Genomic DNA, 70684 nt, shown 5'->3' on the forward strand with positions numbered 1-70684 from the left:
GGCCATTGGCTCCAAGTCCCTAAGATTTAACCATGTGGGCTGTTTATGGGAAGCTGGCCAGGATCTGAGGCTGGGAGCAAAGATAGTCATTGCTACCATTTGGCTGAGAAGCCACTTCTCGCAGCCCCATGAGCTGGGTGCTGCAAAAATCACCTTTACAGATGAACAAAGCAAGATGCTAAAAGATGAGGTGGTTTCCTTAAGGGCAATCAGCCAGCCCACTGTCGGTCATAAAAATAGCCTCCCTAAAGCAGTGGTGGTGGTGGTGGTGGTGGTGGTGGTGGAGGATAATGACATTATTTGTATTGATAACGATGTGATGATTGTGGTGATTAGAAACTCAATGATTGGCCTCTTCCATTCCCTTTCCTCTCTTTGAAATTGTTCCCCACTTGAAACTCTTATATACTCTTCCCCCACCCAAATATGGAGAAACTGCGGGCTGGGACAGTGAGGCAGGGGTGTCTGATCATCTGTCACTCCTAGCTGAGAAAGAAGGCTTGTCATTTGAAATCGGCCTCCTGCCCCTCCCCCCCAACCGCAGCATGTCTTCTGCCAGCGGAGCCCAGAGTAGCGTCAAAGTCTGTCAAAACACCCGTCCAAGCTGGGTTCCAAATGCAAAGCCCAGGGAAAATAAATAAAGAGGGCAGTGTCGGCCCGAAATAGAAACAGGCAGCAACTCACAAATATGCATGTTTTCCAAAAGTCACATTTCACGGGCAAGAAAGACAGTGTGGCTCATGCTCCAGCTGCACCATAAAGGCTGGAGGCAGGGGTGCTGCCAGGACTGGTCCAGGGAAGGGAGCGGAGCCTCCCCAGTGAGCTCACTCTCTGCTGGGTCATAGGGAGACCAGCTGGCCGTTCCCGCTTCTCACCAGCTGGAAGGCACACAGGTGGGAAGACTGCGACGAATGAATGTCTGTGTCATCAGAGCTCTTTGGAAACGGGCACCAGACAAGGCTGATGGCCTTGGCTCCTCTGCCTTCCAGCAGGAACTGCAGGCTTATAATAACAGTCCTGATAATAATAGCTGCCATTTGTTGAGTACCTACTATGTGCCAGGTATCAAGCATTTACATGCACCATCTCACTTAACCTCGAAACCATCTCATGGCATGTGGAGCGTTATCCTCATATAATATCTGGGGAAACCAAGGTTCAGAGAAGAGACCTGCTCAAGGCCACACAGCTAGAAGGGACCAAATTGGAGTCCGATTTTAAAATGGAATTTTTTTCATTGAAATATCATGGATTTACAGTGTCGTATTAATTTGGGGGTCAGAGTTTGATCTGAATGGCGCAAGAGCCCCCATTTTGCCAAGTACTCTGCATTGTTTCTGCTATTCATTCATTTATTCGATATGTATTTTTTGTTAAGACACCCACTTATGTGATGGTTTTCAAAGGGATGTTCATTCTTCTGCTGTCTGGGTCAGGGGTAAAGGCCAGCACTGCCACCTGAGCTTAGCTCTGGCCAGCCCTCGGTGGCTCAGGATGGGTACCCAAGGTTTCTGGGCTGGGGCTGGGAGTGGGGTGCCTCATCTTTGCATCTTGGGCTCTGTCCTCACCCTTGAGAGCCCACACCTGTCTGTCTAGGGGGACGGGCTCAGGCGGGAGCCCCACTGTGAGGCTTGGACTAGGAAAGCCTGTTTAACTCCAGAAGAGGTCAGGGCTGCCTCTGCAGCTGGGGAACTTATTTCAGAGAGGGCAAGTGAGTTGCCCAGCACCACACAGCATATTGGTGGTAGAGCCTGAATCTCAGAATCCCAGGCCAGCATGCCATGTGACCAGGCTGGTCTTGAATGTGTGGGAAGTGTCCAAATGGTTCCAGGGAAGGGAGTGGAATGGATGCAGGCAGTAAACCTAACACTTCCCTTCCAAGCACAGAGGTGAATGCACCCGGGTTTCACCACCAAGTCCTTGCCTCCCCTCTCCCCCATTCAAGAGGGACCCTGCTGACCTCAGGTCCCCATATTTATCACTGTGAAATACAGCACTGGCAGATACAGAGCACTTACCTTGGGCCAGGTGCTGTACCAAAAGCTTTATGGGCACTAATTGATGTAAATCCCCACAACAACCCTGGAGGCAGATGTACTTATTCCACTTTACAATTGAGGCACCCAGGCTGGAGAGGTTGACTCACTTGCCCAAGGCCACACAGCTAGTAAAGAGGCAGGTGGAGCCCTGCAGAGGCCCGGCTAGCAGGTTTACTCTGGGGATGAGGGGGGAGAAGGTTTGGCACAAAGCCAGGGGAAGGAGGCGCGGATGGGCAGCAGCAGGCTATTTCTATTACACCTCCAGGCCTCGTCACGCTTGCTGGCATTGGCGCCAGCAGAAGCTGAGCCTCTGCCAAAACCTGGAAGGAAGAAGCCCAGTGCAGGGTCCTGGGAACAGCCCCTGGGGTATGTTAGTGGAGCATAGGTTCTGGGTCTGTTTCTTCCTGAGCTCAGGGGGAAGAACCCATAGACATAGGGGACCCCCAGAGATGCCCTTAGTTCCAGCATCTTGCTTTCTCTCCTTGTTCCTCCCTCTGAGGGATCCAGACAAGGAACCTGGACAATTTGGAAAGGGTGTTGGGTGGCAGACTAGGGTCTTGCTGTATCAGTGAGCTTGACCATTGGGAGTGAGGAGGTGGTGGGGACTATGGGAGGGACTGGCTTTGATTTAGATGCCCATAGGTGCCATCCAGGTCTCTTATGTGGGGGTGCTCCTAGGAACTAGGGACTGATGCCCTGAGAGACAGTATCCAGAGGTTTAAACCTCTTGTATCAGAAAAAAAAAAAAAAGCCTTCTCCTGAATCCCCCATCCCACGAGGTTCTGCCTGAGCAGTCCCACTGTGTGCCAGGCATGCAGAAGTGGAAAAGGCTCAGTCTCTGTCCTCATAGAGCTCACTAGAGTCTCCCATCCCTGCCCCAGCTCCTCCTGCCTGGACCAGAGTGATAAGGGATAAGTGATAACCCACCCCCGGGTCCCTCCGCAGAAGTAGAGGAGGGACCCAGGTGTCCTCTGGGGCTCAGAGAACATGATCCGGGCAAGTGGTCATTCCAGGGTCCAGAGGACAGTTCCTGGGGGCGGTGCCTACAGTGCATTTGGGTGCCCTCCCCAGCCTGATGTCTTGCTGGGAGACGGTGGCGGGGGCATGGCTATAGGGAAAGCTCATGCCTGCCCAGCCATCTGCCCGAGGCATCCGACCCTCGTACTGGCACCTGGAGGACGCATCCTTTGCCAAACCTTGTTAAGAGAGGAGACATGACTGCCAGTTGGAAGCCACTCTTGTCAAGCAGGAGAAGGTGGTGATCCTCTGATCTCGGGGGGAAGGCAGCTTGAATGGAGTTGGAATGGTTGTGGCAGACTGGTTTCTTGGGATGTTTCGGGGAGGAGGGGAGGAGTGGGCGTTTCGCCTTCCCTCCCCCCACCGTCTTGGCCTTTGCTCTGTCCTGGGGGACTTCTCGTGTTCTTAGTCGGAAGAGTTCTGCAGAGTGATCACCCAGATCCCGGACGGTCACGATGGTCATTAATGGCCAACATATTTTGACTGTTTACTACCTGCCAAGTACTGGGCTTAGGGCTTTATAGGTACCATCTCATTGCTCCATGAGAGAGCTACCATCATTATTCCACGTTAAGGATGAGACATGTGAAGCACAGAGGGACTAAATGGCTGGCTAGTAAGCCACAGAGACAGGACTCAGACCCAGCCTCGATGCTGCGATCGCACCCTCATAGGATGGTTGAGGCCCACGCTTTGGCCTTTATATTCACTTGATTTGGGTCTTTACAGGTGGGTGTGATTGAAGTCAAACCACCTTTTGGCTCCTTTAGTAATCGGGGTAATTTGTACAGTGGTCTCGGGCTGCCTTCTGGTGGGCAGGGTGATGTGGGTTGGCCTTTTGCTTCTTGACTGCCAAGCCACCAAACAGATCACTTTTTTGGATACACAGATGTGGGCAACATCTGGCAGACTGGCAGGGCTTTTCGGGCTTTCATGCGGAAGTTTCCCCTTTTCCTCCCACACAGATGCAGCTGGGAAGTGCGTCCTCCTGGACATAATCATATCATGACTCTCTGTTTGAAAAATATGTGTTTGTCTTAAAGCATCATCGTGCGACTTCTCAAAGGCAGGATGTTGGTTTGGGTTCCTCTCTGCGTTCCGCTGAGCTGGAGAGAAACTAGGCTTTGGAAGCGTGTCAGCAGCCAGAGGAGAAAAATCCCCCCTTCCCTTCTCCAAGCAGAGAAGCTGGGAAGAAGCTGGCTGGGGAGGAATACTGCAGGCCAGTGGCTGCTGCATGTGTCCCCTGCAGAGGTTCCTGACCTTGTGACCTGGTCTGCCAGAGGCTTTTTGGAGTGGATGGTCCCTGAGTAACGGAGCCCGGAATTTGTGATGAACAGGGACGTGTCAGCCAAGAGGCACTCTCGGGCATTGATTAATTAATTTATTTATTAATTAACATGATAATAGATCTAGAGTGGGAAGGCTCATGAAGCCTCCGGGAGATATGGAGTTCAAGACATGCCAAAGTTAAGATAATGATGACTTAACATTTTATTTTATATAGCAAGTGCCAACCAGTGAATGAATGAAGACAATGAATGAATAAATAAGTGAATGCGTGTGTTATGTAGAATTAGTGAGAGGGGAGCTGATGGACACTGATGGCCATGGCCTGGATTTCGCAGAACCAGACCCAAGGAATTGCCAAAGTGAAGAATCCTGTTCTTGCCCCCTGGATCAGCTCAGGGTCGGGGAGAGATAGTCTGAATCCTTGAACCCTGCCCTCTCACTCCATACCCCACCCCAGCCCTCTTCTGTAGGACCCTCTGGTCACTGGGTTCCTCTGGCTCCTGGCTGAGGCAGGGACTAGAACTCAGGAGACTGCAAAGCTGTTGGAGGCTGCAGCCCAGCACCCTGAAACATCCACAGCCCTCTTCCCCTTCCCAGCTGCTCTCCTAGCCCTAAGCCATCCCATCTTCTCTGTGATCACACCCTGTGTCCTGGTCCTTCGAGGACATCCCAAGACAGTAAATACCTGAAAGCACACTGAGCCCAGCCCTCCCATTTGATGGAAGGGTAGACGGAGGCCCAGGGAGGGAAAAAGACTCGTCTGAGGTCATGAGCACATGGGAGACCAAGCCGCTTTATGGTGGGAGGAGTTGGGGGGGAGTTCCTACAAGACTTCAGATAGCGCTGTACCTCTGAGCAGAGTGGAGGTGGGATGGAAGGGGTCTGAGATTCTTGAACCCAGGTGGCTTCATTGGGTCTTTCCTGGCCTCTCAGACCAGAAGCGGCAGTTCTAAGTTAGCTGGGACCCTGAATCTCCCAAGAATTTTATGGAAAAGGCAGCAGAGTTGGGGAGGCTGCTACTGGGGTCTGCTTGGCATCTTGGACCCTCTGTTCCAGCAGCTCAGCCTTGACCCTTGATTCTCATGGAGGGCGGGCTGAGGCTAATGGCATTGTCGGTGCCCCACCCTGTCAGGGGCCTCTGTGCTGGCCCCAGGGGTGGGTTGGGGGTACTGAGTGCACCTCCCAGACTGTCTCCCCCTTCCCGAGTATAAGCACCTGAGCTGTCAGTCAGCAGGGTAGCCAGGAAGCCCTTCCCCTGCGCAGGCATGGAAGCTGTGTTTCCATCCAGACACCCCAGATGATGAAGCTGGATGTCAGTCCCTTGTGCTTTTCCTCTCCTCCCGTTCTGGGAGCCAGTCTGTGCCTCGACTGTGGCCAGAGTGACTTCCGGGGGCAGACTCTGGGGGCGGGGAACATGAGCACAAATGGGGGTGGGGCACGGATTGGGAGGACTGACTCTAGAAGGCAGAGTTTTCCAAACTGTGAGACTCAAATAAAATCTAATCCAGCGGGAGGAATGCTGAGCTTATCGGAAATCAGCTTCGAATAAATCCCTTCCCTTCTTTTAGCCTCCGTTCTCTTGTTTGCAAATTGGAAATAATTCCTGAGACTAGAAAAACCTATATGAAAATGATCTACAAGTTGTAAGTTGCTGCAGAGACAATATTATTCGGTCCCCTAGGATAGGATGAGAGGATCAAGGACAGGATCACGGCTCTGGCTTGGGGACACAAGGGGCTGAGCAGCCGCCAGGATCTCCTTGCTGTGCCCTTTTTCATCTGGTGCTGTGGCCTCCTTGGTCTTCCACCGGTCCGGGGAAGCCAGGGCTGGGGCAACCCCGAGTTCTCAGAGATGGAGATTTGTCCTCAGGCTCTCGCTTTCTTTCCAGGCAGCGAGGCTAGGGCTCCAGCCCCTTCCTAGGGCTCCATCCCAAAACAGTTGCGGGGGTGGGATGGAAGGGGCCTGGGATTCCTAAGCCCAGGTGGTGGCCCCTCGGAGCATTTGAGTACTTTGCATCGTCTGCTTTTTATCTTTCCGCTTCCAATCTATCCTTAAGCTTCTCTTTTGTGGTATGGGACTGAGAAGAATCTTGCGACGTCCTCAAACCCACAGATGTGGTCTGGGTTTGCAGAGGAAAGGAGGAATAGAGGTCCCCGGAAGCTTTCCCCAAAGCTAAGAACTGGCAGGTTGCCACCTGCTATGACCCAGTGGAGCAGATGGTGCCCAGCCAGCACACGTCATTTGCCTGTTCTTGCTTCTTGGCTCGATGTTACATCAGGAGACACTCTGTGTGCCCCCGCCCCCACTCAGTTATGCAGTAGCTCCTGAATAGCAATGAAGGGGAGCCCCCTCTCTGCCCTCCGCCTCCCTCCCTGGGGAAGCAGCTAAGACTCAGAGGTGGAGGGTATAGAAAACATCTCTCCCCACTTGCCATCTGACAGATGGGGGCCCACCCATCCAGAGATGTTAAGTGACTTGTTCCAGGTAACAGAGCAGGCTGGTAGCAAGGCAGTTCCCTATTCCCAGCCCTCAGGGCCAGGGCTGCTGCCCCAGGCACCCATCACCTGCTGACACCGCCTCCCCTGCCCCTGAGCTGGAGCCCGCAGGAAGAGCTGGCTGGAGCCTGAGAAGAGATGCAAGGGGAATTGTTTTACATATTTGTTAATCGGGTCTCTGAGAGAGAGAAGGGCCCTGAGCTCATCAGCCAGGAAGGAATCCAATTTGGCTTTTATGGCCATGGTTATTGGTCGTATTTTGTGGGAATCTTTTTATTTTTTATTCATCCAGTGGGCTTGGGGCTGGGGAGCTGACGGCCTGCTGGGCCCCCTGGGCCCTCCTGTTCCCACGGAATTCCAGGCAGCAGCCAGGACTTGGGACTGAGCGTGGGCCAGAGGTGGTGGGAGAGGGCGCCTTGGACAGGTTGGCCGAGGCGCGCCATGAGGGTTTTCAGGCACCTTCAAACCCTTCGGGCAAGGGGCGTCTGGGGGCCTGGCTGTATTTCACGGGTTCTCTTAAGTATTGCTGGTTTTATTAAGCTTTCATTGCCTTTTTCTCAGAGGTGCACGCAGCCCTGATGGGTCTGGGCTGTGAGGTCTGAGTCGTTCCAGGCGGACCTGCATGGGGAGGGAGGGATGAGAGTGGGTCATTCCGGCAGTAGAGCACAGCGCTGAGAAGGACTGGCTCTGACTCTGGCCTGCCCAAGCTCGGGCCGCTCCTGCCGGCTCTGCCTGCGGAGCTGAGGCTGGATCAGACAGGACATAAACAAGGAAAGCACCCCGTGTGGGGCATGCAGCTGTGCTTGGTGGGTAGGAAGCTCCCTGCCTAAGCCCCGTGCATGGAGGCCTCATTTTCTTTCCACTGCCTGGCCCCCCACAGGAAGAGCTGGTTGGCGGATCTGGATGGCTCCTGTGTGTCTCTTCTCTGGCCTTAAAGTCCTGTTCCTGGCCCAAATGCCATTATTTCTCTCCCCCAACCCCTCCACCCCTGGCTGGAGGCAGAGATGCTTCTAGGAATGGTCCTGGCCAGAGATCCCCAGGGCCAGAAGGAAGGACAGGCTTGAGGAGAGGCTAGTGCGAGCCCCAGAGGGGTGAAGGCCAAAGGAAGCTGCTGAAGGAATCCATGGGGAACCAGGGAGGGTGACCAGGGCAGCAGGGTCTTTCAAAGAATAGTCCTGGACCACCTGAGCACCTAATTGACAGGATGTAGTGTCTGGTTCAGGAGTTTGCATTTTAACAAATGCACCCAGTGGCTGATCCATATTAAAGTCCAAGGGCCAAAGTAGCAGAGAATAAAGAAATAAATAAAATAAAATAAAAACTAAAAAAAAAAAAAAAGCTCCAGCCAACTGGTCTACCCTCCCATGAGCGTGGGGCCTCTTCCCACCTTAGAAGCTCATCATGACTATACACCTGCTGTGCCTCAGAAAGCAGAGGGTCACCACCCCATTTTATAGGTGAGGAAACTGAGACTCATCCAGGACACTCAGTGGGTGGCAGAGCCAGGGTTTGAAGTGTCACTCCTCCTTACCCCCTAAGCCCAGGCCCTGGTGCTCTTAGTACCTGACATCCCCATTGGGGGACCAGTTCTGTTCCCCTGGCACACACACACAGAACGCACAGAATGGGGGAAATTTAGGCCAGGCCATGGTGACCATTATGTTGCGCTCCTCTGGTGCTGGCTGGCACGTTCCCCGGGAGCTATATTGACAAGACCAAAGCTTGTTTGCCTGATATATATTGAGCTGTTGGGCTTACGAGTCAGTGCCCACAGTTTCCTTGCCAGCTGTCAGCCTGCGGAGGCCATCCGTCCTTCATGTGCTCCATCACTGCAGCCTGGCCTTCTCTGAGAAATGAGGGGCTTGGATGGGCTCACTAGAGAGCCTCCCCTCTCTCCCTCCCGCTTCCCTCTCCCACCTCACCCAGGCTCCCAATACTTAAGCCCCGATTTTCTTTGACGGGAGGAGGAAGTGGTCATACGTATCCCTCTGAAGTTCCTGCCCTCTGCTGGCAAATTTGGCCAAGGGGGATGCTCTTTGTTGGGGACCAGGAGGTCTGATGCGAAGTCGGTGCAGGTGTTTGCTTCAGCTGTAGCCGCAAAGCCAGTTTTCCTCTGGGCTGGGGTAGGGAGGCTGCGGCCGGTAGACTTAGGATCTGCTTGCTGGGGAAAGGGCTCAGACAAGTGCTGCAGGTCACCCAGCCACACCCCTTCCTCTGTGGGTGTGAAGGGCGTTCCCTGGCTGTGTTGCCATTTTCATCTGCGCTCCAGATAGGGCTTGGGGCTTCTTGAGAGAAGTCTCTAGGAGGGTCCTGGGATCCAGCTGCCAGGCTGGGGCTCCCTGCTTCACCCCTACTTTCCCTCTATGGAGATTAGAATAGTGAGGGTTCTACAGAGAAACAGAAATAATCGAACATAGATTAGATAGGTAGATAGATGGATGGATAGATAGATTTCTTATAAGAAATTGAGGCATATGATTGTAGAGGCTGAGGCATCCCAAGGTCTTCAGTTGGCAAGCTGGGACCCAGGAGAGCTGATAGTGTAGTTCCAGTCTGTGTCCAAAGGCTTGAGACCCAAGGGAAGGGAAGCTGTAAGTTTCTGTCTGAAAGCCAGCAGGCTCAAGATCCAGGAAGAGCCAGTATTTCAGTCCAAGTCTGGAGGGCTGGCAAAGACCAATGTAACAGCTCAGGCAGTCAACAGAAAGCGTTGCCTCTTACCCAGCCTTTGTATTCCATTCGGGTCTTCAACTAATTAGATGAGGCCCACCCACACTAGGGAGGGCCGTCCGCTTTACACAGTCTTTGCATCCGGAGTCATGTTTGGTCAAATGTCCAGGCATCCCGTGGCCCAGTCACATTGACACATAAAATTAACCATCACACCCATGCTCTCCTTTAAGGCCAGGCTTCCAAGGTTGGTGGAGACTTCCTTTGCATCATGCCCTGAGCTGCCTGTCACCTACTGAAAGCAGAACTGCTGAGACCTGAGTGATTTGCAGGCTTGCTAAAGGATAGTGGGTTTCTTGAGTGAGTCCTGACACCCCAGCTCTCCAGGAACTCCAAGGCTGCTTGGAACAGCAAGAAGAACATGGGCTTCCGAATTGGCAGACCTGAGGTTCAAATGCTAGTTCCACCCGTTATTAGCTGTGTGATCACAGAGAGTCACTTAACCTCTCTGATTGTTTGTTACTCTGTAAAAAGGGGTTGCTTATAATGCCTCCCTTGCAGAGCTGATGGATGAGAGAGGTTTCTTGAACATGACAGGTGCACTGCTCATTGTTATGATTCTCTTCCTGGGTATCAGTTTCTGCATTGAGCTAGTTGGGCTTTGGGGTTCATTCATCTGTGTGATTTTGACCCAGTTTTACCAAGTCTCCAGTGTTTCTGCAGCCTCCTGGCCTGAGATGGAATACCCAGGTCTCTGAAAAGAGTTTGAAATTCTGGAGAGCGGGCCCATAGCTGGGGCATGCGGAGGGTGGCAGACTCTCAGAAGATGGGGTGTTCGGATTTAGGACAGTGACACTAGGGAGGAACCAGGCCCTCCTCTTTCTGCTCTTCTCCACCTTGGATGAGCTAGGGGCAGATCTGTCCCCCACTTCAGCACATCAGGAGGAAATGGAGCTGTTCAGCCCCAAATGCCTCCTTTGGAACTTCTGCCCAAACCTCTCAGCCGAAGGGTGGGATAATCAGAGACCCCAAGACATATCCAAGGACTAGAGCTGAACCAGGGAAGCAAAACTCCCCAAGACAAGAAGAAAATGCTGATTAGCTCCTAATTGCCATTAAATTATATATACATATATGTGCTTTAAGCCACATCTGCATGGCTAATGTGATTTTTTGATTACATTTTAATAGTCTGACTGGGATGGGAGAATGAAAAAGGAAGGGTTCTATCACCCTTCGCCAGAAGGAGGGAAGTTGTAAACAGGGCTCCAGGCAGGCGCAGGTGTGGAGCCACGTCCCTGGGAGCCATCCTGGAGGAGCGCAGGGCCCAGTAAGGAGCTGGGATGTCTTTGAGGCAACACTGCCTTCCACCGAAGCCCCACTCTGTCCTCATGCGGAAGACCATCTGGCCTGTGGGCTTGAAGAATGCCTCTCTCTAGACCTTAAAGATGGCTTCCCGGAGTTCCCTGGTGGCTCAGTGGATTAAGGATTCAGCATTGTCACTGCTATGGCTTGAGTCACTGCTGTGGCACAGGTTCGATCCCTGGCCTGGGAACTTCTGCATATTGTGGGTGTGGCCAAAAAAAATAGCTTCGCTATGTTGGCTCTTTGGATCCACGTGTTATCTTCCCTAGGCCTGGCTGTTCCCTGGGACTGCCAAAAACTGCACACACACCCCTGCCCCAGAGTCTGGTGATGGAGCAGACAGAGCACTCCTTTGCACCAAGAGTCCTGGCTCTGCCATTGAAATATGCCCTTGGGTCACACCCATTGCTTTGCTGGGCTTAGTTTCCCCAGCTGTGAAATGAAGGGGTTGGACCAGGTGTGCTCTGATATCCCTTCTTGGGTCCAATGAGCCAGGATCTATTTCCTGATCATTTTGCAGACCCCTCCTTCCACCTCAGGGACATAGAAGGTTCCACACTCACCCGCTGGGCATTTGCCACCACCCTTCACTCTCCCCAGGTCCTTCTGCTTGCTAACCAGGATCTCTCTTGCTGCAACTTGAGCCAACACTCCTTGTTTCCTGTCCTGAAGGACAGAACCCCCCCCCCCCGGGCTTATTATGGTAACTCCTCAAAGAATTGAAGGCTCTTGGCAAAATCCTTTCTTCACACATACATGCAGGTTCTATTTTTAAATAACATTTATTTCTGATTTGAAAAGTCAGGCTGTACCTGATCATTGTAGAAAAACTGGAAATAGGCAAATATAAAGATGAAAATAAAAATCACCCATAATCCTCCCAGACAGAGATAACCACTACTACTAAGTTTTTTTTTTAATGCATATATAGAGAAAGACTTTTCTGTTATAAAATTGGGATTATGCTGCAAATGTGGCCTTGGGATGCCCCAAGCCTGGCCCTTGAAACTGGGCCAGGTTCTTTCTGCCAAGGCTCCCCGGGGTTCCCTGTTTCCCCCTTTATTTATTTATTTATTTTTGTCTTTTGTCCTTTTAGGGCCGCACCCACGGCATATGGAGGTTCCCAGGCTAGGGGTCGAATCAGAGCTACAGCTACCGGCCTATACCACAGCCACAGCCAAGCCAGATCCGAGCCGCATCTGCGACCTGCACACAACGCCAGATCCTTAACCCACTGAGCAAGGCCAGGGGTCGAACCCACGACCTTGTGGTTCCTAGTCGGATTCATTTCCACTGCACTACGACGGGAACTCCTGCTGTTTCCTTTTAGGTGGCTGCCTCGTTGGCTTTTCTCAAGAGGAGGGAGACCCTGTTCCATGAATGTGTGTCCACCTTGGTTCACGGGCTCCTGGAGGCCAGAGTTTGACTTTGACTCTTTCTGATTTGTGTGTGTGTGTGTGTGTGTGTGTGTGTGTGTGAGAGAGAGAGAGAGAGAGAGAGGCAGATGGAGAGAGAGGGAGGGAGAGAGCACTCTCGCTGGTCACTGAGCAGAAGCACCCTAATGGGAGATTGCAGAGGCATGATCACAGTCCCCATGATCACAGAGGCATGATCACAGTCCCCATGGTCACAGTCCCTATGATCGCAGAGGCATGATCACAGTCCCCATGATCACAGAGGCATGATCACAGTCCCCCAAGATCACAGTCCCCATGGTCACAGTCCCTATGATCACAGAGGCATGATCACAGTCCCCCAAGATCACAGTCCCCATGATCACAGAGGCATGATCACAGTCCCCCAAGATCACAGTCCCCATGGTCACAGTCCCTATGATCACAGAGGCATGATCACAGTCCCCCAAGATCACAGTCCCTATGATCACAGAGGCATGATCACAGTCTCCCATGATCACAGTCCCCATGATCACAGTCCCCCAAGATCACAGTCCCCATGATCACAGAGGCATGATTGCAGTCTCCCATGATCACAGTCCCACTTTGTCTGGGCCAATGACAGGTATCAAAGGAACTTTCCTTATGTCCTTTCCACGGAGCAGCTGGAGCGCTTCACTAAGCCAATCAATCCCCATCATTTGAGAAAGGAAAACAAATTTGCAACATGAGGCCCATACTGGGAAGGGATGCTGAGGCTGTGCTTGCCAGCTGAGGCTTTGGTCTCAGACCCCACCTGCCAGCTGGGCCTCCCTTGATTTGGTGGGGTCTCTCGGCTTGCACGCACCCGCCTTGGCCCGCAGACTAGGGCTTCTCAGAGATTTGGGGGGGGGGGTCACAGCTGGAGGGACCTGGGTTTTTACAATCCCACTGCCTGATGGCAGAAATAGGGCACCAAGAGGGCATGAGACATGCCCAGGGCCACATTAAAAGTTGCAGGTGAGCTGGATCTGGGGCCATGTTGGTCGGGCATCGCTCTGGTGATTTGCCACATGACAGCTTTTCTTTCCAGGGGTGGACTGAGAAGGTGGCTGGGGTGGGGGGGTGGTGATAGGGAGAGGGAGTGATAGAGAACTCGTCAGGTCCATTTCCTGCTCATCCATCTCATACCCCCTGTGACCCTTCCCACCCCGGGCAGAAGAAGCCGTACTCTCTGTCCTACACTTGGCTTGTTTGGTGTCTGACTCTGTCCAGGGGAAAGTTCTACATAACATCTAACCCAGCTTCTGCAGGGATCCCCTTCCCTTCCTCATTTAACAAATAGCTGCAAAGCACTGGGCCCCCCTCCCCCCAGCCAGGAGTATTTTAGGCCAAGGGAAGACAGCAGGGAACACAACAGCCAAGTCCTTGCTCCCTTGAAGTTCATGTCTGCAGGGCTGAGGGTGTCTCATTGGGGGGCAGAATGGCTGTGCTCAGTTTTCTGGTCACTTAAATCTAGCAGGTGCAGTCTGCAGGGCATGGAGTCACACACATGGGACAGAGGTCTTTTGCACTTGTTCAGTTACTGTTGCTATGGAACAAACTCTCCCAAACTTTAATGATGAGTGACAATGGCTAGATTATGTTCATGGATTCTGTGGGTCAAGAAAGGGCACAGAAGAGGGTGCATGAGCTCAACTCCACCGTACTTGGGCTTCAGCTGAGAAGACTAGAAAACTGGGGGTTCCCTGATGGCTGGGGCCCCGGAACCACTGGAGGCATCTTCACTCACATCTGTGGTTGATGCTGGCTGTCAGCCAGGTTGTCAGCAGGAGCTCCTGCCTGCAGTCTCTCTGCCTGGGCTGCTTTGGGCTTCCTCACGGTGTGGCAGCTGGATTCCAGGGATGAGTGTCCCAGGAGAGCCAAGGGGAAGCTGCATCTCCCTTATGACCCAGCCCCAGAAGTCACTGCGCACCACTTTACTGTGGTCATGGCCCACCCAGATTCAAGGAAAGAAATGCATTGTTTCTCGAGGAGAGAAGGCTTAAAGTCACCTCGCAGGAAGGACCTGTGAGATGGCGGTATTGCTCTGGCAAATACAGTGGGCCACGTGCGCGTTTTAGGACATGACAGCTTTTGTGGAGAAGCAGAGTATAAATAAATAGTAGCTGTCATTTCCCAAGCACTTAGACCTACCAGGCCCCTGTGATCAGCCAGCATCCTCTGTGGTGAGTGCTATTAGCCCTGTTTTGCAGATGGAAAAACTGAGGCTCAGAAATGTTACCCTGCCTGCCCTGAGTCACACAGCCAAGATGTACCCAAACCCATCCAAAATCAGGGCTCTTGGAGTTCCCGTTGTGGCTCAGCGGGTTAAGAACCTGACCAGGATCCATGAGGATGCAGGTTCAATCCCTGGCCTCACTCAGTGGGTTAAGGATCCGGTGTTGCCACAAGCTCTGCAAGTTGTGGTGTAGGTCACAGGTGCAGCTCGGATCTGGCATTGCTGTGGCTGTGGTGTAGGCCGGCAGTTGCAGCTCCAATTCGACCCCTGGCCTGGGAACTTCCATATGCTCAGGTGTGGCCCTAAAAAGAAAACAAAGCAAAACAAAAAACCTATGGCTGCTAACACTCTGCTACACTCCTTTCCCTCCCCATCCCTCAAGTAATTTTACCCCCCAAAGCATGGTGAGAAGGTTAGACAAGTAGCAGAGGGGGTGTGTGTGTTCAGATCTGGGATGGCTTCTTGGCAGAGGTGACACTTGAGCAAGGTCTTGAAAGGTGTCTTCAAGTTGGACACCTGGGGAAGTGGCATTCCTGGTGGAGTAGCAGCGGGATGGAGGGATCACCCAGGGAGTGCTGACATGACTCAGGACCCTGACCTTTGACCTGCTCACACATCAACACATTGTAAACTGTACCCTGGGCAAGGCAGGCTGAGGCTGGGGGCCTGTGGATGGTCTTAGTCCCCAGAAGAACATGCAGAAGCGGCCCCTGGCCCTCTCGGCTATATCGTCACCATCAGCTTCCTCCTTCAGTGGCTAGGAATGGGATGAAGGCTCCCCCCACCCCACACAGGCAAACTTGGGTTTCTCCTTCGGAGACAGGGCGAGCTGCCTCTTGTTCACTCCCAGGAGTTTTCTGCTAAGGCAGATTGGGCCTCAGGGCAGGTAGGCGCCCTTTGGGCCATCCGAAATGGAAAGTTTCTTTTTGCATCCCCAGGGATCTTGCATATCACAGGAGCGGCTCCTGCCCCTTCCTGGCTGCTCTCCCTTTCCAGTCTTCTGTTCTTCTCCCACCCACTCTCCGCACCCCTCACTCACCCTTCTGATTTTTCTCCTCCATTGTTTCCCTGTTTGCATCTCAGTCTCCAACCCCTGCCCCCTAACCCACTCTCCTCTCCGTCTTTCTCCCATGTTCATCCTTCTCTCATCTCTCCCATGTCCCATTTCTCTGTCTTTGTTCCCCTCCTCCCCCTCGTCCCTCTCTTCCTCACTTTCTTTGGGCTGACGGCAGCCCCCTCTTCCCGGACAGGCCATCTAATTGAAATGGAGCATTCTAGAGAATGTTAATAGGAAAGGCAGCCTTAATTAGCTAGCTCTGGCATAATTAGCTTCCTCCTCTCCCGGCCTGGCGTCTCACTGGGTAGTGAGTCTTTCTCCATCCAAACAGAGGGCAGGGAGGACAAGGGGACAGGCCATGCCCAGGGATGCCAGAAGGCCTCCTGCCTTTGGGCCACACTGTGGGAGTCCTCAGGCTGCCCTCTCCTGCCAGGCCCTCCTGCTGCTTGTGCCCAAGACTTGGGGAGACAAATGCCCGGTGCCTGCCTGTGCCCAAAGCTTTGACGTCCGTGGCGTTGCATATTAAGTGGTCCGAGCCTGACAAGCAGTGGCTGCAGCTGCAGGGTCCCAAAGAGGGGGTGGGGAGCTGTTGAGAGGTCTTAAAGAGAATCATGACAGGCACCCAGCCCTGGCAGAGCCTCATGGACAATGGCTGAGCACATTACGGTCCCCAGAGAGAAGCAAAGAAATTTGTTCATGTGACAGATCATAACTAATATACTACAGAAACTGCAGAGAGCTTCCACCCATGACCCTTCCCACAGTCATGAGCGGCAGGAATGGTCACCTCTGTTTTGTAGATGAAGACTCTGACGGTCAGAGAGGTTCACTGCCTTGCCCATGTTCACGCTACCAGGATCCCACACAGGGTCTGTCTGAATCCAAAAAGCGTGTTCTTTCCCTTCTATCCTTATACTTTGGGAAGGTACTTTATAGGTGCTCATCCAATAAAAGTGACTGCAGAGTTCCCATCTTGGCTCAGTGGTTAATGAACCTGACTAGTATCCATAAGGATGCAGGTTCAGTCCCTGGCCTCGCTCCGTGGATTAAGGATCTGGCGTTGCCGTGAGCTGTGTTGGAGGCCGAATACTCAGCTCAGATCCCGCGTTGCTGTGGCTGTGGTGTAGACTGGCAGCCGCAGTTCCAATTCGACTCCTAGCCTGGGAACTTCCATATACTGCGGGTGCAGCCCTAAAAGGCAAAGACAAAAAAAAAGTGATAGAAGTGAAGTCGCAACTCACACTGGCTTTGAGTTCTAAAATCAGAGAATGAAGCAAAAATTGGGAAATCATGCATAGTCAAAATTCCCCTCAATGTCTCTTACACAGGGAGGAAAGAGCTCTTCTGTTTGCTACTGGGCTCTGAGTCTCCTTTTTCTGCGGCCTTGAAAGCCCTGACCTAGTTGGGAGGTATGATGAGCAAATAACAGGATTTTTTCTTCCTTGTGTACACATGTGGTTGAATTCAGTTGAGTTAAATGTCTGCTTGATGTTAAGTATTTGCGGTATTTGTCTTGGCTAAGAGGGGGCAGGGCTAACGCTCAGGGCTGGGCCACTGCAGTTACAGGGCACCACCGTCTCTCTCTGGGCAGCCTGCTGACCCTCTCCTTCTCCTGTAGGCTATGGACTCGGAGGATGACCCCTTGCTGCAGGATGTATGGCTAGAGGAGGAACAGGAAGAGGAGGAGGAAGCAGCGAGCGAGGCCTTTAGGAGGGCCCAGAAGCCGGGGCCCCAAGCTGGGGCCGGGGGGCAGTGTTGCTGGTGGCGCTGGACCTTGCCTTCCGGGCCCCCAGCCTCGGGCTTCTGGAATACCCTGGGCTGGGCCTTCACCAATCCGTGCTGTGCGGGGCTGGTGCTCTTCCTGGGCTGCAGCATCCCCACGGCGCTGTCGGCCTTCATGTTCCTCTACTACCCGCCTCTGGATATTGACATCTCCTACAACGCCTTTGAGATCCGCAACCATGAGGCCTCCCAGCGTTTCGACGCCCTCACCCTGGCTCTCAAGTCCCAGTTTGGGTCCTGGGGCCGCAACCGGCGCGACCTGGCCGACTTCACTTCCGAGACACTCCAGCGCCTCATCTCCGAGCAGCTGCAGCAGCTACATCTAGGAAACCGCTCCCGGCAAGTAGCCAGGGCCCCGCGTACGTTCCCTACAGCGGCGCAGCTTGGCCCAGACTTGGCCTGGGACAGCGCCACAGCTCGGAAGGCAGCCGCCCATCGGAACGGACGTCTTCGGCGTGAGACTCCGCCCCTGGGAGGCCCGGCTGCCAACCAGAGTGAAGCCCGGCTGAGCCAGGGGCCGGCCAAGAATGGGCAGCGCCAACTCAGCCCCCCACCCCCACCCTCGGCCGCGGCCAATCAGAGCCGTGCCCGCCGGGGCGCCTCGCGTTGGGACTACTCACGCTCCTACGTGAGCGCCAACACCCAGACGCACGCGCACTGGCGCATCGAGCTCATCTTCTTGGCACGTGGCGACGCAGAGCGCAATATTTTCACAAGTGAGCGGCTAGTCACAATCCACGAAATTGAGCGCAAGATCATGGACCACCCTGGCTTCCGGGAGTTCTGCTGGAAGCCTCATGAAGTGCTCAAGGACCTGCCTCTCGGCTCCTACTCCTACTGCTCCCCGCCCAGCTCCCTCATGACCTACTTCTTCCCTACTGAGAGGGGTGGCAAGATTTACTATGATGGCATGGGCCAGGACCTGGCCGACATCCGGGGTGAGCAGCCCTAGGTGTGGCTGGGGCAGGGCCTTAGGGACCCAGTCTGGAGGAGGCTGGAGGTGGGGCTTGCAAGGGGTGGAGCCTGAGGGTAGGTGGGGCTTCTAAGGGATGGCATTGGGGGCCCTTAATAAGGCTGGGGTCCGGGCTTGGAGGTTGAGGGAAGGCTTGATTCTTGTTTAGGTGTTTTACCCGTTTGTAGGAAGATAGGGTTGAAACTGGTGGAGTCTGGCTGGAACTGAGGGCCGGGCAGGCCTGGGAGCCATTCATTGAGGAAGGTCAGGGGGTGGGATTGGGTGTGAGTTGGGATCTGAGGGAGGCAAGAAAGGCTTTGGGTGCACACCTAGATTGAGAGACATTGGGAGTTGTACTGTGGCCAGAGTTAGATAAGATTTAGGATGGGGCTTGGGTGTGAGGCTGATTAGAGGGAAGCTGGGGTGTGGTTATGGAGAACTGGACATTTGGAGAGAAGCTGGGGTTGAAGGAAGATCAAGGTGGAGTTAGGTACATTTAGGACTTGAGAAAGGATGGGGCGGGGCCAGAGGCAGGCTGTAGGGGTGGAGCTTGGGTGGGAACTGGGCGGGGTTCTAAGCAGATGAAGGAAGGACTGGAAGGGGAAGGAGGTACATGATTGTAGAGCCTGAGCCTTGGAATTAGGTGAGGTTCAAACTGAAATGAAGATGTCAGTGTCGGGGGTGCCACCTGCGCAGATCGTGGCGGGGGCAGTGCCTCTTGGACAGCTGTGATTTCTCCTAACCATCCCGCTGTCCTACTAGAGACAGTTGGAGGCAGCCCGAGCTGGGACAGTTTCCCCGCGGCCTAAAAAGGGGGTGAGATGTTGCAGAGGACAGAATGACTGATGGAGTGTTGGTGGGAGCTGACCTACTGAGCTCCTTGGGCCCCCACCCCTGCCCCTGCAGGCTCCCTAGAGCTGGCCATGACTCACCCTGAGTTCTACTGGTACGTGGACGAGGGCCTCTCCGCAGAAAACCTCAAGAGCTCCCTCCTGCGCAGCGAGATCCTCTTTGGAGCGCCCCTGCCCAACTACTACTCGGTGGATGATCGCTGGGAGGAGCAGCGAGCTAAGTTTCAGAGCTTCGTGGTCACCTACGTGGCCATGCTGGCCAAGCAGTCCACTAGGTAGGAGGTCCAGCTGCATCCGGTGTGTGCCTGCCCTTGTTTGTAGGAGGAAAGGGAAGTAACTGGGTAGGAAATGGATTTCCAGGTGCTCCTTTCTCATTACACCCCAGATCCCCTTCCCTGCAACCTTTCCCTAGAAAGTCTGTCTATTCACATCAGGGGCAGAGCCAGATACATCCTCCTCATCACTCTGACAGATGAAAGAGCACTTTTCCTGATAAGTGCTAATGGTTAATGAACCTGACAGCTTTGGAGGAACGTCTGCCCTGGAGGTCTTGTGTATTGAGATGGTGTTAAAAGGCTTTCTGGAAAGAGTATTGACCAGGGAGTAAGGAGTTCCTCTCTGCCTCTCCTATCCAGGGAGATAGTGGGCAAGTGACTTCACTTCTCTGGGCCTCGGTTCCTGGTAAAATGGAGATGAGGAATCCTGCACTCCCTCTGCAGTCCTTAGGAGGAGAGGAACTAAAAGATGGGAACGAGCTTTGGGGCAGTGGGTCCTTTGGTTGGCCTCCAATCCTTGGGATGTGTGTCTGAGAAATCAGCTGGGCCCCTCCCCAGAAAAAGAGCACCTGTCAGTCCTGCAGGGCAGTAATTCCTGTGCCTTTTGGTCTCCCGCCTGGACAAGCCAGCCCCTGGCACAGGCGGGATCCTTCTTTCCGAAACACCCTCCTTCCCTTTTGAGTAACTGCTAGAATAATCAGAGCTAACATTTATTGAGTGCTTCATCTGTGCCACACACTGTTCTAAGCCCTTTATACATACCACCTAACTGAATTCTTACACCAGCCCAATGAAGCTATTAGGATTCTTTCCATACTACCGTTGAGGAAACTGAGACACAGTACAATAAAGTAAGCTGTCCAAAATTTTAAGGCGTATAATTGGTGCAGTGGGATTGAAAATCCAGGCTTTCCAATCCAGAGCCCTCACCCTGTGTGTCTTTACTCCGGTGGCTGCACTAAGAGCCTTCTCCCAGCCCTGCTCCATTGCCAGGCAAACCCCTGTTCATCCATTAAGATGCAGCCCAGGCAACTTTTACTCGAGGCTGCCTTAAATGACCAGCCTTCCCACATCCACAGCCCCTTTCCTTCTCCGTAAGGGAGAATATACACAGGCTTTGGAGTCAGGTATATCTGGTTTAGATGCTGGTTACCCCACGTCATTGTGGGAGTTTCAGCGAGCTGTTTCACCTCTCTAAGCTATAATTTTGTCATAGCACTTGTCACTGTATTTTAGTTTTTAAACTCCTTGTCATTCAAACCGCAACTCTTGAATCAGCATCACCTTCACCTGGGGTCTTATTAGAAATGCAGAATATCAAGCCCTGTCCTGGACCTACAGACTTTGCAGGTGACTTGTTTGCATATTAAAGTCTGAGAATGTTCTGGTTTAATTATGTCTCAGTGGAATGTGAGTTTTTTGAGGACTGGGATTGCTCCTGCTTCTTTTCTGTAGAACTAGCCCCTAGCACAGTACCAGGCAACTCTTAGTAGGGATTTATTTGGGGAATGGATGGATGGGTGGGTGTTCAGGTGGCTGGATGGATAGAGGATGGAAGTACTCCCAGGGAAAGGTACTTGGCTGGGTTGGGAATCTGGGAGGGGATGGCTATAGAAGGATCTTTAAGGTTTCAGATACCAACAATTACCTCTGCTTGATATGTTCAGCTGCTGAGACAGAACCTCTGTCCTGGGTTTAAAAAACAAACAAACAAAACAACTTCTCTTCCCCTTACCATCCCCCCATAACGTCATAGGAGTGGTGACAAGCAGGACCTCTGTAGACTTGCTTCAGTCCCTTCTTTTGAATTAATGAGTCTTTTTTGTCAGTCTTTTATTGGTTGCCTGACAGATGGCAATATACACCTTGACTTATTTCAGAATAATGCAAATTGTATCCCTGATATACTAGAATCTTAGAACTCATTCATTGCATTTATACCCCTTCAGCCTTTTGCATTTTTGTTGCACGCATGTTAATTCTATATATATATATCTTTTTGGCTACGCACACAGCATGAAGAAGTTCCCAGGCTAGGGGTTCGAACCTGAGCCACAACAGTGAGAATGTCAGATTCTTAACTACTAGGCTACCAGGGAGCTCCTAATTCTACCTACATTTTAAACCTCATAAGACATGAAATTATTTTACTGATTCAGGATCCATTTATACTTACAAATTTACATTTCTGCTGCCTTTCATTACTTTATGCAATTTCATATTTCCCTCTGGGATCATTTCCCTTGTATTTGAAGAACTCTCTTTAGTATTTTTTTTTTAATGCAGACTTAACTGGTGATAAATCCTCTGCTTTGTTTGCATAGGAATCATCTTTATTTTACTTTCATTTTTGAAATATATTTCTGTTGGTATAGAATTATAAATTTACAGTTATTTTCTTTTAATACTTTAAAGATGTCAATCCATCGTGTTGTGACTTCTATCATTTTTGGTGAAAAGTCAGCCATAAATCTTTTTTTCCCCCTTTGAAGAATTGCTTTTATTCCTCTGGCTGCTTTTAAGATTTTCTTTGTCTTTGGTTTCAACAATCTCACTATGATATATATTAGTGTGGTTTTCTTAGTATTTGTTCTGCTTAAGAAGCTCAGATCTTCTTTTATCTATGGATTGATAACTCATCAGTTTTAGGAATTTCCTGGCTGTATCTCTTCAAATATTGTTTATACCTCATTTTGTGTCACCTCTCCTTTTGGGATTCTAAGTACACAGATATTTTCAGAATCCCATGTGTTTTCTTTTTAAATATATATATGTTTGATAATAACAGGTGGAAGCTGGAAAGGTAAGCTGAAGAGTCTGGGTAATTGGCATGCTGCTTTCTTCATTTAAAAATGTATTTAAAAAATTTAAAGGTCACACTCCATTTACAGATATTATAAAATATTGGCTGTATTCCCTATGTTGTACAGTGCATTTCTGTAGCCTGTCTTACACAAGTCCCATGTGTTTTCAATGCTCTTTTCCAAGTTTTTCTATTCTAGCTTTTCTTTCCATGTTTTGGTTTAGATATTCCAATTCACTGGTCCTGTCTTCCACTGTATCTAATCTTTTTTATATTTTTTTATTTTAGTTTATTTTTTATTTTTATTTTTTATTGTTATTTCCCCCAATGCAATTTTTTTTTCCCATTGTACAGCATGGGAACCCAGTTACACATACATGTATACATAATTTTTTCTCCCATTGTCATGCTCTATTGCAAGTATCTAGACATAGTTCTCAGTGCTACACAGCAGGATCTCATTGTTAATCCATTCCAAAAGCAATAGTTTGCATCTGTTAACCCCAATCTCCCAATCCATCCCACTCTCCCCCTCCCCCTTGGCAACCACAAGTCTGTTCTCCAAGTTCATGATTTTATTTTCCGTGGAAAGATTCATTTGTGCTGTATATTAGATACCAGATATGAGTGATATCATATATGGTATTTGTCTTTCTCTTTCTGACTTACTTCACTCAGTATGAGAGTCTCTAGTTCCATCCATGTTGCTGCAAATGGGATTATTTCATTCTTTTTTATGGCTGAGTAGTATTCCATTATGTATACATACCATATCTTCCTAATCCATTTGTCTGTCGATGGACCTTTGGGTTTTTTCCCCTGTCTTGGCTATTGTGAATAGAGCTGCAATGAACATGCATGTGTCTTTTTCAAGGAATGTTTTATCCGGATATATGCCCAAGAGTGGGGTTGCTGGATCATATGGTAGTTCTATGTATAGATTTCTAAGGTACCTCCATACTGTTCTCCATAGCGGTTGTACCAGCTTAATTCCCACCAACAGTGCAGGAGGGTTCCCTTTTCTCCACAACCCCTCCAGCACTTGTTATTTGTGGACTTATTAATGATGGCCATTCTGATTGGTGTGAGGTGGTATCTCATGGTAGTTTTGATTTGCATTTCTCTAATAATCAGGGATATTGAGCATTTTTTCACGTGCTTGTTGGCCATCTGTACATCGTCTTTGGAAAAAAAGTCTATTCAGGTCTTTTGCCCATTTTTCCATTGGTTTTTTTGCTGTTGAGTTATATAAGTTGTTTGTATATTTTAGAGATTAAGCCCTTGTCAGTTGCATCATTTGAAACTATTTTCTCCCATTCTATAAGTTATCTTTTTGTTTTCTTTTTGGTTTCCTTTGCTGTGCAAAAGCTTGTCAGTTTGATTAGGTCCCACTGGTTTATTTTTGCTTTTATTTCTCTTGCTTTGGGAGACTGACCTGAGAAAACATTTGTAAGGTTGATGTCAGAGAATATTTTGCCTATATTCTCTTCCAGGAGTTTGATGGTGTCTTGTCTTATATTTAGGTCTTTCAGCCATTTTAAGTTTATTTTTGTGCATGGTGTGAGGGTGTGTTCTAGTTTTGCTGTATCTAATCTTAACGTCTACTCAGACTTTGATGTTACTTTTATGTTTTTCTGTTGAGAATTTCCAATGATTCTTTATTATATATCTAAATTCCTTGTGAAATTTTTCAACACCTAGTTTATTTTGTCCATATTCTCCTCTATGTTCTTAAGCATATTAAGTTAACTGGCCATTATGGATAACTTAGGGATTTATCTCTGTGATCTGTTCTTTCGCTTGTTTTTTTGTCACATGGTCCTGCCAGTGAGCATGCCTGGTAATTTTTACTGAGCGATGAACATAGTGTATAAAAACATAGAGGTCCAGATAATGTTATTTCTTCCAGAGAAATTTTGTCTTTCCTTCCACTAGGCAGATGGAGTTGTGGCTTAGCACTTAAACAGTTAGCAGTTACATGTAGTCAAGGCTGGTTTGTAGTCCTGAAAAGTCTCAACATACCTTTAGTTTGCCCTTCGTTCTCTAGGATTTTCAACTGAAAGCCTTGTGTATTCTGCAGCACCCCTTCCCCTGACACATTCCAAAAACTAATCTTTGTCTCTCAAAACTACTAAAAATATCTCTACTCTGCTTTTTCAGAGGCTTTCTGCTTAGATTTTTAGCCTGATACTACACAGGGCCCCAAGTACTTGGCAGAAATGCTGAGCAAGAAACTGGCTTTATGCTATGCTGGTCTGCAGGTCTCTGCCCAAAGCTCAGCTAGTCTTTCTAACTCCCAGCCTAGATTTTTAGCTTCCTGCTTGTGTTCAGAATCAACAGCTGCCACCAGGGTAAACACAGCTGTAAATGGGAAGCTTATATTTTGTAGATTCTTCCCTTTCTGGAGTCTTAGCCCTCTAGATCTCATTGCTTCAGGAAGTCTCTAATGTCCTCAAACAGATGATTTCTCAATTTTATCTGATTTCATAGTAGTTCTAAGCAGGAGTATTGGTCTTGCATGAGCTATTCTTTTGTACTTGAGAGTAAAAATTTGGATCTGTGGAGTTCCTGTCGTGGCTCAGTGGTTAACGAATCGGACTAGGAACCATGAAGTTGCAGGTTTGATCCCTGGCCTTGCTCAGTGGGTTAAGGATCCAGCGTTGCCATGAACTATGGTGTAGGTTGCAGATGTGGCTCAGATCCCGCATTGCTATGACTGTGGCATAGGCCGGCAGCTACAGCTCTGATTCTACCCCTAGCCTTGGAACCTCCATATGCCGTGGGAGTGGCCCTAGAAAAGGCAAAAAGACAAAAAAGAAAAAAATTCGGATCTGTGTCTTTTTAAAGCCAGTAACTAAGATAGGACCTGGAGTCTAGAAGGCATTCTATAAATGCTATATGAATGAATGAATGAACAATTGATTGAACTTTCAGTTTTCTACTCTAATGAAAGATCAATTAACCCATTTAATTCAACAAAGTAGCTAATCCAAATATCTTTTCTACTTAAATATCTGTTTTTTTTTATCCTGTCTGGTTTTTAAAATAGCTTCATTGAATTATAGTTGACATACAACCAACTGCATGTACTTAAAGTTCACAAAGTGATTAGTTTTGACCCATTTGTACACCATAAAACCTTCACCACAATCAAGAGAGTGAATGAACCCAACACCCCCAGAGGTTTACTCATGTTCCTTTGATAATCACTCCATCCTGCCTTACCTTTCCTTCCCACTGCCACCCCAGGCACCACCTTCTGTATTCTATCGCTCTATATTGGCTTTCATTATCTGCAGTTTTATATACATGGCATCATTACCATGCACAATTTTGATTGACCTCTTTCCTTCTGCCTAATTATTTTGGATTGTATCCATGTTATTGCATGTATTGATAGTTTATTCTTTTTAAATGTTGAATAATATCCACTGTCTGGAAACTCCACATTTTGTTCATCTACTCACCTATTTATAGATATTTGGGCTGTTTCCAGGTTTGGTTATTGCAGATAGAGGTGCTATGAATATTCATGTATAAGCCTTTGTATGGACTTAGGCTTTCATTTGTCTTACATACATAGCTAAGAGTTAAATGACTGGGTCTTATGGTAGGTGTGTGTTTAACTTTTTAAGAAATTGCCAGACTGTTTTCCCAGTTGGCTTTACCATTTTTCATTCCCAGTGTATGAGAATTCCAGTTCTTCCACAACCACTCTAACACTTGGTATGGTCAATTTTAAAAATGTTATCTATTCAACCAGGTGTGTAGTGATAGATCATTGTGATTTTTGGGGGGAAGGATCCAGGCCTGTGGCATGCAGTAGTTCTGGGCCTGGAATTGAACCCGAGCCACAGCAGGGACAACACCTTACCAGCTAGGTCATCAGGAAACTCCTGGTGATTTCATCGTGATTTTAATTTGAGTTTCCCTAATTCCTATTCATGTTCATGTGCTTATCTGATATCCATTTACCTTCATTAGTGAACTTGGTAACTGTTTATTTAGATCTATTGACCATTCTAAAATAGGGTTTTACATTTAGTTCTGTGGTATTGTATTTTGAAGTAATTTTTCTATATGGTTCAAGGCATGGATTGTATATGGTCTAAAGGGCTGATATTTATTTGTTATTTTTATATGGATTTCCAATTGTTCCAGCATCATTTATTGAAAAGATCACTTTTCTCTACTGAATAGCCTTTGCTTCTTAGACAAAAATCTTTTGTACATATATATGTGAGTCTGTTTCTAAACTCTTCTGTTCCATTGATCTAGTTTTTTATTCACACACCAATACTACACTCTCTTGATTATGGTAACTTTATACTATGTCTTGTCCTCCAAATTTATTGTTCTTTTGCAAAGTTGTTTTAGTTATTCTCGGTCCCTTGCCTTTCCCTATGAATTTTAGAATCAATTTTTCCATTCCTCTAAATAAAAGTCTGCTGGGATCTTGATTTTGATTGTGTCAAATACACAGATCAGTTTGAAGAAAACTGACATCTTTTTTTTTTTTTTTTTTGGCCCTATCCATGGCATGTGGAAGTTCCTGGGCTAGGGATTGAACCTATGCCACAGTAGCGACCCAAGCCACTGTAGTAACAACCCTGGATCCTTAATCCATTGAGCCGTAAGAAAACTCTGATTATCTTAACAATATTGAGTCTCATGACCAACGAATATGGCATATCTGATGTCTTTTACCCCATTTCATATTCTTACGTTACTGTAAATTTTTTAAAAATTTTATTTGCAAATTGTTAGTAACTAATACATAGAAATATAACTGATTTTGGATACTGCAACCTTGTTAAGCTTCCTTATAAGTTCTAGACTTTTTTGGCAGATTTAATTTGATTTTCTCTGTAATTAATTATGTCTTTTGCTAATAAAGACAGGTTTCCTTCTTTCTTTCCAATTTGGATGCCTTTTATTTCTTTCTCTTGCCTGAATGTACTGGCTAGAACCTCCAGTACAATGTTGAATAAAAGTGAAAACAGCAGACAACCTTGTATTATCTCCAACCAAAGTATGTAGGTTTTTTGTAGATGTCCTTTATCAAGTTAAGGAAATTCCTTTCTATCCTTAATTTGCTGATAGTTTTTTATTAAAAAAAAATCAGTCATGAACATTGGATTTTCTCAAATGCTTTCTGCATCTGTAGGGAGATCATACATTTCTTTTTTAGTTTAATATGGTGAATTACATTGGTTGTGTTCTGAATATTAAACCATCTTTGCATTCTTGAAGTAGATCCTCCTTAGTCATGATAATTATCCTTTTTATATAATGTTAGATTCTATTATTACTTTTTGTTTATTGGCTTATGTTCTTAATGTATACTGTTTGATTTCGGTATCAAAATCAGGGTAATTCTGGAGTTCCTGTTGTGGGTCAGTGGGTTAAGAACCTGACTAGGAACCATGAGGATGTGGGTTTGATCCCTGGCCTTGATCATCAGTAGGTTAAGGATCTGGTGTTGCCACAAACTACAGTGTAGGTTGCAGTGCAGCTCAGATCCTGAGTTGCTGCAGCTGTGGTGTAGGCAAGAAGCTGCAACTCCAATTCAACCCCTAGCCTGGGAACTTCCATATGCTGCAGGTGCAGCCATACAAAGAAAAAAAAATCAGGGTAATTCCAGTATTACAGAATGAAGTGGGAAGTATTCTCTTCTCTTCAGTTTTCTGTAAAGTTTGTGTAGAATTAGTGTTATTCTTCTTTAAACGTTTGATAGAATTCACCAGTGAAACTGGATCTGGAGTTTTCTTTCTGGGAAGGTTTTCACTACAAATTAAATTTTTAAATATACATGTAAGGTTATTAAAGTTATTTATATATCCTTTCACAAGCTTTGGTAGTATATTTCATGAAATTTGTCCATTTCATTTAAATTGTCAAATTTGTTGGTACAAAGTGATTAATAATATTCCTTATTATCTTTGAATACTTATAAAAACTGTAGTAATGGCTTATCTCTTTTTTTCATGATCAGTCTGGCTTGAGGTTTATCAATCTTATTGATCTCCTCAAAGACCTAGGTTTTGGTTTCATTGATTTTTCTTTATTGTCTTCCTCTTTGTTTACTTATACTCTGATCGTTATTATTTCCTTTCTTCCACTTACTCTATGTATAATTTTTTCTTGTTCTATTTTCTTGCAGTAGGCGCTGACATCATTGATTTAAAACGTTCTTCTTTTCTAATACAGGTGTTTATTGCTATAAAATTCCCCTTAAGCATTGTTTTAGGACATCCCACAAGTTTTGACTGTTGTGCTTTCATTTTCATTCAATTCAAAATACTCTCAATTTCCCTTTTTGATCTCTTCTTTGATCCTTGTATTATTTTAAAATGTGCTAGTCTCCAAATATTTAGAAATTTCTCAGATATTGTCTTGTTGCTAATTTTTAATTAATTAATTTTATTTATTTATTTATTTGTTGCTGTTTTAGGGCCTCACTCACAGCATATGGAGGTTCCCAGGCTAAGGGTCTAATTGGAGCTGCAGCTGCCAGCCTACACCACAGCCACGGCAACACCAGATCCTTAACCCACTGAGCAAGGCCAGAGATCGAGCTTGCAACCTCATGGTTCCTAGTCAGATTCATTTCTGCTTTGCCACGATGGGAACTCCTTAATTTATTTCTTTGGTGGTCAGGGAACATGCTTTGTGTGACATAAGTTTTTCTGAATTTACTGAGTCTAGACTACAGTCTGGCTTGGGAAATGTTGCCTCTGCACTTGAAAAGAATTGTATATTCTGCTGTTGGGTGGGGTGTTCTATAACTGTCAACTAAGTCAAGTTGGTTGAATGTGTTTTTTAAGTTGTCTGTGTCCTTTACTGATTTTTCTGTCTAATTGTTCTAGCAATTATTGTGAAAGGGGTTTTGAAATAGCCAACTATAATTGCAGGTTTGTCTATTTCTTTTTTCATTTCTATCACTTTTTGCTTCGTGTATTTTAAAACGCTGTGATTAGGTGTTTAGGATTGTTGTATCCTTTTGATGAACTGACCCCATTACCCATTATCATTTTTAAATTACTTTCTTCATCTGTAGTAATACTCTTTTCTCTGAAATTTACTTCATTTGTTCTCAATATAACCACTCCAGCTTTTTTTTTTAAAAATTCGTGTTAGTGTAGTGTATCTTTTTTTATACTTTTGTTTTTAACCTATTTATCCCTGTATCTAAAGTGAGTTTCTTGTAGGCATCTAATTCTTGATTCTTTTAAATTTAATCACTTTCTGACTTTTGGTTAGGGCATTTAGACCATTTATAGTTAATGCATTGTTACTATAGTTAGACTTAAGACTGTATTATTTTATTCTCTTTGTCCTATATAGTCTTAGTTCCCTTTTGCCTTCTTTTGGACTGAGAATTTTTTATTAATCCATTTTTACTTCCTTTGTTAGTTTTTAAGCTATGACTATTTCATTTAGTGATTATTTCAGGGTTTATAGTATACATCTTTAAACTACAAGTATACCTTCAAATGATGTTAAACCACTTCATGTATGAATAGTATACCACCATTTTTTTCCTTCTTGCCTTTATGCTATTGTGGTCATACATTTTATTTTCATATATGTTATAAATCCCTCATTACATCATCACCATTATTATCATTTTTGTTTAAGTGGTCAGTTATCTTTTTAAAAGATATATATAAGTAACAAGGAAATTTTATGTATTTATTTATGTTGTTACTATTTCCAGTCCTTTTTGTGCCTGTGTGTAGATACACATATATAGTTCCATTTGTTATCATTTTCCTTCTGCCAGGACTTCCTTTAACATGTTTGCAGGTATACTGGAGATGAATTCTTCCAGCTTCTGTATACTGAAAGAGTCTTTATTTTGCCTTTGTGTTTTAAGTTTATTTTTGCTGGGTATAGAATTCTGGGTTGACTTTTTCCCAGTAGGTAAAGGATCTTGCTCCATCATCCTCTCGCTTGCATTATTTCTGAAGAGAAATCTGCTGTCATCCTTATTTTTATTCCTCTGTAGTGCATCTTTTTCCTCAGGCTGCTTTGGAAATTTTCTCTTGGGCACTGATTTTTGAGCAATTTGATTATAATGTTTTCATCAAGTTTGGAAACATTTTCAGCCTCTTTTGAGAAGTCCAGTAACTCATAGGCCTGGAAACTCTCAAGCCAGTAAGTCGAGGTAACTATAGAGCACCTTTTGTTTCTCATCTCTCAGAGATCATCATTCTTTGTTGTCTCATGTCCAGAGTCTTATTTTCATATATTTTCCCCTTTTTTGTTAGTTTTACTGGGAGGTAAATCTAGATTTTGTCTTGTGTTACTCCATCTTGGTCAGATGCAAATCTCACTCCTGTTTGTATTTTAAAACTCAACTTGACCAGCTTGGTTATGTTTTTCTTTTAAGAATAACTTCTGTTAAATGCACACTGAATAGCTGTGTACAACTGAATATCTGCAAGCTGGTTTGAATTTAGAATTTTGCTGTGAGTAATTGAGAATTGGAAGGTGACACAGAGTTTGGCTGTAATTGGTTGTTGTCTCTGTAGAGCAGTGGTCTCAACCTCACTGATGATTTGGCCCCACCCCAGACATTCTGACTTCGTTTGTCTAGAGTATGGCCTGGACATCAGGGTTCTTGGAGGCTACCAGGTGATCCCAGTGTACTGCCAAGCTAAGAGTCTCTGGTGAGGTGGATGTCTCCCAGTCCTCCTCCATCTCTGATCCTCTCCGTCTTTCCTCTCTCTGTATCCTCCCTCCCCCAGCAAAGTCCAGGTTCTATATGGGGGGACGGACCTCTTTGATTATGAGGTGCGCAGAACCTTCAACAACGACATGCTCCTGGCCTTCATCAGCAGCAGTTGCATCGCCGCCCTTGTCTACATTCTCACCTCCTGCTCAGGTAGGGCTTCTCTGAAGGCCCCGCATGGAGCCAGCCCCTTCTCTCTTCCCAGTGTGCTTCTCTCTGGACAAAGCCTTCCTGCTCAGGAATGCCAGAAATGGTCTTGAAACTGCTGTCAGGGGGAGGGGTGCTCAGCCATCATCTCCTAACCCCAGGCAGGTAGGCTGAAGGTGCAGAGGTGGGTGGGACCACACCTAAGGGCCCCCATCCAAGGACCTCCTACAGTGGAACCTTTTGCCCTTTGACCATCTTTTTCTTGCTGATAACCTTGCTGAAAAGTTTTGGAGAGTATAGGGTATCGGACACCTTAGGGGTTATTCCATAGCCTGTTTTATAGTCCCAGGCCAGCTGCCCTTAGTGGGTCAGTTCACTTTTCCACCTCCACCTCCCCATGTGCCCTAGCTGCTTCTTTCTGTGTATACAGTAGGTACTGTTTATTGCCCATGTGAATGAGAGATTGGTCATACCTTCAAATATGAAAAAGACATTCATTCATTCATGTCACAAATTTTAACTGGATACCAACAATGTGCCAGATGCTCTAAGGTGCCAGAGGTCTAAAGCTGAGCATCACAGACATACTTCTTTCCCCCATGGAACCTCTAGGCTACTTGGGTGACAGGCGTTAAATATATAATAATTCCATACTAGCACTTGAGGTAAGTTCTGCAAAGATGAGGGCCCATGAACAACCTGCCTTACTCGGAAACAGCTTCATCTCCCACTCAGGCCTCCTGCCTGGCCCCTTCCCTGGGCCTAGACAGCTGTGCTGGGCACAGTTGGGGTGGTGAAGGTGGTCCCTGGAGGTGGGAGTGTGTGAGGCAAGACCCAGTGGGGGTCAGGGCCACTGAAGGGGTGTGTTCTGCTGGGTCCCCCTGCTCTATCCCCTGTGCCTCTCGCCCTCCCCAGTGTTCCTGTCCTTCTTCGGGATTGCCAGCATTGGCCTCAGCTGCCTGGTGGCCCTCTTCCTGTACCACGTGGTCTTTGGTATCCAGTACCTGGGCATCCTCAATGGGGTGGCTGCCTTCGTGATAGTAGGCATTGGTGAGTCACTTCCATTGCCATGGTAATGGGCCTCCCACTTGGGAACTCTGTCCCCAAGAGCTTCCAGGATGCAAAGCCTGGCCTCCACGGGGATTCTAAAGCATCCCCTCTCAGACCTCAGAGCCTTGGAGTTGCCGGGGGGTGGGGTGGGGTGGGGAGTATGAATGGTGGGAGATCCTTGGCATATGGTGGATGGAGCCCCCAAAGGATAGAAGGAAAGGGGTAGATATGCCTGGTGGAGGTTAAGAATGGTGGGGAAAGTGTTTGAAGGGGGCTAAGGTTTGGAGGAAGGGCCTAGTTCTGGGGAGGCAGTGGGACCCAAGAGCATGGAGGGTGGGGCTTGGATTCTTGGCTCAGGTCAGGTCTGACCCTGGAGATAGCAGAGTGATCCTGAGTCGCCCCCCCTGGCCTGGGACTCCCTCCCGTAGGCGTGGACGACGTCTTTGTGTTCATCAACACTTACCGCCAGGCCACCCACCTGGAAGACCCGCAGCTACGGATGATCCACACCATCCAGACGGCTGGCAAGGCCACCTTCTTCACCTCCCTGACCACAGCTGCCGCCTACGCCGCTAATGTCTTCTCGCAGGTGGGAGCCCGCCCTCTGCCCTGGCTCTGCCTCCCGCCCCGCCCACACACCCCTGGCCGCTGCTCGTCCCACCCACCCCTTCTCTGAGGGCGCCGCAGCCTCTACCTCCGGGTACTTGCCACATCCCTAGAGTCCATTTTTGTTACTAATTGTTATCACCGGAACTTAACAAATGGGAGAATGATAATAATACAAGTAGTGTTTATTATTAATAATAATAATATTATTATCAGCTGCTCCTGCGGCATATGGAAGCTCCCAGGACAGATCCTGAATCCGAGCTGCCCTTACGACCTGTGCCACAGCTGCAGCAATGCCAGATCCTTAACCTCTATGCCGGGCTGAGACTCAAACCTGCACCACCACAGAGACAGCACTAGGTCCTTAATCTGCTGCACCACAGTGGGAACTCCAAGTAGTGTTCATTATTGATGCTCCCTAGTTAAAATCCACCCTCTGCCTAGAAGGGCGTTTGGCAGATGGTCCCACAGCTGGCAGTGGTGAGCCTGCTCCAGTCTCCTGGCCCCAGTCCAGGGCCCTCTCGCCCACCGGCTTCACACTGCGTTGTCATCCCCCACACTGACTGTCCTCTCAGGGGTCCCACCCTTCTTCATGTCTCTGAGTTGAGCTCAGGAGAAGGATCTTAGGCCAGGTCCTCGATGTTGACAGAACCTAAAAGGCAGTGAGCCTGCCTGAGTCTGAGAGCTTTTATGAGCCGGGCTGAGGATCCTGCCTAGAAACCACTAGATACTTTGTGATTCTCCAGGCCTTCTACAGAACCACATCCAGAAAATAGACAGCCCTGGGTTCAAATCCCACCTCTGCCATTTTTCTGGCTGTGTGACCTTAGGTAGGTTCTTGAACCTCTCTGAGCCTTGCTTTCCTCATGTGTGGATCCTCAGGGGCTGAACTGAGACAACCAGGAAAGTGTTTCACAGGGAAGGCCTCTCTGCTTGTTGACTCGTTTCCTTCTGACTGCCACCCCCGCACACAGGTCCCCGTGACACTTCTGGAGCGCAGCCCTGGCACCTAGGCCCCCGCCTCCCTGTCCCCCTCTTGGCAGCTTTCTCTCCCTTCCCCGTCGCTGACACAAGCCTGCTCTCACAGGGTGTGCCTTCCTCTGTCCTCCAAGTAAGAACAGTTATGGAACACCTGCTCCATGCCAGGCACTATCCAGGCAGAGGCTGCAGTGTAGACCAGAGGCGGGATCCTTCCCTCTGCCATGCCCCTGGCACCAGCCCTTCCCTTCTGCCATCCTTCTAGGCCAGTGCCTCCATTCCAGCAGCCCCAGCCTCCTCATCCTGCCTCAGTTGGGGGTGGTCCAGGGCCCTGAGGGCCTTGCTGCAGAGGCCCTGGACTCCCTGAGCTCCAGGCCTGACACCCTACATCCCCCCATGCCCCCCCATCGCCAGATCCCCGCCGTCCACGACTTTGGCCTGTTCATGTCTCTCATCGTGTCCTGCTGCTGGCTGGCTGTGCTCTTCACCATGCCTGCGGCCCTGGGCATCTGGAGCCTCTACATGGCACCGCTGGAGAACACCTGCCAGACCAGGTAAGCCAGGCAGGTGGAGGGGCAGGGGCCATGTCCTCCTCTCCGGAATATCCATCAGGTCCATGGGGGGCCATTCAGCATGCCACCCTTTCCCCCCAAAGCTATGATCACTGGTGAGTACCTGCCTTTTTTTGGCCATCCTGCGGCATATGGAGCTCCCAAGCCAGGGATCAGATCCAAGCCTCAGTCACGACCTAAGCCGCATCTGTGGCAATGCCGGATCCTTACCCACTGTGTCGGGCCAGGGATCGAACTTGCGTCGCAGTACTCCCAAGATGCTGCCGATCCTGTCGTGCCACAGCAGGAACTCCTCTATTGAGCACCTTCTGTATGCCTAGTCCTATGCTGGGCACTGCTGGGGGAGGAAAGGCAAAAGAGAATCCTGTCTGGTAGTTAGATTCGAACACCTACTATGTGCTGAGAACTGGGCACATGCTTTTGTACAAGTCTTGCTCTCACCACCCCAGCCCCCAGGACCCTGGAAAGCTGGTCCTCTTATTTCACCCATTTTACAGACGAGGAAATGAAGGCCTGGAGAGGCTGGGCAACTTTCTGCTGTTTAATAGACAGCAGAGCCAAGATTGAGAGTCCGTAATCTGACTCAGGAGCCCACGCTCTTGGCCACCATGTTAAATGTCCTTGGGGTTGTCATCCCCGGGGGAAAGACAATATTTAGACGCAGTGAGCCATGTGCAGGGTTGAATAGATCAGCCCAGAGCTGCTACTGTGGGTTGAGTCTTGTGGGCCAGTTGGTCGGGGGAGGAGGGAGGGTGGCCACATGGAATCATGCCTGGGGGCTGCCTGGGCTGGGAGCCCTGAGGAATGATGGAGGGTCTGGGCTCCAGGCAGGGCACACACAGGCAGGAATATCAGGGGTCCGTGACAGCATCCACCTGACCTTGGTGAGCCAAGGAAGGGCGGGAAGGAGATGAGAGGCCAGTGGGAAGCTCAGCCTCGGGCCCGAGATGGATGACTCAGCTCTCCCGTGCATACCCTCTTCAGGGCTGCCACACATGGTGGTACAGGTTGGGCACTGCACAAGGCTGAGGTGCAGCCATCTGCTCTGTGGACATGAAGAGGCTACTCTTTCTGGGAGTTCCCGTTGTGGCTCAGTGGTAATAAATCTGACTAGTAACTGTGAGGATGAGGGTTCGATCCCTGGCTTCACTCAGTGGGTTAAGGATCCGATTTTGCCATGAGCTGTGGTCACAGACACGGCTTGGATCCTGAGTTGCTGTGGCTGTGGTGTAGGCCGGCAGCTGCAGCTCCAATTCAGCCCCTAGCCTGGGACCTGCTGTATGCTATGGGTGCAGCCCTACAAACAAAGACAAAAAAGAAAGGTTTGACTCTTTCTATGACAATGTTGTGATATAGAAGCAAAGTGACTTAGGCAAAGGGCTCCTCATTTCTAATCTTGACAGAAGCACCAACTCAGCCCCACCCCACACTCAGTCTGGGGCAGTGGACGCAGCAGTCTGCCCAGTCCTGTCCAGCCTCAGCCCCTTTGCCTGGCAGCTTTGGAACCAAGGGCTTATTACTTGACCTCTCTGTGTCTCAGTCTCCTGTTCTATAGAATGGGCGTAAGGATTCAGTGAGAGTATCCACGGGCGGCCCACAGCTCACGCCTGGCACATAGCACTCAATAGGTTCCCTGTGTCCATCATTCTCGTCCCCAGTCTCTAGGGCGAGTCCCGGGTCCCACATTCAGTCCAGCCCAGGACTCCGCTGCAGCCTCAGCCTTAGCACAGCCCCGCTTCTCCATCCTCCCGGTGTCAGGGCCCTGAGGCCACACGACAGAAGAGGCATGACCCCTGCTTTGGTCCCCTTGATGTCTGGGCAGCTGCGTGTCATCTTCCCTCTCCCTGGATAACAGCTGCTGTCATCCAGAAGAGGCGTGGTACCCGAGGCCCTGGGGGAGATGCTGTGGAGAGCTGTCAGGCGCAGGTTCTTGGCAGTGTGTGATGTGTGTCCTATGTGAAATGTAGCCACCCTGTGATCCTTGAATTCATGTGAAGCCAGGGCCCTGCCCCGCCCACTCATGAGATCCCCGGCACTCATCCCTGCCCCTGACTCTCTCCATAGCTGCCACCAAAAATGTGGCCGCAAGAGCTCCCTGCACTTCCCAGGGGGCATGTTTGTGACTCCCGAGCCGGCGGGGGGCAGCCCTGCACAGGGCCCCATGCCCTACCTGGATGACGACATCCCCTTGCTGAACGTGGAGGAGGAGCCAGGTGAGAGCTGGTGCAGGCCTGCCCCACTGGGCCTGGCGAGACCGGGGGCCGCCTCCAGGGATGGGGGCCGGCTGCGGGGAGTAACCCTTGTCAAGGTGGCTTGAGGACAGGCTGGTCCTGAGCTGGAGGCTGGGTGAGAGGGCTGTGGGAATCCCTATCAAGCTTCCCTGGAGAGGCTAGAGGCCAGGTTGGGCTCTGACCCGCTTCTGGGCCAGCCCTCTGATGGGCCACTGCTCTACCCCAGCAGTGTCGCTGGAGCTGGGAGACGTTTCCCTGGTGTCCATGCCCCCTGAGGGCCTGGGGCCGGCTCCTGACAGGGGCAGCCGGGGCCAGCTCATCATCCAGCTGCAGGAGCTGCTGCACAACTGGGTCCTGTGGTCTGCTGTCAAGAGCCGTTGGGTGATTGTGGGTAAGTGAGCTCTCTGCTCTCCTGCCCGCATCTTACAACTTCTTGTTGGGGACAGACCCCCTCAAAGGACATGCAGGCACTGGGAGCCTGCCCCCGTCCCACGAATGAGCTGGAGCTCAGAGGCTCGCTCTCTTGGAGCTTTACCTCCTACCCGTGTAGAATGAAGCTGGTCCCACAATAGCTCTTGCTTCCTGAGCACCTACTGTGTGCCAGTCATCGTGCTGGGCAGCAGAGCAGAGTGCCCAGTGCTTGGGCTCTGGCGTTAGACCAACTTGGCTGAGGTGGGATCCTTTTTTTTCAGGGCTGCACCCACGGTAAACAGAAGTTCCCAGGCTAGGGGTTGAATCGGAGCTGCAGATGCCAGCCTACGCCAGAGCCACAGCAACTCGGAATCTAAGCCGCATCTTCGACCTACATCACAGCTCACGGCAACATTGGTTCCTTAACCCCCCTGAGTGAAGCCAGGAATCGAATCTGCAACCTCATGGATCCTAGTCAGATTCGTTTCTGCTGAGCCACCACAGGAACTCCCTGAGTTGGGATCCTAATTCTGCCACGTACTGGCAGTGTCACCTTGCCTAGGCCAGTTAGTCTGAGGCTCAGTTTCCTGTCCTGTAACGGAGGACAAGAATGCTGTCTGATAAGGCAGTTGTGAGGAAAGCCATAGTGTGAGTTCCTGCTGTGGCCCAGTGGGTTAAGAATCTGACTGTAGCAGCTCCGGTTACTGTGGAGACATAGGTTCAATCCCCTACCCAGTGTAGTGGGTCAAGAATCTAGCGTTGCTGCAGTTGCAGCTCAGATTCAACCCCTGGCCTGGGAACTTCATATGCCATGGGTATGGCCATAAAATTAAAAAAAAAAAAAAAAACTTAGCCCAGCGTATGGCATGCAGTAAGTGCTCAATAAAAGTTAAGTGCCTCTATCATCATCATTATCATTAGTGTTTAAGGTTGTGTAAGATCAAGTGGGGTGTGCCAGCTGCTTATGCTAACTGGCTTGTAGCTTATATCCTGACCCCCAAATGACACACCTAACAACCGGCCCCTACCCCTGGAGGACCAATAGGCTGGGGTGCTGGACCTCTGCCCCCTCCCTTGGGGTACCTGCCTCCCAGCCCTCTCCCACCTGCGTAAAGGAAGCCACTCTTTCCCTGGGCCCTGGAGGCCCCAGTGATGGGTGTGCCGCCCAGACCCAGCCCCCCGCCTTGCCTGTCCTTTCCTTGCAGGACTCTTTGTCTCCATCCTCATCCTATCCCTGGTGTTTGCCAGCCGGCTCCGCCCTGCCAGCCGGGCCCCGCTGCTCTTCCGGCCTGATACCAACATCCAGGTGCTGCTGGACCTCAAGTACAACCTGAGTGCTGAAGGCATCTCCTGCATCACCTGTTCGGGTGAGGGTCTCCGGTATGGCCTCCTGTGGGCCTCTGCCGCCTTTGGAGTCTAGATCTCAAAGACAAGAGATGCAAGATCCAGGCTCCCCGTCACTGCGTGACCTCAGGCAAATCCTCCAAGCCTCAGAATTTCCACATTTCATTAAACAAATACATTCTAGGTGCCAGCTGCGCTGGTGCTGGAGAAACTGCAGTGGGTGAGACAAGCTTCCTGAACTCTGCGCATTCATTCCACTGCTAAGGCAGCTCTTATACTAGTAGATCTGGTCTGTAGTGGACCAAGTGGACCAAAAGCAGGGAGCCTGGGGAGCCGAGCATCATGGAAGGCTTCTTGGAGGAGGCAGCGTCTAAGCCAAGACTTGTGGAATGGGAAGGGCTTAGGCAAGCTGGGAGGGGGAGAAGGGATGTGGTCTAGACAGAGGAGAGTGCCAGGGTGGAAAAGACCGGGGTCAAGTTGGAGAGAGGGAGTTGCAGGAGCTAAGGCTCCCCAGATGGGCTGGGGCAGCACCTGCTGGGTTGAAGTGAGGAGTCTTGATTTTATTGCAATTGTCACTGGAAGCTAGTGGAGGTTTTTTAAGCAGAGAGAGGCCATGATCAAGCCTCTCCTGGTGCTGTGTGCTTGGTGAAACGTGGCCAGGAGACCAGGTAGGAGCCGGTGTGATCACCTAGATGAGAGATGGTGGGGGCTGTGGCCAGTGTGCTGATGGTGGCAGTGGAGTCAAGAGGGTTTTAGGAGGTGAAATCTACAAGGTGGTGATGGAGTGCGAGCCCGGGCTGAGCAAAGAGGGGAGATGAAGATGCCGCCTTGCCTTACACTTTGTCTGATCCAGGCTCTCATCTTCCAGAGGGGAGCCTGAGGTCAGGGTTGGGGGCGGGGGGACATCGAGCCAAGGTCATACCGCTTTGCTGGGTAGTTAGAAACCAAATGAGAAGATGCTTGGGTGAGTGCTTCCAGCTCCTGGGGGAAGACCCACTGACTGCTGTAATTGCCTTCATCTAATTAGGGCAGTGTTCAGATTAACCTGGCCTTCCCCTTGGTAATGGCATTAGCCAAATGCATGATAATAATCGGCTGCAGCTCAGAAAGGTGCTCGGGAGCCCCTCCTAAATTGGAGGCAGGCAGCCCCGCTGCTTTTCCAGCTCCTCTCCCACCTGCCTGTGCATCAAATTCCAATCCAGTCTCACTGTGCTGCCAGTCTTCCCATCATCCCTCAGGGCCTGGAGGCAAAAAGCCATACCTACTCCCATTTCACAGATGGACAAGCCCCAGGATGATCCCGAAGCTCCTGGACTCCCAGCCAGAGTCCAGCCCCCAACCCCTCTCTCTCTCAGCCTCTGAATTGCCTCTTAAGGGGACCCTACGCATTGTAGCAGAAAGAGCTTCAGCTTTAGGGACAGACAAGATTGTTCCTCATAGGGCTCTGCCTCTCACAGCCCCTGCAGGTCATGTGACTTCCCTGAAACTCTGCCTCCTTCTTGGTCTGATGGGGTTAATAATAACAACCTCTTAGGATTATTGTGAGGATCAAATTTTCGGAGGTGTAAAATTTCTCTCATTAGAAAACTAAAAACAGGAGTTCTCTTTGTGGCTCAGCGAAACGAACCCGACTAGGATCCGATAGGATGTGGGTTCGATCCCTGGCCACACTCAGTGGTTTAAGGATCTGGAGTGGCCGTGAGCTGTGGTATAGGTCTCATATGCGACTTGGATCCTGTGTTGCTGTGGCTGTGGTGTAGGCCGGCAGCTGTAGCTCCAATTCAACCCCTAGCCTGGGAACTTCCATATGCCATGGGTGCTGCCCTAAAAAGACAAAGAAAGAAAGGAACGAAGGAAGGAAGGGAGGGAGGAAGGGAGGCAGAAAGGAAGATAGAAAGGAAGAAAAATAGGAGTTCTCGCTATGGTGCAGTGGGTTAATGATCTGGCTTGTTTTTGTGGAGATGCCAGTTTGATCCCCAGCCTGGGGTTGTCATTGTTCCACTCTTGGCCCTGCCCATCCAGGGAGACCCTTCTGTCCTAACATGGCTGGGGTGGGGGGTAGGTCTGTTCCAGGAGAAGCCCCACAGCCTACAGAACAACATCCGGACATCCCTGGAGAAGAAGAAGCGGGGCTCAGGGGTTTCCTGGACTGGCCGGCCTGAGACCACCCTGCAGGGTAAGTGGGGCATGTGGCCTGGTTGGGTGGGGTACCAGGAGGTCCTGCCTGGTGCCGGGGGGGAGGCTGGGGGGAGAGCAGATTAAATCCAGTCTTGATTCTCCTGCCAGCCTGGGTTCCCGGGTCACTGTGGAAGGATCGCGTGGGGGAGGGGTGAACTTGAGACCTTCGCCCTTCGTCCCAACAGCTCCACTCGGCCAGAACAGGGCAGTCCCCTCCTGCCACCATCCCAGCCTGGCTTGTGGTGCCCCATGAGTCTGCCTTGTATACCAGATCCATCCTGAATGTCTGGGGGAGGGCAGGGGCCGCCTGAACGCAGGAGGCTGGCATGCCTTCTAGGGTCTCTGTCAGAGGTGGGATGCTGGGATACACATGGGAATTAACCCCCCCACAGGCGGAAGTTCCATATGCCCTTGTCACCCATGGCCACCAGCCCCCCTCTATGCCCACCATCGTCACCACCAGCCCAGCCTCACCATTCATGTCAGTGAACGAATCCCCACCATCCCCATCACTGCCGCGACCCCCGTCCCTTCTGGCACATCTTCACCACAGCTTCCGCCACCCCTGTCCCTCCCTCCGCCTGTGCCGTCACCCCGTCCCAGTGTCAGCTCCTCCATCACGGCTGTGGGCTCCGTCCAGCAGAAAGGAACAGAGCCAACATTCGGAGATGAGCCCAAGGTCAAGGCCAGGTCGTCCGTCACCGGACCAGAGGCTGGGCTGCCGCAGGGTCAGGGGAAGCCAGGCGAGATGACTGTCCCCCTCCTCCACCCCTCGTTTGTCCCTAGACTCCGCAGGCACCGTGTACATCTCCAAGGTGAAGAGCAGAGGCCACCCGGCTGTCTATAGGTTCTCCCTCAATGCCAGCCTGCCTGCCCCTTGGCAGATCGTGTCCCCCGGGGACGGGGAGGTGCCCTCCTTCCAGGTGAGCCCGGGCCCTCATGCAGCGAGCTGCCACTACCAGGGGAGGGGGCCCTCGATGCCATGCTGGTGGGCACTGGCCACCCTGGGGTCTGCAAGGCTGAAGCTGCTATTGGCAGAGAAGGACTGCCTCCCACCGTCAGCCGGGTCTGCAGCAGGGACCGGCAGAGGGGCAAGAGCGCGGGCTGCTGAATCAGCCAGACCTGGGTCCGATTCTGGTTCTGCCATTTATGACCTGGGTGTCTTTGGGAAGATGACGTTATCTCTCTGAGCCTCAGTTTCCTCATCTGTGACATGGGGATGTGAAAAGTACCAGCCAAGGTTGTGGGAGGTACACCAGCCAAGGCCTGTGTGTGTGTAATATCTAGGTGCTCAATCAGTGGAGCCATTTGTTACATTGTTGGGCTCGGCAGCCAGTCCAGTTCCCCAGAATAGAGCCTCACAGGGCCACCCCCGGGCCCCAGGGTTTCCCTGTCAGGACTGGCTTGTATTCCTCTACCCTGTTACCCCTCCAGGCTGACAGTTACACATGTTGACTCATTTGTTCGGGGTTTCTATTTCCATCTGAAAGACGAGGGTCTGTGAGGCGTTCCCCGGCTCTGACGTTGTGTGGCGGTTCCTGCTGCCTGGAAAGCTTTTCTTCCAGCTTACATGCAGCGGGCTCCCCATTCGGGTCTCAGCATAAATGTCACCTGCTCCTGGAGCCCTGGCCTGCCCTCCTGCTCTGTTTGCCCTCCTCTGCTGCTGCCCCACTCACCCTGTGTCTTATCATCCTAATACTTGATTCAAAGCCCTTAAAAGACCCCGAAGCCATCACAGTTGGCAGCTCCGGGAGGACAGGGACGAGCCCGTCGGGCTGGCTGCTGTATCCTCAGAGCCCAGCTCCGGGCCTGGCTCAGAGCAGATCCGCAGGTGAAAACTGAGGCTCAGAGAGGAGGGGAGGACTCGCCCCATCTTGAAGCTCGAACACTGGCCTCCTGAGCCTCTGCCCGGGGCTCCCTCTCCCACTCTGAGGGGCCGGAATGGGGGCAGGGGACAGGGAGCACTCCAAGGAGGGAGGGGGCAGAGCCTGAGGCCGGGCCCAGGCCGAGGCAGCCTCGCGGAGTCACCTGTCTTGTCTCTGTCGATCCACTGCTTAGGTGTATAGAGCGCCTTTTGGTAACTTCACCAAGAAGCTGACCGCTTGTGTGTCTACAGTAGGGCTGCTCCAGGCGGCGAGCCCCTCCCGCAAGTGGATGGTGACGACCTTGGCCTGCGACGCCAAGCGGGGCTGGAAGTTTGACTTCAGCTTCTACGTGGCCGCCAAGGAGCAGCAGCACACTCGGTAACAGCCTTGAGGATGAGCCTGGCCCGCGTGTTTGCCCCGACCCCCGACCCCCAGCCCTGGTCTGCGGATAGACGTCCGCAGGCACTGTTAAGAAACCCCTGTCCATGGGAGTTCCCGCTGTGGCTCAGCGGTCATGAACCCAACTAGGAACCATGAGGATGTGGGTTCAATCCCTGGCCTCCCTCAGTGGGTTAAGGATGCAGCGTTGCCGTGAGCCTGTCATGTAGGTTGCAGACTCAGCTGGGATCCCAAGTTGCTGTGGCTGTGATATAGGCTGGTAGCTGCAGCTCTGATTCGACCTCTAGCCTGGGAATTTCCATATGCTACACGTGCGGCCCTAAAAACAAAAAAAGAAAGAAAAGAAAAAAATAGAAACCCCAGTCCATTTCCACACATCTGTTGAGACATTCCTCTGCCCAGGAGTGGGGGACACCAAGATCAGATGGCAATCAGCATCCCCATCTGCCCTTCTCCCTCTGGCCTGCTCCGCAGGAGGCCCAGTGGCCATGGGCTGCCCCTCAGCACACCAAGCCATCCATCTCGGAGCCTTTGAATCTGCCCTTGGCACAGCCTAGAATGCCCTTCCCAGCTCCTGCTGACACTGACTTCTTTGCAGGGTTCCGGTCTTCAACCCAGATCCCCACCCACACCCGCCCAAGGTCGTCCCTGACCAGAAGCCCTGGCCTAAAAGAGCCATGTTAATCTCTCCCCCTGCTGTCTTTCTGGCTCCCATCACCCCCTGGAATCACACCAACCTCCTGGTTTATCATCTCTCTTGCCTCAGCAGCACGTAGACACCCGCAGGGAGCGCCCTACCACTGTTCTGCACTGTATTCCACGCCTGGCACATAGCAGGTGCTCAGGAAACACTGAAGGAATGAATGAATGAATGAGCGAGCTCTGCTTTCCTCTCCAAGGCACTGTCTGCGCTCTCAATACATACGATCCAGAAATTATGTCCTGAACGTTCCCCCTCCCTCAGACCGTAAGGTGACAGGAGAGGGTCTGTGTGTGTTGTATTTACCTCCTGTATCCGCACGCCCTGCCTAGAGCCTGGCGTGGAGTGAGTGCCCCCGAAAACCTGATGAATGACTGAGCTCTGTGCCTTGAGGGGCTCCGGGCCAGCGGGGGGCAGTTTGTCCCAGGCCTTCTCCCCCGTGTTCTGATCGCGGAGGCTGTGTTAGCTCAGGGCTACTCGTTCATTTAACAAACACTGAGCACGACCGTGAACCTGCACGGGGCTCGTCCCGGGGATGGTAAACAAGGCAGATGGGACTTCCGCCCTCCAGCCGACTAGCGGGAGGCAGCAGCTAACAAGTCAAGCGCAGTGTCATGACAAGTGGCGATACGTGCTCTGAAAGAAAGAGCCCACTACTGCAATAGTCCAGAGAACAGCCACACGGAGCCTGCACTGGTGACGCAGGGGAACTGGGTCTGTGACAGGGCCTGGCCTCGGGATGGGGAGCAGCCACTTGGGGCAGGGGGGTGACCAGAGTGGGCTCACTGGGCCCTTCAGCCTGACACACCTTGGCTTGGGGGCTTGGGGTCCCTCTGCCTGCACTCCAGGGCTGGGCACGCTCCTCACATAGGCAACAATCACCAGGGTCAGGCTGCCTGGATGAGCTTAGAACATTCTAGAAAGAACCTTGAGCTACATCAAGTCCAGTGGTAAGTAAGCTGACTGTGGAATCCTTTCTTCAAACAGAATCTTGAGGCTACTGTTCAGATTAAGGCCAGGCAGGGGCTTCTGGGCAGCAACCCCAAGGCTGGCCGTGGGGCTCTCTGAATTCTTGCACCTCCGGAGGACAGTTTGGAAACTGCTAGTCTTTTCCATCCTGCAAAGAGACTTAAGGAGAGAGGGGAGGGAGTTCCTGTTGTGGCTCAGCAGGTTAAGAACCTGACTAGTATCCATGAGGATGAGGGTTCGATCCCTGGCCTCACTCAATGGGTTAAGGTTACAGCGTTGCCATAAGCTATGGTGTAGGTGGCAGATGCGCCTCGGATCCTGCGTTGCTACGGCTATGAAGTAGACTGGCGGCTACAGCTCTGATTTGACTCCTAGCCTAGGAACCTCCATATGCTGTGGGTGCGGCCCTAAAAAGCAAAAAATAAATAATAAATAAATAGGGGACAGGCAATGAGGGGACTAAATAGGTTGGGTCTTGGCAAGGGCTGGCCTTGAACTGGCCCAAATCCCAACCCTGAACCTAAGATTAATCCTGTGCTGGAGGAGCCTGAGTCCATCCCCTGTGCTCTCCCATCCCCCACCCTCAGCCGCCTTTGCCTAGCCTCCCCAACCCCTCCTGGCCTTCCCAGCCTCAGTCCTGGCCTCCCTTGCCTCCACAGGAAGCTATACTTTGCCCAGTCCCACAAGCCCCCTTTCCACGGGCGCGTGTGCATGGCACCTCCCGGTTGCCTGCTTAACTCCAGCCCCGACGGGCCGACCAAGGGCTTCTTCTACGTGCCCAGCGAGAAAGGTACATGTGGGGAGGCTGCCGCGGGGCCTTTGGAGCCCGGGCCCCACCTCCCCGTACAGCTTTGACTCCCTCCGCAGTGCCCAAGGCCCACCTCTCCGCCACCTTCGGCTTCAACCCCTGCATGAACACAGGCTGCGGGAAGCCGGCAGTGCGGCCGCTGGTGGATACGGGGGCCATGGTCTTCGTGGTCTTTGGCATCATTGGCATCAACCGCACGCAGCAGGTAGACAACCATGTCATCGGAGACCCGGTACGTGGGCCCACATTGGGCAGATGCCAAAGGGCCCGGCCACACCAGGCCTGCAAACAAGTACCAGCCCAGAGGCCACCAGCCCAGCTCCCCACGCTGCCTCTTGGCTCCTTGACTGCTCTTCCAGCCCAGATAGGTCCCCATGGACTCCTGGGACACCATTTCTCTCGAGGACTGAGCAAGGTTGAGCTCTTAGAATCGCCCAGGAATCTGGGCACAGTCAGGCCTGAGCCGGCTGCCCTGCATCACTAGGGCTAGAGGCGAGGTGAATACAGATGTAAAACCTCCCCGCCCTCCTCCTGCAGGAAGCCCTCTCTGTGCCCAGAGCCCTTGCCGCGTCCTTGGCTGTGGTGCCCTTGCTCGGGCTGGTCTGCCTGGTGCTGGGCTCCTGGGAGTTGGAGGGGAGGAGGCTGCTGGAGCAGTGGGTGGCCCTGGGCCTGCCACGTGGAGGGAAGGGTCATGGATGTGGGTAGGGTTGGTCGAAACCCCTGCTTTGGGAAGTCGGCCAGGCTGGGGGTACAGGGTTTGAGACACAAAGTGATTTGGGAGCCAGGCGGGGTCAGAGGCGATCAACACAGTCTGGCCCGTGAGTCTGCAGGTGTTCAGAAGAGGCGTGGGGAGGAGGGGAGGCAGGTGCTGGAGAACAGACAGGAGGTGGCTGTGTGGAGGGAGGGGACAGGCAGGGAGCCCAGGTGCAAAGGGAAGGGCCAGGCGGGGAGCCCAGGTGTGGAGGGAGGGGGCAGGCAGAGACAGGTGCACGCATAGTGAGTGAAAGCAAGGACCGGGGGCCGAGGGGGCTCACTGGGGTGGGCAGTGATGGGAGGGGAGACACTGCGGGGAGCCGGGTAGAGCGGCCTGGGCCAGGACTGCGAGCCACCAAGCAGAGGGTCCTGAGAACAGCAGCGGGCGATGGAGGGGAGCTGCCAGCGGTTCCTCCCCAGGGCTGGGGCCCAGGACTGAGTTCCCAACTCACTGAGCAGCTGCGCCGGCTTGTGTCTCCTTGGGAAAGGGCAGCGTCGTCTACGACAGCAGCTTTGACCTCTTCAAAGAAATCGGGCACCTGTGTCGCCTCTGCAAGGCCATCGCGGGCAACTCGGAGCTGGTGAAGCCAGGCGGGGCCCAGTGCCTGCCCTCAGGTGCGAGGGGAGCCAGTGCCTGGGAGGGAGGGCGGATGGGGGCACGGGGTCCAAGAGTGGGCAGCCCTGAGGACACATGTGCCTGGCATGGGCATGGCTGCACACCTGTGTCTGTGCTTGAGAATATCCAGTCCTTCATCAAGGGTGTGCGCATCTTCCAAAGGAGAGCAGGCGCATGCCTGAAGGTGAACTGGCACCGAGCCACACAGGTGTGGGGAGGTGTGTGGCGTGTGGCGCTGCACCTGCAGGAGTAGCTTTTCCATGACTGAGAGTGAAGCAGGGGGCTGCCCGCTGGTGATTACTTGGGACACAGCGGGGCTCTCCTGATGACATTGCCAGGGGCTCCAGACATTTTTTAAACTCAAAGGTTGGGGGAAGGGCGTGTGCCCCTTGCACACCTGCTCCCAGATGGGTGAGCACACATGCATGCATGGGATGGGGGGGCAAGAGGTGCTCCCTTCCTGGGTGCCCCCCCCGACCCACCTCCCCCTCTCCCTGCAGGCTACAGCATCTCCTCCTTCCTGCAGATGTTGCACCCCGAGTGCAAGGAGCTGCCCGAGCCCCACCTGCTCCCAGGGCAGCTGTCACACGGGGCCGTGGGTGTCAAGGATGGCCGAGTGCAATGGATCTCCATGGCCTTTGAATCGGTGAGCCCCGGGCGGGCCGCCAGGTGCAGGTGGTGCTCTGGCCTCACAGAGTGCGCTGTCATCGCTGGCCCCCACCCCCACTCCGGAGCAGAGCAGAGGGGTTGCTCTTTGGAGGGGATCCTGAGACCCAGAGGGGTGAAATTGCTTTGCCCAAGGTCACAGGGTTGGTGAGTGTCAGTCTGCAGGGCTAAACAAGGCCATCTGGTCACCGAGCACGGCCATCGTGCTACACGGGACGCCAGCCAGCTCCCACCACCTGCCTCCCCACGGCCTGAGGTCCACACCCTTTGGCTGGGGCAGGTGACAGTTCGCAATGCTTCCCTCTGCCACTGTGCTGGGCCTTCCTGGGAGAGATTAGAAGCCAGGGGACAAGCCAGCCTGCACCTCACTGCTTCCTCTCCCACCCCTGATGCTCCCTGGGCTCTGCCAAGGAGACACCCATGCACACATGTGCACACACATGCATCCCCAACCTGGGCACCGCAGCCTTCTCGGCCCTGGCACTTGGCGCTGTGAGGCTTGCCAGCTCTGCTGCTGCTGCATCCGAGCTAAGCCCTAGTCCAGTCCTGGCCCTGATGCTGCTGTGGTCTGTGTCCTTGAGCAAAAGGCGCTCGTCCCCATCCGCCACCCCTGGCCCCCAGTTCCTGCTCTAGAAAGGAGTATCTCAGTTCCCTGCCCGCCCTCTGGCAGTCGTTGAGAAGCTACAGTGATGTCATTCACATGGAGGCGTTGGGGACGAGAATAATATGACAAGGTGACAAGTGGACGATTCCTGTTCTCTGGCTCCAGTCCCGCCAGCTGTGTCACTCACTGCGTGAACAGCCAAGATGCTGGCCACCAGTGAGGAGGCCTGGACCCCCTCTCAGCCCTCAGAGAGCCCCAGGGTAATGCAAACCCCACTTCAAAGCCCAGGCAGATGTGTTTGTTTTGGTTTGGTTGTTCTTTTTAGGGCCGCCACCCCTTGTGGACGTTCCCAGGCTAGGAGTCAAATCAGAGCCATAGCCACAGCAGTGCGGGATCTGAGCTGCGACTGTGACCTATACCACAGCTCATGGCAACACTGGATCCTTAACCCACTGGATCCTTAAACCCACTGGATCCTTAAACCACTGAGCGGGGCCAGGGATTGAACCCTCATCCTCATGGATACTCATCAGGTCTGTTACCACTGAGGCATGATGGGAACTCCCCAGGAAGTCTTAACCATGGTAATATAGACATAATAAAATTGACCATCTTATAGCTCAGTAATGATCCATCTCTAAAGCGTTTCACCTTGCAAAACTGGAACGGTCCCCCTTCACATGGACTCCGCACGCCCCTCATCCAGCTCCAGCTCTGCTTTCTGTCCCCATGGATTTTGTTGCAGAAGTGGAATCACACACCACTGTGTGATTTTTGTGATTGGTTCATTTCACTCATTCCTTCCTTTTTTTTTTTTTTTTGGCTGCAGGCATGGCATATGGAAGTTCCCAAGCTAGGGGGCTGAATTGGAGCTGCAGCTGGAGGCCACAGCCACAGCAATGCCAGATCTGAGCCATGTCTGCCACCAACACCACAGCTCAGAGCAATGCCATATCCTTAACCCACTGAGCAGGGCCAGGGACCGAACCTGCTTCCTCATGGGTACCATTCCGGTTCGTTTCCGCTAAGCCACAATGGGAACTCCCATTCCTTCTTTTTTAAGGTGGAAGCTGCAGGCAGTTTGAGAGAGGAAAGAATCCCTGATCGGGCTCCTCCACATGTCAGGACATCACTTCCCAGCCGACCCCCACCAGCACTCAGACACACACCTGGCAACTCACTGTAAAGTCGGAACTGGACAGGCCGCCTGCCCTCCTGAACTCACCATCCAGGCAGGAGAGAGGCAGGCAGGTTGCTGGGCAGTGATGAGAACTGTGATGGAGAAGCACCGACCGAGGGCTTACAGAGCCCAGAGGATGTCTGTCTTGGGGCATCAGGGAAGGCTTCCTAGAGGAGGCAGAACCCTAAGTGAGCCTTGAAGGAGAAGAGGGAGCCAGCTGTGCAGGCAGAGGGAACAGCATGGGCAGAAGCTGGGACACAGAGCAGGGGCCCGTCGGTGGGGTGGGGGTGGGGGTGGGGGTGGTTCAGGGGTCAGAAGTGGTTCTGTTGGAAAAGAACAGGGGCTTTGGTGGCATCAGGACCTGCTGCTGCTGCTGTGAGAGTCACACGTGTACCCGGACAGGCTCACCCTTCCTTCCACGAATCACAGTCTCTGTGTGCAGGTGGCCAGGGGCCAGCCGCAGCTGTCACAGAGCAGACCAGTGGTCACAAGGACAGGGGAATGGGCCATGGCCACCCGCCTGTCTCACTGGCTCCTGTCCCCGCAGACCACATACAAGGGCAAGTCCTCCTTCCAGACCTACTCGGACTACCTGCGCTGGGAGAGCTTCCTGCAGCAGCAGCTGCAGACACTGCCTGAGGGATCGGCCCTGCACCGAGGCTTCCAGACCTGCGAGCACTGGAAGCAGATCTTCATGGAGATCATAGGCGAGCAGCAGCCCAGCCCCTCACCCTCAGGGTCCCAGCTTGCGGAGGGAGGGGGGGTGGCAGTGGGGGGCATGCAGAGGTGACCTGGCCTGAGCCACACTTGTCTTCTCAATTCTGACCAAGAGCCCCGGAGAAACTGGGATGACCCAGGGGCCAGGAACACCAATCAGAGACCAAAGTGTGGGGCCCCTCCTGCCCGGGGGCATCAGGCCACATTTGTGATCCTGAATTTGGCCGCCTAGAAAGCAATGGTAATGACCATCATGGCAGCCGTCTGTCAAGATGAGCCCTTTTTGGTGCCAAGCCGGGTGTTGTGCCCTGACCTGTGTTATCCCTTTCACCTCCAGCTGAGGCCTAGGGAGCGGGTGCTGTTACCCCATTTTACAGATGAAGAAGACATGCAGGCTCAGAGCGGTCAAGTGGCTCACCCAGAGGGACACCGTGACAGTGCCCACCGGCCTGACCCCAGGACCTCCGAACCAGGAGGGTGAGGGGGCTGTGGGTACCCCTCCGTGGGGCCCAGCTGAGGGCCTTCTTCTCTCACCTTCCAGGGGTGCAGAGCGCCCTGTACGGCCTAGCCCTCTCCTTGCTCATCTGCGTGGCTGCGGTGGCCGTGTTCACCACCCACGTGCTGCTCCTGCTGCCTGTGCTCCTGAGCATCTTGGGTAAGTGGGTCGGGGGCCAGGAACAGAGAGGGGTCTGACTGGTGGCCTCAAGTCAGCAGGATTCCCTCCGCCCTTAACTGTCCTCTCCAGTGAAAGTGTCCCGACCACCCCACCCCCACCCCAGGCAAAAAGAGCCTCTGTGACAGTCACCCATAGGACTATGGGCTTCCAAGGGGAGCCAGATGTCACCAGGTATCACCAGGTGGGAGCTCTCAGCCCAGAGACAGGTGTTGCTGTGCCTGTCCCCTCTTTCAGGCTCCCCCAGCTCTCTCTGGTCCTGTCCCTCCCTGTCCCACCTGTCCCCAGAGGCAGGGGCTCTACCGTGGACGTCACTGCATTCCCAGCGGCCCTCTGAAATGGCCCACCACCCCTCCAGGACTGTATGGATGGGGTCTGGTCCAAGCTGCCTCCCCGCCACCCCCTGCCCCCTGCAGGCATCGTCTGCCTCGTGGTGACCATCATGTACTGGAGCGGCTGGGAGATGGGCGCCGTGGAAGCCATCTCCCTGTCCATCCTGGTCGGCTCCTCCGTAGACTACTGTGTCCATCTGGTTGAGGGCTACCTGCTGGCTGGAGAGAACCTGCCCTCCCAGCAGGCCGAGGTGAGCACCCCACCTGCCCCACCCCTCCCCACAGTGCAGCTAAGAAGCCCCTAAGGGTAGCTGGCCACCCCCACCCCCCACCCCTTTGCTCGACTCCAATCAGGATGTGTCCTAGGAGCCTATTTCCAGGGCCATTTCTCTGTGCCCAGGAGACTCAAATTCTAAGGCAGCTCCAGCCAAGCATCGCTGTGGGCTGTGTGCGGGTCCACTCCCCCCAGCCTCTGTCCCCCTAAGTGAATGTGAAGGGGTGGACCAGGGATCATCCAGGGGCCCTTCCTGCTTCTTGGGCCCCTGAGTCCGAGTCATTTATTAGTAGTCCAGGGAGCAGGTCTGAGCCCCAGTCATGACCCTGAGGCTACCCCCTCCCCCGGCAAGTGAGGCCACACCCATGTGTACTCAGTGCCAAAACCAGCTCTGGGCCCAGAGGGTTTCTGTTTTTTTCCCAGTTTGGAATTGTATTGGTGTGAAACATCCATAAATATGTCAATTGGTTATACAGTTAGCTGCTCTTGATCAAAAGAAGGAAATCGGTTCCAATCAGGGCTCCTGTTTTTGAAGACCTACTGTGCAGATATTCAGTGTTCTGGTTGTCATGGCAACATTTAACACACCCCCACTGTGTTCCCTGCAAGGGAACCGTTTCTTTCATCTTCACACCAACTCTGTGAGCAGGTGCCATTATCCCCAGTCATGGAGGTGGAAACGGGCTGGCCTTGGACAGTGTGTGCCTGTTTATCCACAGTCCAAGCCCCCATCTCGAGCCCCAGGCAGGGAGGGATCCCCTCCGGCATCGAGGACCCCAGCTCCCCTCTCGCCCACACCCAGGATGCCCACTCGCAGCGCCAGTGGAGGACGCTGGAGGCCGTTCGGCACGTGGGTGTGGCCATCGTCTCCAGCGCCCTCACCACGGTCATCGCCACGGTGCCCCTCTTCTTCTGCATCATCGCCCCGTTTGCCAAGTTCGGCAAGATCGTCGCCCTCAACACGGGCGTCTCCATCCTCTACACGCTCACGGTCAGCACGGCCCTGCTTGGCATCATGGCGCCCGGCTCCTTCACCCGGACCAGGACTTCCTTCCTCAAAGCCCTGGGTGCAGTGCTCCTGGCGGGGGCCCTGGGGCTGGGCGCCTGCCTCCTGCTCCTCCAGAGCGGCTATAAGATCCCCCTGCCCAACGGGACCTCCCTATAGCCCTGGCACTGCATCTGGACTTGCACCTCTTTGGTCCAGTGGGTGGGGACGAGGAGCTCATTCTCTGACTCCTGGGGCATTTCGTTCCCAGCTCGGTGTCAACTAGTTACGTTCCCAGAACTGGGCCAGATGTCCCCCACCTATGTGACCCACACTGCCTTTGTCACAGTGCCGGCCAGAGCTGGATGGTGAAGCCGGCAACCACCCCCAACCCCACAGGGCTGCTGGCAGCTGCCCTGGCCTCTCCCTGCTGGTGGAAGAGACCAGGCCTCCTCCCATGCCTGGTCACCACAGGGGTAGCAGGTGATTTTTGCAAGGGGTTTCCCTCTCACACGGCCTCAATGCTCACAAGAACTTTGTGCTCTGGGTGTTACAGGGTCCCCATTCTGCAGATGTGAAAACTGAGGCACCAAGAGGCAAAGTGAGTGACCTGTAACTGGGTCAGCGGCACAGCCAGAGCTGCCTCCCTTGGGGACTTTGCAGGAAGAGCACAGTGGGGTCAAGGGCAGGGCCTCGCACCCCCTGCCCCCTCCTTCCCCATCAGCTTATGGCAACCAGCACTGGCTGGTCCTCTGGTCCTCCCCAGGCCTTTTGGTCCTGGCCAGGGAGAAGGAAGGACCAGCCTGGGGTACTGCATGACCCATCCCCGGCCCCAGCCTCGAGGTGCTCCTGCTCTCCGGAAGCCGTGGGGCCCCAGCACAGCCTCCCTCACAGATCTGAGCCCCCACCTCCTCCACTCGGCTCTAGGGGTGGAATTTGGGGGAGGGGGCAGCCCCAGGGAAGGGGCGCTGGCTACGCCTGCCGCCTGCTCACAGCAGGCAGTTCTTATCCAAGTGAAATGAAAATGCAGACTGCCGTCATTAACACGAGCATTTTAGGCATCGCTGGCTCCATCGTCTTCTTAAAATTGAAATAACTAAGCGTTTTCATGCTGCCCGGCCAGAGTGCGGCATGAGGGTTGGGGCTGGGCCTGGAAGGAGACAGAGGTGGAGTGGAAGGTGCCAGACCCTCCAGGGAGCAGGGTCACAGGGTGCTCTGTGGGCCCAAGGTGAGGTTGGGGGCCTCTGGGGGAGCACTGGGAGTGGGGCTCATCTGGATCCCCACTGGGGTGCCTGGTATCATGCTGTAGCTTTCTTCCTTGGGGCAGCCATTGCCCACCGGGGCTTTTGGAAGCTGGGCACAGGCCAAGCTGGGACCTTAGGGTGGGAAAGACACCCTGGAGGGTGGTCTCCAGGCCAGCTCACCCCCAGTTAATATCTGTAAATATTAACCGGGGGGCACAGGGTCCCCATCCACTGCGTGCCCAGCACCGAGCCGGGGCTCAGTATTTGCTGAGCAAACATTAGCTCCTGAACCTGCTGTCGGCGGTAAAGACAGACAACAAACAGATCACTAGCGGTCCAGGTGACCCAGAGCACTTACTGGGTCAGGTGCTCCTCCCAGGGTTTGTCTTCATTTGCTTGGGTTGCCTAACAAAGGGCCCCAAACTGGGTGGCTCGTCACAACAGGAATTCATTGTCTTGGTTCTGGAGGCTGGACATCCAAAGTCAAGGTGTTGGCAGGGTGGTCCTTTCGGAGGTCCTGAGGGGAGTCTGCACTGCGCCTCTCCTGGCTTCTGCTGGTTGCTGGCCATCCTTGTGTTCTTTGACTGGTCCATACATCCTTCCAATCTCCACCTCCGTCTTCTCATGCCCATCTCTTCTCTCCGAGGGTCACATCACCTCTCCTCTCAAAAGACGTCGTATTGGACCCTAATGACCTCTTCTTGACTTGATCACCTGCGAAGTCCTTTTTCCAAATAAGCTCACATTCGCAGGGACCAGGTTCAGCTTCAACATATGTTTCAGAGTTCCTATCGTGGCGCAGCAGAAATGAATCCAACTAGGAACCATGAGGTTGTGGGTTCAATCCCTGGCCTTGCTCAGTGGGTTAAGGATCTGGCATTGCCGTGAGCTGTGGTATAGGTCACAGACACGCTCGGATCCTGTGTTGCTGTGGCTGTGGCATAAGCCAGCAGCTGAGCTCCGATTGGACCCATAGCCTGGGAATCTCCATATACTGTGGGTGCGGCCCTAAAAAGCACTGCTACTGTGGGGAAGCCAGAACTGGACCCCAGCCAGCCTGTCCCAGCGTGTGGGCTCCCCCTGGAGGGTGTACAGCCTCTCAGGGAGTCGTAACAAAGAGGATGGTGTTCCAGGGACAATGGATCAGAGGCCTGTTCTTAGAGCATCTGGAGTGGAAACCATTGAATTTGCACCATCCTTGACCCTTAAGTGTTTCCCCATCAGCCATGAAACCCAAGCCCTCAAAGGCAATGAGGGTTGTGGCTGAGGGGCCGTGTTGTGCTCTGGACCACACAGCCTTGAAGGGGCTGACTGGGGATTCAGGCTGGTCAACGGGGGGCTCCGGCAGCCCTTTTGTGTATGGAGCAGGTGGGGAGTCCAGGGCTGCAGGACTGCCCCTCTCCCAGTGACCCCCCTACTTCGGGAGGAACAGGCCAGTTGGCGGGGTGGCGGGGGGAGGCGGTGGCTGGTGAGCTGACAAGACATCCCAGAAAGTGCTCAGAGAAAGGACTTCTCTCTCAGAGTCCTTGTCCCAAAACCTTCCCAATAACCTCGTTTTAAGGGTGGTGGCAGGATCATTTGCATATCATTTGCATGCAGTCCGAATAATGCCCATTTGTCAAGAAACCCTCACTTAGCCCATTTCCTTTGCTTTTAAGAAATAGCTCCTCTTCCTTCCCCTTGGCCTCTTTACAGAGTGTTGTAGGGTGTTGGGCAGGCTGGTCAGAGACCAGGCCCTGGTATCACTGTCCCTTCCCCCCAGGTGACTAGGGCTCCCTCCATCAGCACAACTCTCTGGGGACCCTCATAACTCTCCTGGGAGCTGGGTTCCCATCTTACAGATGCACATGCTGGGGCCCAGAGAGGGGGAGGCAACTGCTCACAGCACACAGCTGGGCTGCTTCTGCCCACCCGGGGTCTGAGGTCCTTGCCCGTCTCTGCCTCCCTGCCAGGCCACCCTCTGTGGATGGTATTCCCAACCTCAGAGCTTTATCTCCTCATCAGAACTGACCTGCCCTGGAGTTCTCAGTGTGGCTCAGCGGGAACGAACCCAACTAGTATCCACGAGGATGCCGGTTCGATCCCTGGCCTTGCTCAGTGGGTTATGGATCCAGCGTGGCCATGAACTGTGGTGTAGGTCGAAGATGTGGCTCAAATCCCACATCGCTATGGCTGTGATATAGGCCGGCAGCTTCAGTTCTGCTTGGACCCCTAGCCTGGGAACTTCCATATGCCACAAGTGGGGCCCTAAAAAATAAAAAACAAAAAAACAAAACAAAACAAAACCCTGACCTGTCCTGGTCTCTTAGCCACGCATGGTGACTGTCCTGTCCAGCTCTGGGCTCTCCCTCTCTCCTGGGTAACTACTTGGGAATCCAGGGACTTTTAGCCACACTCTCGGCTACCTCCTTGATTACAAATAAATCCCCCTTCCTCTTGTCTGTGAATATTGGCGCCACAGGGTCCCAGAGGCACTAACTCGCATGAAAAGAACCTTTTGCCCTTCCTCTGCCGCTGATGCACAGCTCATGGTCTTAATGAGATTTTGCTGAGTGCTGGTGAGACGCCCTTCGTTAGCCCCAGCATGGTGGCTGGCTGGGGTCTGTGAGGATGTGCAGGCATTTGGTGGGACAAGGAGGGGCAGAAGGTGCGAGGGGAGCCCTTGGAGAAGAACCCAAAGGTTTCGTCACCTACAAAAGTTCCCTGAGCCCCTGCTTCTCCCTCCTTCCCCATGGAAGCCAGCAAATAGCCACAAGAGCCAGGTGTGCTGAAGGGCCTGCTGTGTCCCAGGCCCCATCCATGCATCCTTGGGAATTCTCAAAAAGAGAATGTTCCATTTCACTGCTAACAAAACTGAAGCCCAAGAGTTCCCGTCGTGGCTCAGTGGTTAATGAATCCAACTAGGAACGATGAGGTTGCGGGTTCGATCCCTGGCCTCACTCAGTGGGTTAAGGATCCAATGTTGCCATGAGCTGTGATGGAGGTCACAGATGTGGCTCCGATCTGGTGTGGCTGTGGCTCTGGTGTAGGCCAGTGGCCCCGATTGGACTCCTAGCCTGGGAACCTCCATATGCCACAGGTGCAGCCCCAAAAAGAAAAAAGACCAAAAAAACCTGAAGCCCAGAGACGTGAAGTAACTGGCCTGAGGTCACACAGCTTGTGAATGTTAGAGCTGCAATTCCCCACCCCTGCTGATGGCTGCTAAGTATATATGCTCCTCTCTGATACAGCCTCTCATGTGCAACTAGATTTGACTCGAAGAGGCAGCCAAACCTGGAGTTCCTGTCATGGCTCAGCAGGTTACAAACCTGACTAGTATCCAAGAGGATGCAGGTTCGATCTCTGGCCTCGTTCAGTGGGTGAAGGATCTGGCGGTGCCATGAGCTGTGGTATAGGTCGCAGACACAGCTTGGATCCCAAGGTGCCATGGCTGTGGTGTAGACCGGCAGCTGCAGCTCTGATTGGACCCCTAGCCTGGGAACTTCCCTATGCCGTGGGTGTGGCCCTGAAAAGAAAAAAAAAGAAAGAAAGAAAGAAACAGCCAGCCCTGGGCCAGCTGGGCAGCCCTCCTTCCCAGTTGCCCCCACCCCCGCCTCATGCTGCTCAGAGAGGAAGGAGCACCAGACCCAGGCTCAAGAGGCCAGAATCTAAGTCTAGGCCCAACCCTGCCTGGGCGACCTGGACCAAACCACTGAACAATCCCCTGCAAAGTGGAGCAGGGACAGCGCGATGTCCAGGTCTGCCTCCGGCCATGGCTACGCTGCCAGACTTGAGGCCCTTAAATCAAGCTGCCCCAGTGCCCACCATCTGCGGCAGTCTTCCCCCGTGACTCTCTCCTGTTCTCATCATTGTTCACCTCCACTGAAGCAGGAAGATGCCCACTGGGGCTGTTGTCTGTTCAACAACAATTTATTGAACACCTACAATGTGCCAGGCACACTGTTCCAGGCCTCGGTGACCCAAGGGAATCCCCCCCAAAAAAGACCCAGCCCTGACCTCATGGACCTTACAGTCGAGGTGGGGAAAATTGCTTTAATAAAGGAACCCCTCAAATACATAACCATAAACCAGAGAGCTGCAGGGGAGCAGAGTGAGGGATAGGGGCCAAGCCCTGTGCCTGGGACTGGCAGAGGGGTCCTCGGGGAAGTGGCTTCTGCACTGAGATTTAAAGGATGAGGACCAGTTCCCTTGCCTCTGGGGAGCTGATGCCACCAGATACAGGTCTTCTTGAGCCACAGGACAGCCTATCACAGGCTGATGCTAAGACTTAAAAGAAAGAAGTTCATGTATCTTAGTGGGGAAACACCAGCATTCCCTGGGGCAGTGGACAGGGAAGGTGGAGACACGCTGGGCCGGGAGAGAACATGTGGCTTTTCAGGAGCTCAGAGCTGCCCCACCTCCGCCCTCCTCCCCCGCTGCCCCCGCAGTGACAGGGCAGAGAGGAGTCAAGTACGTTTGTACATGTTTCTCAGCCCAGCCCCGGTCACCAAAGAGAAAGTTGCCCAGAAGAACGGGTTTCCAATTCCTCCTGAGCGAACAGGAGTTCAGAGCAGCTTTCATGCCTGCTCCCACAGGCTAAAGACCATTGCCTTTGGCATTCAAGGCTCAGGGGAATCCTGTGAAAGGCCAGGCACTCCAAACGGACTTAAAATATGAGCCCAGCAGCTGGAAGCTGTGGGTGCACACACCGCCATGCCTGGGGCGTCCAAGGCTGGGACAGGACCTGATGTCTTTGCCTTGCCCTGCTTGCCAGGGCTGCCTGGACTGGCCTTAGAGGCTAGGTCTGCAGTTTCCACCAGGGGACCAGGATACAGCAGCAGGTGTGGTGCCCCTCCTGGCCACAAGGAGGCGCTCAGGCCCCCCCACCGCACACCTTCAGAGGAGGAGCTCAAAGGGAGCCTCTTCCTGTTCCCTCATCCTCTTCCCGAACCCTACAGCCTCCTCTTTGGGTTCCTCATCTTCAACTGTCTCCCGTACAAGCCCATCCTTCCCTCTTACGGTCACTGAACATTTGTTTTTCTTTGGGGATCTTCCCATAACCCAGACCTTGTGATACAGGCCATGTGAGGACACTCCCCCAATATACAGTCCCCCAAGTACCCCTTTACCATTACCCCTACCATTCCACCCCTCCACCACGTGGGTAGGCATGTGACCCAGGCCTGGCCAATCAGTGCCTTCCATCTTCCTGGCTCTAGTGATTGGTTGAGGAATGGGCACCCGACCCAAATCAGTCCAAAGAGGGTCTTCATGGAGACTTGCCAGAATTATTAGGAAAGACACACTCTCTTTTGAAGAATATTTCTAGACTGTGGGAGGAAAGACTGGTGCCTGCCCAGGAATGAGGCAACAGAGAGGACAGCAGATCCAAGGATGAAAGACAGATTTCTGATGACATCACTTAAGCCCCTGGATCCAGCTATGCCTGAAGCTAATGTATCCCTAGATTTTTAAACAAGTCAATAAATTACCCTTTTCCTTAAGGCACTTTGAGTGAGATTCTCTTTCACTTTAAATCAAGAGTCTTAACTAAACAGTCCCTCCACCATCCATTTCACACACCCTCTCAAAAGCCTTCATTGAGCTCCTGTCACTTACTGGTTAAATCCCCAACTCTCTCAGAAGATATTCAAGGGCCATGGTGACCTGTCCCCAACACCTCTCCGGGCTCGTCTCCTTCTAGATCCTCCAGCCATCCTGGCTCTTCTCCCTTCCCAGGCATTTTCCATCTCCTTCCTGGTCTATCCATACATGTCCCCTCTCTTCCCCCACTGTCACACTCTGACCTGTCCCTGAAGGCTCAGCTCAGAGGCCACATCCTCCATGAAGGCTCCCTCTCCCTTTTCACGGCTCTTTGCTGGAACACCGACTCCCATGCTTTAGTGAGCTGTGTCCACATCCACTTCCCTGACTGACCAAGAGCCCCCAACCAAGGGCAGGGCTGTGCACACCCCCACGACTGCCCGAGGCAGCTGGACTCTATGTGAGGGGAATGGAGGTAAAATGAACGGGTTTTAGAAACGGAAGACCACTGTATGCCTGTCCAATGGGTAAAAATCCAAATATTTAAGAACACACAGTTGACAAGGCTATGGAGAAACAGGGTCTCTTATACTTTACGGGTGGGAGTATAAACTGGTTCAGCCACCACAGAGGGGAATTTGACAACAACTATCAAAGCCACCGTGGTGGGGTTCCCGTTGTGGCTCAGCGGGTCAAGAACCCACCACAGCGTCTGTGAGGATGCAGATTCAATCCCTGGCCTCGATCAGTGGGTTAAGGATCTGGCATTGCTGCAAGCTGCAGCATAAGTCACACATGCATCTTGGATCCGGTGTTGCTATGGCTCCGATTCAACCCCTAGCCCAGAAACTTCCATATGCCACGGCTGTGGCCGTAAAAAGAAAAGTTTAAAAAAAAAAAAAAAAGGAAAAGGGGAAAAACTCAGCCACTCACCTTTTGATCCAGCAATCCTACTTCTGAGAATTTATCCTATAGATAAACTTACACTGTCCAAGCATAGAAGTTATTCACTGAAGCCTTGCCTGGTAGAGCCCAGGTCTGAGAGCTCCTAAAAGTCCATCAGCACAGGGACCAATGCAATCAGTTAGAGTCAGTCCGTTCAGTCAGTAGGATACTCTGCAGCCACAAACAAAGAATGAGGATGCTTTCCAAGAGCCAATATGCAGAAAATCCCCAAGCTATATTATGTGAGGGGAAAGTTGCAAAAATGAGTGTAAAATATGCTGAAAAAAAAATAGGTGAGAGAGAGAATACAGGTTCATTTTACTTGTATATGCATAAAGAACCTGAAAGCAACACCAGACAAACTAAGACAGTCATTACCTTTGAGGACGGGGGTACCAGGCAGATGGCAGGCAGCCACAGGAGGAAGAATTTTATTACCAATCTTTCACACTCTTGGATTTTTTGACTGCAGGAATGTATTATCTGGATGGATTTTTTTTTTTTTTTTTAAGCAGAAGATACACGTGGCTTTCATTTGCTCCTTAGAAATCTTGCTCTGACTGCGGGGCAGAGGGAGGCAGAGAGAGCAGTGAGGAAGGAAGGAAGGAAGGAAGGAGGGAGGGAGGAAGAGGAGGGAAGGAGGAAGGAAGGGGTGCCCCCGCTCCAAGGCATCAACAAACATCACCTGAAGCTCTCTGAACTTTCGTGCTACCAGGATCTGGTGGGGCCGGTGGCAGCCTCACTGCGGCCATCTCTGGAGCCAGAGAGTCCAAAGCAGAACCCTTCAAGAGTGATGGGGATGTGGCATTGTCTGAGGCCCCTCCCTTTCCTCCTTGTACTTGAGCAGGGGCTGCTTGGAAGGGGCAGCGCAGGCCAATAGAAGAGGGGCTGGAGTTGGGCTCTGCAACCCTCCCAGTTGGGAGTTCTAGACCCTGGGGTCTGCATCCTCCTTCTGCCTCCACTAACTGTGCGAATTGGGGCAAATCATTTGCTCTATTTTAACCCGTTTGCTCATCCATTAAGTAGAATAATATGTCATGCATGGTTGTTTTGTTTTGTTGGTTTGGTTTGCTTTTTGCTTTTTAGGGCCACACCTGTGGCATATGGAAGTTCCCAGGCTGGGGGTCAGATAGCCACAGCAATGCCGAATCCGAGACTCGTCTGCGACCACAGCTCACAGCAATGCCAGATCTTTAACCCACTGAAAGAAGCCAGGGATTGAACCCACGTGCTCATGGAAACCAACACACTGATCTGCAACAGGAACTACAGTTGTTGTATTTTAAGTGAAGGCATAAGGGCTTGGCCGTAGCAATAGCTGCTCAACCATCATCACGCCCATGGTCATTGTTACTAAGCAGAGTTCTCCCAACTCAGGGTAGCGTTTACATGCCTGGAGGAGCCAAGCACTTCAATAAATAGGAATTAATCCATCTCCTACTAGTTTCTCTCCCACTTTATGTAAAATAGGTCTTCTTGTCCCCTTGGTGTTGGGTCTGGCCACGTCATGTGATTTGTCCACTGGGATGCCGACAAGAGTGAAGCAAGCGAAAGCTTGAAATGTGCCTGTCAAGGGGACTTGCCCTCTGAGCTTCTGCCTCTCCGTGGGAAGAACATGCCCCCAGGGAGCCCACTGGTTCCAAGAGCTTGAGAGACACATGGAGCAGACTTGACCCAAACTGTAGCCTGGAGCCAGGCCTGGATGGTCCTGGCATTGTTCACCTGACTCTTAGCTGACACTGATTAATGGGTGTTCTTTTAAGCCCCTGCATCTGGGGAGATTTGTCCTGTGGGATTATTGCAGCAGTGACTTAAGGAATCGTTTCCAACTTCCATAATGAAGTCGGAGATTCTTCCCACAGCCTTCAGTCCTTTAGGGTCTCACCGACAATCCCCCTCTTTTTGTCTGATGTTACTGCCTCCACTTTGCTTCCAACCAAACCAAACTTCTTTTGGTTGCTGAGAGCGCAGTGCTGTGGCTCACCTCCCGGCCTCTGCCCAGGCTGTTCTCCCTGCCCAGGCGCTCCTCCTCGCCCTACTGCACCTTCATAGCTCCCGCTACTCCTTCAGGCCTCAGTTCCTCCAGGAAGCCTCGACTGGTGCCTCGAGTCTGGGTCGGATATCCTGAGATGTCACCTCGCCGCACGACGTCCTTCCTGTGTCCTGTATTTTTAATGACATCCCACTTGCCTCTCTCGCCGCCAGGGCACACTCTGCGAAGGCAAAGCCAGGGTGCCTCCAGTTCCTGGCATATAGTATGTTCATTGTAAATGTTTATTGACTGAATGGCTTCCCTACCGCTACAAGCCTTGATCTGACCCCCTCGTCAAATGGGAATGATCACATTAGAACTGGGGCAGAGGAGTTCCCATCACGGCTCAGCAAGTTACAAACCTGACTAGTATTCATGAGGATGAAGGTTCAATCCCTGGCCTTGCTCAGGGGATTAAGAATCCAGTGTTGCCATGAGCTGTGGTGTAGGTCGCAGAGGCGACTCGGATCTGGCATGGCTGTGGCTGTGGCTGTGGCCAGGACCAGTGGGTGCAGCTCCAATTTGACCCCTAACCTGGGAACTTCCATGTGCGGCAGGTTTGGCCCGAAAAAGCAAATAAAAATAGAAATAACCGGGGTGGAGCCATGCCTGTGCCTTGCTTCCCCCTTCACTCTCCAGACACTTGCACCTGCTCTGTGCCTCCCACCTCCTCCCCTGCCTCTTCTCAAAGGGACATGAGGTGAAGAACATGGATTGTCAGCAGAAGATCAACGAGGCCTTTGTCCTTCACGAGTCTATCACCCTGATGGAGATGCTGCTTGTATTTATGTGGCTTTGCTCTGGGAGAGGGGAAGGGCTTCTCACTGAGCATCCCCATGGACACGCTGCACTCTGCCTGCCAGAGCAGCTTCAAGACTGACCTGCCTTGTCCCGGTGAGAAGAGGCCAAAGTAGGGCAGGCGAGGGAGGGATGGGGGGAAGGAAGCTGAGATCTAGGGTGTCTTCCACATGCCTTCTCTCCACCTATAAGCTCACTTCAACCCCACAACTTAGGTGTTCCCGTCGTGGCTCAGTGGTTAATGAATCCGACTAGGAACCATGAGGTTGCGGGTTCTATCCTTGGCCTTGCTCGGTGGGTTAAGGATCCGGCGTTGCCGTGAGTGGTGGTGTAGGTCCCAGGCACAGCTCAGATCCAGTGTTGCTGTGGCTCTGGTGTAGGCCAGTGGCAGCAGCTCCGATTCGACCCCTAGCCTGGGAACCTCCATGCGCCACGGGAGTGGCCCAAGAAATGGCAAAAAGACAAAAACAAACAAACAAACAACAACAAAAAACTACCACTTACCTTGGAAGGAAGGTGTACCCCTGTTTCTCAGAAGAGAAAAAACTCAGCCACCTTGACCCAGCCAGGCAGGCTGGCTGACCCCAAGGTCAGTCTCTAATGCAATGGCCCCCATGAGAGCAACGATCTGGAGCACTTCCGTGTTGCAGGGAGCATCAAAGGGGCCAGGGAGCATCAATGACATTATTACAATAAAAAGAGAGACTTCCTAAAATGTGCATAGCCCTATGCAATTCACAAAAGGCCGTCACATTTACAATCTCAGGGGTGCCTCACAACTTTGCAAGACAGACTTATTACCACCCCCATTTTTTTAGGGCCACACCAATGGCATGTGGAGGTTCCCAGGCTAGGAGTCGAATAAGAGCTACAGCTGCCAGCCACAGCAATGCAGGATCCAAGCCATGTCTGCGACCTATACCACAGCTCACGGCAACACCAGATCCTTAACCCACTGAGTGAGGCCAGGGATCAAACCCACAACCTCACGGTTCCTAGTCAGATTCCTTCCCACTGCGCCATGATGGGAACTCCCCACCCCATTTTACAGAGGAGAAAATTGAGGCTCAGCAAGGGGAAGTGACTTCTCCCAGGGTCTCAGAGCAAATGAAACTGAGGCAAGACTTCTCCCATCTCATCCACGGGGATCACTGAATTCCAGAGGTCCCACTTAATGAGGCCCTTATCCCAGGAGACTTGGAGGAACCTGACACCCTGGGACACATCCTTTCCCCAGGGGGTGGTAATCAGATCATCAGGCAGCCTGGGTCCCACCTATAGCTGTTCAACCTCGGGCAAGCCACGCCACCTCTCTGAGCCTCAATATGCCAGTTACTTACTGCTGTCTAACAAACCTCTTCAAAGTCTGGTGGCTTAAGACAACAACCATTTATTTAGCTCATGATTCTGTGAGCTAATTAAATTAAGCTGGGTTCATCTGGGTGGTTCTCCCGATCCTAGAGGGCTTATGTATGTGTGTGCAGTCAGCTGTGGGTTATCTGAGTGGTTTTTCTTTGGGAGCTGGGCTGGCAGGCTGGGGGGACAGGGATCACAGGGCCATGTGTCCCTCAACAGGCTTGTTCACAAGCCAGTGTCAGGTTCCTGGAGAATGAGTGGCAGTGCACCAGGCCTCCTGTTATGAGCTGAATTGTGTTCAACCCTCCTGCTATGGGTCGAATCCCGGAAGACAGGATTATCAAGATTTGTTTTAGAAAAAAAGAGAGAAAAGTAAGGGTGGAGGGGAGAGGAAGGACACACACATTTGCCAACCCCAAAACGCAATTTATAAAATGAAAATCTGGTGTGACATTCAACTAAATTAACAATTTATAGATAATTCACAATGCTCATACCATTAAGCAAATGCACTTTAAATTGATTTCGAATTAGTAGGCTAATGATTTCCCCCAGGTCCCATCTCCGCCAGCCCCCAGTGCATGGTTTTTATAAGAGGTAGGTGTGCAGTTACAGCCTCTTTATTCCATAATTGAAGCCATAATTGAACTTGAGGTCATAGTCAAGGGCCCTATTGATCTACAGAGAGAAGGAAAGTGCTGACAGTGACCATCTTCAGGCCAGAGGGGTGGGCTGGGCCATGGGAGAATCCTGCAGCTCTGGCAGATTCGGAGATCACTTCCTGTACGACCCGCAGGGAGCCTTGATGGCTGATGGAAAGTGAGAGAACCTTGAGACACAGGCAGAGCTCCCAATTCCAGTCCTGCAGGGACTCCCTTAAGTCACATCAAGGGGTCTATGTGACTCTTCAAAATTTTCAGGGCTCCTGGATTAATCCTGCACCCTCTCCTGCCCCATGGTGCTGACCTGACCCCCAACACTCAAGGCCAAGGAAATCCAAGCCAAGGTACAACCACAAATATGTTTCGCTCTCCCCCTTTATTCCGAGGGTCAGTCAAAACCTTTGACCATCAACCCAACCAATAGCTCCCCATCTCCCACTTGGGAAGGCAGGAAATGGAGCATGACCCTGTGGTCCTTCCCCTACCATGTCCTCCACCTGCCTTTGGTCTGTGGAAAACTTTAGCCAAAGGATATATTTAATCAGAGAAATGAGAAAGTGCAGAAGCCAAGGAAGACAGTCAAACAAAACAAAATTATAGTAGTTTAGTCATTAAGCAAAGTCAAAGACATTTAGTTTCTTCTCAAAGGCTATAGATAACATACTGAGCCATGTCCTGTGAGCTGTCTTATAGATACTGAAACTCCCACTAAGTGGAAGACTTAACAACATTACAACCAGACTATTAGCCATGACATAAGCTGCCACAATTTTGAGAACAGGCTTTAAGGAAATGGGAGCAAACTGACCCTGGAATGGTCAGTCTTTTGATTCTTAAAACAATCAAAATGACGCCAGTTAGACCACTGCATGACCAATTTCAAGATGACCATCAGAACTGACAATGCTGCTTTTGCCTATAAAATCTCTTGACTGTCAGCAGGAGGCATAGTCCCCCCCTTCCCCAGTTGAAAACTTTCCTTTCCACCAACCTTGCCTCTTTATTGGCTTTAGAGCTGCAAGCAGCTGGACCCCACTTTTGGTAATAAGAGCATGTTGGTTCTTGTTGGCAGAGCCCCAACAGTTCTCATTTCATGAGGCACAAACCATTAACCATCTCTACTGCTGTCTCTAAAAGGGCCATAAGAAGTTTTGACTCCATCGCAAAAGAGCATTGGGGGGGCTCATTTTATTCTTCACCAGACAATTTGGCTGTTCTGAGTCCAGAGATCCTGCCTCCAAAGAATATGCCAAACAAGTGGAAGTAGGAGGTGAAGCAGAGAGAGAGATATTTTACAGAGTAAGTGTGCCCTGGGAACCCCATGACCGCAGTGTCAGAGAGGACAGTCAGGAGGTGAGTGGACTATGAGCTCTTGGTCTCCTACTAAATGGAGCAATGTTTGGGACAATTTGTAAAGTGCTCCACGTATGCTCTTGAGATTGTTGAGCTGTCTATAATACAGTCCACATCTGAACCCTAAAATTACCTGAACACTGTATGTTAGCAGTAGATACAATGCTCCTCCCAAATCTCATAAATTTTGGAAAAGGCAAGAGGGGAGAAGGACAAAGAAGGACCTTGCCCTTTTCCCTGCTACCTGCCCCCATCCCATTCTTGGAGCATTGAGCTCCTTGCAGATTTTTCAACTGACCTTTGAACATGTGGAGCTCTCCTGCTTCCTCCACTGGCACTAGGGGTAAATACCATGCTCCGAGCTCTCCTTGGCTGGATTTTTCTCTCAGACATGTGGTAGCCTGGGAGTGGAAGAAGAAGAGAAAATTACTCATTCTCAACTTTGCATCATCTGGTTCAGATTCTATTACAGGAATCAGTCATGGTGATAACCAAAGAGAAGAAGGGGGGGTTGTCTTGTTTTTTTGGGTTTTTTTAGGGCCACTCCTGTGGCATATGGAGGTTCCCAGGCTAGGGGTTCAATCAGGGCTGTAGCTGCAGGCCTACACCACAGCCACAGCAACGCCAGATCCGAGCTGTGTCTGAGACCTACACCACAGCTCATGGCAATGCCAGATTCTTAACCCACTGAATGAGGCCAAGGATCAAACCTTCGTCCTCATGGATACTAGTCAGATTCGTTTCCACTGAGCCACAATGGGAACTCTGAGAAGAAAGGTTTGAGGGAAGGTCTCTGGTTTCTAGCAAGAGATTAGTAGGGAATAGCCATTTAATCGATATTGATCAATAAGCTGTCCCAGAAAAATCTAAAGCCACATTATTTAAACAGAGCCTTCCCCAAAGCATCTTCTCCGCTGATCCAGAGAATGCAGAAAAGGCAAAATCAGGAAGGAGGGATGGCTTTTTGTCAAAAACTGGCTGTAATTTGATACAGTCATTTTGGAAGCATGTGTATACTCTATGGCCAGCAATTCCACTTCCGGGTACACACCCAATGTAAATGAGAGTTTTGTCCTCAAAAGACATGCACAAGAATGTTCAAGGCTTTATTTACAACAGCCTCAAGTGTTAGTGATATAGCGATGAGCATATATGTCTTCAATAACAGCCTCAAACTGGAAATAATCCAAATGTCCATCAACAGGAGAATGGATCAATAGGTAGTGCTTTATTCACACAAAAGAGTACTAAACAGCAATAAAAAAAAGAATGAACAACCGACATGCAACAGCACAGATGAATCTCAAGACAGTGTGCTGAAAGAAGGAAGCCAGACACAGAAGAGTGCCTACTGAATGATCCCATTTGTATGAAGTTCAAGAACAAGAAAAACTGGTCTATGGTGACAGATGTCAGAATAGTGGTACCCTTGGTGGGAGATGGCACAAGGAAGTGGTGCTGGAAATGTTACGTATTTTTATCTGGATGGTGGTTGCACACACACACACACACACACACTTTTAAGATTTATGTACATTATATATTATACCTCAAACATTTTTAACATATATTTTTAAATGGCCACTCTGACACTCCAAAATTTAAATCATCATGTGTCATTTATTTCTCAAGGGCCATGACATTGACAGAGATTGTGCTTTGCTTTCTGCCTTAAGGGAAGTAGGAACATACCTGCCCACATCACAAATGAGGATACTGAGGCATGGAATTTCCAGGTAGAGACACCATTACAAACCATACAGCCTAAGGCTGGACAGACAGGTACCATGATGAGTACAGACTGTGATCCATGATCTGTGGCACCTATGTCCTTTCTCATGGCATTATTGATGTGGTTCACAATGCCCGAGGCTGGACATGCCCCTCTGAGCTGCCAAAGGATCTCATCATCCCATAGTCCTGCCATTCTCTCTAGAGCAGAATAGGATGGCTGTTGCCGAAGCTCCAGGATGAACTTGAAGAGATGCCAAATGGACATTGAATCAGAGCCCAGCCTTGCAGTTTCCAGCTGCTGTCACTGCAGTGTGACCCAGCTATGGCAGGGCATGGTGACTATGCCACAGGTAGCTTCCAGAGGCTCTTTCAACACCTTGGACAGAGGTGCCCCTGCTCGAAGCCCAGGCTCCCGACTCATTCTATTGTTTCAGCACCAGGGACAGCAGTTCATGCATTAAATTAGTATGGGAAGAGACTGGGGTGGCAAAATCTGTCTGTGGAAAGCAATCTTCCCAGGGTTTGCTATTTACACACAACGCTACTGCTTCCAGCTTTGTATAACAAATTAAATTCTGACAGCATTAAAAATGTATGCGTGATGAGAAGATTGGTTTGGAAAACACGCAGCACTTACCTCCCTTCCACCTCCACCTCCTTCCTCCAATCCAGGTGTTTCCCAAGGGAGCTGCACTTCAGGGAACACCCAGTTAAATAGGGTGTCTCATATTTAGAATTTCCAGTGGAGTGCCTGGGTAGGACAGAACCCCTGGGACCCAACTTACATTCGTTCTGAAACCTAGATGAAAGAATACATTTGCATGGTGAAAGGGGAGGTTGTTTAGAAATCTTTCCTTTAACATATGAGCACCACAGAGTTCCTGTTGTGGCTCAGTGGTTAACAAGCCTGACTGGCATCCATGAGTACATGGGTTCGATCCCTGGCCTCACTCAGTGGGTTAAGGATCTGGCGTTGCCGTGAGCTGTGCTGTAGGTTGCAGATGAGTCTCGGATCCCTAGTTGCTGTGGCTATGGTGTAGGCCAGCGGCTGCAGCTCCAATTCAACCCCTAGCCTGGGAACCTCCATATGCCACAGGTGCAGCCCTAAAATAGCAAAAAAAAAAAAAAAGGAGGGGGGAAGAGGCCAGTGTGGCTGGGGCACAGCACATGAGGAGACGGCACAGAAGAAATAAAGTTGGAGACGTGGGAGGGGATCGGATCACGTGGGCCATGTTGGTCATATAAGGAGTTTGGATCTTAAGCCTGGGAGTAATACAGTCTGAATTAAGATACCCTTTTTTTTTTTAGCTGCTATGTGGAGAATGGACTGGGGGCGGGACTGGAAGGGGAAACTAGAAGACCAAGTTAGGCTGATGCAATGGTCCACTGAGAGATGATGGTGATGGTAGCCACTCTTGACCTCCCTCCACGTGTAATTTTATCCCCAAAATTAAGGATGGGCTTCTCTGAGTCATCCCTGCTCCCTTCCTCCAGTCCCTCCTGTAAGCGATGCCACACATTTGTGAGCTATGATGAGAGAACATGCACAGGGTCATATGCTATGTCTCATGCACTGTTGAAAGAATGAATGAAATGGTGGCTTCAGAACCACTTGGCTCATTTAGAAATAGAATCTATTGCCAGTTTTACACCAATTCTTCTCAAACTCTTTCAATTCATGCGCTACCACCAGGGAGGAAGCATGCATTACTCTTAATCCACTCCTCATGGCTCATCATCTGAGAAACAAACCCCACCTGATGGGATGCTGAGGGGGGAACCATAAACTATCAATTATGCAGTGAGCAAAAGCCTCAAAGTATAGAATATTTAAAGCATGACTACAACAGAGATACCACTTCCCAGACTAGCCAGAGGATCCAAAGAGACCACAAATGCATAGTAGGCAACAGCATTTGCTGGCCACCTGGGCTCACCAGCCTAATCGGGAATTTGTACTCATATGACAATCAGGATGGGAGAAAACTGAACAATTAGGGGAGAAACAAAGATCGCTTGGCTTAGTATCAGTGCTTCTGTTCCTTGGTCTCATCTCATTCCCTAACGCACTTGAGGATGTCAGGCAAATCCCTTCCTCTTCCTGGGCCTCATTTTTCTCAACTGAAAAATGCGGGGCTTTGTTTGAACTCCATGATCTTCCAGCTCAAGCAGTCTGTTAATCTGTATATGATTTAGGATCTGCATTTGCCACACTTTTGTATCTCCTTTGGTCCTCCCCAAATTCCCCCAATGCACAGAAAGCGTGTATCGTTATGCCCATTTTCCAGGTTGGGAAGACTGAGATCTTGAGGTCACAAGGACTCGTCCCACATTGGCAATCTGAGCTAGAAAGGATTAGATTCCATTACCACTCACCCAGGTAAAACCTAAATCTAAAAAGGGGCTGACAGCAGCTCATTCTGCAAGGGCCTACTCCCCCACTCTCCAGATCCATTCTCCCCACCCCCTCCACAGCCCTGTCCAGCCTCTGTTGGGCCCTGGCTCTCCTGCAACCTCGCTGGTCATCATCAGGAGGTTTGCTGGGACTACAAAGACGCCCATGCTCTATACAACCTCTCTGCATGGATTACTATTTCAATATCAAGGCCACCCGCAAATCCGATCACGGCCGTGTCCTTCCACTGCGCTCATAATTGGAATCCGTCAACTCATTAGCATAGGGGAGGAGAGGAAGACACACTGGGCTTTATCCACCGGCCCTGATTTAGTAGGTGTTCCCTTTGCAGCTCCTGGGCTTTGGAGGAATCTGCATCCCGGCAGTGTGCGCCTGTGTTTGTTATGGAAATTACCATCCACCTATACATATAAATCTGCGAGGGAGCCTCTGGCCGTTTCTAAAGTTCCGCAGGCTGTGCTGCGAGAAGCCTGGGCAGAACTGAGGCTTTCTGGAGATGCTGAGACCTCCATCCTTGGACTAACCTCAGAGGAGTCTTGACCACCCAAAGAGCTCAGATAACAGTTTTCAGTCCTC

The 70684-nt window shown here is 51.5% G+C and overlaps 1 protein-coding gene across 1 annotated transcript; it reads left to right on the plus strand.

Moving 5' to 3' along the window:
- The first annotated feature begins 17203 nt into the window (after positions 1-17203).
- Positions 17204-52506, plus strand: DISP3 (dispatched RND transporter family member 3). The gene is made up of 20 exons (XM_047791539.1): positions 17204-18304; positions 19225-19444; positions 31001-31137; positions 32047-32181; positions 32610-32770; positions 34183-34322; positions 36405-36553; positions 36801-36962; positions 38188-38349; positions 40389-40502; positions 41291-41427; positions 42563-42747; positions 45097-45227; positions 45305-45477; positions 46487-46613; positions 47115-47260; positions 49612-49771; positions 50323-50436; positions 50871-51037; positions 51863-52506. Exons 1-20 carry the CDS (start codon positions 17206-17208, stop codon positions 52223-52225), a joined length of 4182 nt encoding a protein of 1393 aa, XP_047647495.1. The 5' UTR covers positions 17204-17205; the 3' UTR covers positions 52226-52506.
- Positions 52507-70684: the final 18178 nt, after the last annotated feature.

This window comes from Phacochoerus africanus, chromosome 8, assembly GCF_016906955.1.
Source record: "Phacochoerus africanus isolate WHEZ1 chromosome 8, ROS_Pafr_v1, whole genome shotgun sequence".
Lineage (NCBI taxonomy): Eukaryota > Metazoa > Chordata > Mammalia > Artiodactyla > Suidae > Phacochoerus > Phacochoerus africanus.

Coding starts and splice junctions, on each gene's coding strand:
- DISP3 (XM_047791539.1), top strand. CDS start 17,206: ATGGACTCGGAGGATGACCCCTTGCTGCAGGATGTATGGCTAGAGGAG. Junction 45,478..46,486: donor ACCATGTCATCGGAGACCCG/GTACGTGGGCCC, acceptor TCCTTGGGAAAG/GGCAGCGTCGTCTACGACAG. Junction 47,261..49,611: donor TCTCCATGGCCTTTGAATCG/GTGAGCCCCGGG, acceptor CTGTCCCCGCAG/ACCACATACAAGGGCAAGTC.